Consider the following 72,089-nt stretch of genomic DNA (forward strand, 5'->3'; position numbering starts at 1 on the left):
CCATGATTGCAAACGCATTACCATAATGATTAGGTGATCATGAAACCATTACCAGGATATTTACTTAACTATAAACCATTCAGTGAAATGTGACTTCTTTGTTTCATACTGCCAGGCCAGGAAATCAAATTAAATGTATACGTGTACAGCTCGGGATTGGTGCAGACTGTACAATGTGTTAATGTCTTCTCAAATGCAAGTATAATAATGTGGCACACTGTATGAAAGATTGCTTGCTCTGGTTTAACCTGTCGGACTCTTCTGGAGTCAGGACTGTGCTGTATCAGAGTAAGTCTCCCGGGATGACGGAATAAAAACTGTTGAACTCAACCAGTATTCGACTCAGTGTTTGTACTGAACCAGATTGAGGACCAAAAGAATCCGTTTCAACACAACCATGATGAATGTTCTCTATTACTGTTTGTAACACTGTATCTTTTACTGTTTCTTCTGCTATTTGCTTTGATTTTGTGTCTGACATGGGCAGTGCAGCAGTGACCATACTCACATGAACATCCACGTCTTCCTCAGTAGAGCTCACATGACTCATTGTGGGTGCTTGGGATAGTGCATCTGCTAACACTATGGCCCCGATTTTCGGGCAGCTGTCGGGCGGCTTTTCATGCGGCCGTGGTCCGAAAATCATGGAAAAAGCGGGTCGGGACCCCCCCGCCTGATTCCCCGCCCCGTCCGACTTTCGGACCGCCGTTTCCATGCGCCCTGCTTCAGTCCCGCCCGCCGCTGGCGGGACTGCTCGTCGGAGCACTAATCACCAATGATCACCTCGTTAAGGACGATTTTCCCGTGCCGTTGCGACTTTGGGGCTTTCCCCACCTGAAACCCGCCTGCGGGGAACCCTGCCGATGAGAGCTGGCGTGAAAACAGCTGGCTTGCTTGCTTGCAGCAGCAGGTCGCTGAGGGCTGAAGATATTTAAAGAGGCAGCATTTGCAGGCTGCAGGACCTTGTTGATCAAGGCTTGGGGGAACTATTTGAAGCCTTAGGAGCAGCTGCAGAAAGTTGGAGCCTCACACACTTCTTCAGTGTGAGCTCCTGGGAAGCCCCTCTCACCACCCTAACTCAGGACCTCCTCAACCGAGGCATCTGCTAGAAGCATGGGAGGCCTTTGGCACCTTCCCTTCCTGGCATTAAAGGATCTCCAACAGCAGAGGTGGCGGCAGCAGAACCAGGAACAGCAGGATGATTACCAGGAGCACCAGGCTGCTGCTCACTCACCTGAAGCTGCACAAGCCAGAAGGGGCCAGCGCTTGGAAGTGGCTTGAGAGCACCTTGCTGTACTTTAGGGGGCCATGGGGACCTGTTTCTGCACTGGCAGTCCTACTCAGAAGGACTTCCATGAAGATCTGGTTTCTCTGTTCAACAAATGGCCAACGCTCCTCAAGAGATGTCATTCTCTTATGAGCACTCACCATGTTTTCCGTATGCTGGCGAGTTATCTCCTCCATGGAGGTTGCCAACCTTTCCATGGTGCTGCGTTCATGCACCAATGACTCCACAAAGGCTCTGCTCATGGTCGCTATGGACTCCTCCATTCGCTCCACACTCGCAGCGACCCTGGAGACAAAACCCGCCAGAGACTCCTGCATCTGTGCATGGAGATCCATCACCTCTTCTCTTGCGGATGGACCCAGAGGCAGAGGGTCGAGATGCAGCACAGCTGAGCTGAGCTGGCAGAGCCCTGCGCCCTCCGACGAAGACTCTCCACTGCTGTCCCTGTCTCCAGAATCTGCTGAGGCTCACTTGTGAGCTGTGAAACACCAGGTGACAACACTAGTCTATGTCCCGAAGGACTCCCCGAGGTGTGAGTGTCTGCGCTGGTGCTGGGTGCACTTACTTCTGCTGACGCTGCGCCCTCAGAGGTTGGAGCTTCCTCTGAGGAGTCTGGCTGCACAGCCTCTTCCTCCTCCACAGTGAGGACGGGGGCTCTGGATGGTACTGTGGGGGAGTAAAGGAAGGAGTTACAGATGTTATGCCAAGGTTCCTCTGGTGGTTCCCAGTGAGTTGGCATCTGCTGACACCTGCATCCATGCAGCATTGGTCTCAGTGGGAGGCCTCTTCCTCCCTGACCTAGGGAAGAGGACCTCCCTGTGGGCCCTAACCCCATCCAATAATGCCTGCAGTGAAGCCTCGTCGAATTTGAAGGCAGCTCGGGGTCTGGCACTGGCCACAGCTGCTGTCGGCTCCTCTGCCATCCTGTATGGTTCATTTGGAAGCCTTCAGAGGATGCAGTGCTTGCCATGGACCTTGAAAGCACCACGAATGATGACCTCATACTGTGGGGATTTCTGACTCGATTTAGACAATTAGCAAGGCTTCCCACATGCTGGGAATTAATTGGCCAATTGAGGGAAAATTGCGTGGGGCTGGCTGACACTTTTTTATGTGTGTCAGAAACCCCACATTCAGGGAAATCTGACCATTCCCTACACAAGCCGAAAATCGGGGCCTATGTGTTTGCCTGGTGTGTAGATCAGTTCAAAGTCATATCTTTGCAGCTTCATCATGAGTCGTTGAATCCTTGGAGACATCTCATTCAGATTTTTCTTTATGATGGCAACCAGTGGGCAGTGGTCTGTCTCAACTGTGAAGGTGGGAAGTCCATATATGTAGCCATGGAACTTTTCTAGTCCAACTACCAAGCCTAGACATTCCTTTTCAATCTGGGCGTATCGACACGCAGAGTCAGTCATAGACCTGGAGGCATAGGCAACAGGCTTCCAATCTTCACCCTCTGCTTGTAGCAAGACCACACCTAGGCCATCTTTTGATGCATCCGTTGACACTTTGATTCTCTTTGTTGGGTCAAAGAAAGTGAGTACAGGTGTGGTTATCAGCACTGTTTTGAGGTTCATCCACTCTTGTTCATGTCTTTCTGTCCATGCGAACTCATTTGTTTTATGTAGCAGGTCTCGCAGACAGGCTGTCTTGGCTGACAAGTTAGGAATGAACTTTCCAATGAAGTTTATCATCCCCATGATACGTAGCACTCCTTTTTTGTCAGTGGGTCGGGGTATTTTGAGTATGGCATTTACTTTTTCCATATCTGGCTGTATTCCTTTACCAGATAGATTATCTCCTAGGAAAGTGACTTCTTGGACGCCAGACTGACACTTGGCTTTGTTGAGCTTCAGTCCATTCCGGCGTATGCTCTGTAGCACTTTAGTCAGTCTCTCATTGTGTTCTTTCAGTGTGGAGCCCCAGATGATGATGTCATCAACATAGACCCGAACTCCTTCCAGATCTTCAATTATGTGTTCCATCGCTCTATGAAAGATTTCAGATGCAGATATTATCCCGAAAGGCATTCTGAGGAAACAATACCTGCCAAATGGTGTGTTGAAGGTACAGTATTTGGTGCTCTCTTCATCCAGTTTTAGTTGCCAAAATCCTTGTGAGGCATCGAGCTTTGTGAAGTATCTGGCACCTGACATTTCACTGGTGATTTCTTCTCGCTTGGGAATCTGGTAGTGTTCACGTTTTATGTTTGCATTTAAGTCCTTTGGATCCATGCATACTCTTAGATCATTGTTCTTTTTCTTTACACATACCATGGAGTTAACCCAGTCTGTTGGCTCTTCGACTTTCCTGATGACTCCTAGTGTGGTCATTCTGTCCAGTTCTTTCTTGAGCCGGTCATGCAGGGGTGCTGGAACTCTCCATGGAGCATGTACCACTGGCTGAGCATCCTCCTTTAGCTGGATCTTGTAAGTGAATGGTAGAACTCCAAATCCTTTGAACACATCCTGGAAATTACTCACTACAGAATCCATCGAGTCATCTGGTCTGCTTATGGCACAGTTTATACGGTAGACTCTCTTGACCAGTTCTAAGTCCTCACAAGCTTTGTCACCTAGTAGTGAATCAAGTCTTTCAGCCACAACAGAAAACATGAGATGATGCACTTTGTCGTTGACTGTCACTTTAAGTCTGCATACACCTAAGCTATCTATTTTCTGTCCATTATAGTTCTTCAGTAGTACTGACTTTTTCTGTATTTTGGGCTTTTCTTTCATATTTTTAATGTCACTCATACTGATTAAGTTTGCTTTTGCCCCAGTGTCTAGTTTCAATGTAACTAATGCTCCATTTACCTGCAGTGGCATCATCCATTTGTCCTCTTTTACTGCATTAACTTTATGTTCAGCATTGTCCATTCCTGAGGGCTGCACATTTTCTGTATCCTTTTCGATATTGTCACATGACACCATTCCTACAAAAAATGTCTCACTTAAATCAGTGTCCTCAATCACATTGACTTGTTGCCCTTTCTTTGTTTTTACTTTTGAAAAGCATTGTTTGGCAAAGTGATTCTTTCCATTACATTTTGTGCACATTTTCCCAAACGCAGGGCATTGTCTTGACTGGTGCTGGTAACCACAGCGTTTACAATTAAAAATTCCATCCTCCGATTGCTTTGCATTTCTGTTCTGCCCACGTTTCTTCCCCTTGTAGGACACAGCACCGACAGCAGCACTATCACTTACTATAGTCGCATTATTATTAATTTCACTGAAAGTCTTTGCGTGCTGTTGAGCTAGCTCACTGGCATGGCATATTTTCACAGCATCCTCCAATGTTAGTTTGGTTTCTCTCAACAAACATTCCCTGACTTTCTTATCATGAATACCAAACACAATCTGGTCACGAATCATGGATGATTTCAGTTCAGAGAAATTACATGTCTGTGCTTTCAGTTTCAGATCGGTCACAAAGCTATCAAAAGTCTCATTTTGCTGCTGTGTCCATGAACGGAACACGTACCTCTCATAGGTCTCATTCTTTTTGGGAGAACAATGTGTATCAAACTTCTTTAGCACATCGTCCATTTTTTCTCTGTCCTCCTCTTGATCAAATACAAATGTATTAAATACCTCTATCGCCTGCGGGCCTGCAACCATGAGCAGCAACGCTATTTTCCTTGCATCTGGCTTTGTACCGAACCCGATGGCAGCAATGTAGAATTCGAATTGTTGTTTGAAAGTCCACCAATTGCAGTCAACATTCCCCGTGAGTTTCAAACCCTCCGGTGGCTTCAAATTCTCCATGTCACATTTCACAATATTCAGCAGATATTACCAATCCTGGTACCATGTTATGTTCATAAATAAATAGACGTTTTCATTATGAACAGCTAGCTTGAGCTAGTCATTTATTCAGCCATGTGGACTAGTGTACAGGCATCCATCTTGACTACTGCCTTGTGGGTAGCCCCTTACTAAACATACAACTCCACCTAGTGTACCATTCTAGAATGACATGTTACTGATCATTACAGATAGATCCTTTTTATTCTCAGCATATCATATTCCTAAGAATCCATCTTTTAATTTTGTTGTCTATACAAACTATGCATGTGATGATGGTCTGACAGTATAGGAACATAGGTACAGGAGTAGGCCATTCAGTCCCTTCAGCCTGTTCTGCCATTCAATTAGATCACGGCTGATCTGTGTCCCAACTCCACCTACCCACCCTGGTTCCATATCTCTTAATGTCCTTGCCTAACAAAAATCTATCAATCTCAGTTTTGAAATTTTCAATTGACCTAGCCTCAACAGCTTTTTGGGGGAGAGAGTTCAAAATTTTCACAACCTACAACAAGTGGAGAATACTCTCCACTTGCCTGGATGAGTGCAGCTCCAACAACACTCAGGAAGCTCGACACCATCCAGGACAAAGCAGCCTGCTTGATTGGCACCCCCTCTACCACCTTAAACATTCACTCCCTTCACCGCCGGCGTACCGTGGCTGCAGTGTGTACCATCTACAAGATGTGCTGCAGCAACTCACCAAGGCTTCTTTGGCAGCACCTCCCAAACCCATGACATCTTCCACCTAGATGGACAAGGGCAGCAGACGCATGGGAACACCACCACCTCCAAGTCCACCTCCAAGTTCCCCTCCAAGTCACACATCATCCTCACTTAGAAGTATATCGCCGATCCTTCATCGTCGCTGGATCAAAATCCTGGAACTCCCTACCTAACAGCACTGTGGGAGTACCTTCACCACACAGACTGCAGCAGTTCTAGAAGGTGGCTCACCACCACCTTCTCAAGGGCAATTAGGGATGGGCAATAAATGTTGGCTTTGCCAGTGACGCCCAAGTCCCATAAAAACGAATTTTTAAAAATGGAGAAGTGCATCCTGACATCACTCCTGAACAGCCTAGCTCTAATTTTAAAGTTATTTCCCTTGTTCTGGATTCCCCCACCTGAGGAATTTAGTTTCTCACAATTAACCTATCAAATCCTTTCATCATCTTAAACTCTTCAATTAGATCACCCCTTAATCATCTATATTCAAAGGAATACAGGCCTAATCTATCCTGTCCTCATAATTTAACCTTGTTAGCCTGGATGTAAGTTAATTTAAATTAATTGAAGGGTAAGTCATGGCAGGACAGCTTGGTGCCGTGGTATGCTCCTCCTGCACTATGTGGGAAATCACGGACACTTCCTGTGTCTCTGACGACCATGTGTGCGGGAAGTGTATCCAGCTGCAGCTACTGGCAGATCGCATTGTGGTGCAGGAGCTGCGAATGGATACATACTGGAGCATTCGCGATGCTGAGGACATCATGGAAAGCACGTTTAGGGAGTTGGTCACACCGCAGGTAAAGGCTGCACAGGCAGGAAGGGAATGGGTGACCATCAGGCAGAGTAGTAGGCGCAGGCAGGTAGTGCAGGGGTTCCCTGTGGCTATCCCCCTCTCAAACAGATATACCGCTTTGGATATTGTAGGGGGGGATAGCTTATCGGGGGAAGACAGCAGCAGCCAACTTCCTGGCACCATGGGTGGTTCTGCTGCACAGGACAGGAGGAAAAAGAGTGGGAGAGCTATAGAAATAGGGGATTCTATTGTAAGGGGAATAGATAGGCGTTTCTGCGGCTGCAAACGAGACTCCAGGATGGTATGTTGCCTCCCTGGTGCAAGGGTCAAGGATATCTCGGAGCGGCTGCAGAACATTTTGGAAGGGGAGGGTGAGCAGCCAGTTGTCGTGGTGCATATAGGTACCAACGATATAGGTAAAAACCGGGATGAGGTCCTAAAAGCTGAAAATAGGGAGTTAGGAGGTAAATATAAAAATAGGACCTCAAAGGTAGTAATCTCAGGATTGCTACCTGTGCCACGTGCTAGTCAGAGTAGAAATAGAAGGATATTTCAGATGAATACATGGCTAGAGGAATGGTGCAAGGGGGAGGGATTCAATTTCCTGGGGGAGGTGGGACCAGTACAAACTGGACGGTTTGCACCTGGGCAGGACCGGGACCGATGTCCTAGGGGGAGTGTTTGCTAGTGCTGTTGGGGAGGGTTTAAACTAAAATGGCAGGGGGTTGGGAACCTGAGTGGGGAGACAGAGGAAAGGGAAACAAGGATAAAAGCAAAAGACAGGAAGGAGAAAAGCAAAAGTGGCAGGCAGAGAAGTCAAAGGTTTAAATCAAACATGGCCACAGTAAATAATAGTTCTAAAAGGTCTAAGAGTGTTAAAAAAAACAAGCCTGAAGGCTTTGTGTCTTAATGCGAGGAGCATTCGTAATAAGGTGGATGAATTAGCTGCGCAAATAGATGTAAATGGATATGATATGATTGGGATTACGGATACATGGCTCCAGGGTGACCAAGGCTGGGAACTCAACATCCAGGGGTATTCAATATTCAGGAAAGACAGGCAAAAAGGAAAAGGAGGTGGGGTAGCATTGCTGGTTAAAGAGGAGATTAACACAATAGTAAGGAAGGATATTAACTCTGATGATATGGAATCTGTATGGGTGGAGCTGAGAAATACCAAGGGGCAGAAAACGTTAGTGGGAGTTGTATACAGACCCCCAAACAGTAATGCCGAGGTTGGGGATGGCATTAAACGGGAAATTAAAGACATGTGCAATAAGGGCACAGCAGTTATCATGGGTGACTTTAATCTACATATAGATTGGGCTAACCAAATAAATAACAATGCTGTGGAGGAGGAATTCCTGGAGTGTATATGGGATGGTTTCCTGGACCAATATGTCGAGGAACCAACTAGCGATCAGGCCATCTTAGACTGGGTATTATGTAATGAGAAAGGATTAATTAGCAATCTTGTTGTGCGAGGCCTCTTGGGGCGGAGCGATCATAATATGATAGAATTCTTCATTAAGATGGAGAGTGAAGTATTTGACTCAGAGACTAGGGTCCTGAATTTAAATAAAGGAAACTACAATGGTATGAGGCGCGAGTTGGGTAGGATGGATTGGGGAATGTTACTCAAAGGGTTGATGGTGGATAGGCAATGGCAAACATTTAAAGATCGCATGGATGAACTACAGAATTTGTTCATCCCTGTTTGGCATAAAAATAAAACAAAAAAGGTGACTCAACCGTGGCTAACAAGGGAACTTAGGGCTAGCATAAGATCCAAGGAGAGGACATATAAATTGGCCAGAAAAAGCAGCAAACCTGAGAATTGGGAGCAGTTTAGGATTCAGCAAAGGAGGACAAAGGGATTAATTAAGAGGGGGTAAATAGAGTATGAGAGTAAGCTTGCATGGAACATAAAAACTGACTGTAAATGCTTCTATAGATATGTGAAGAGAAAAAGATTGGTGAAGTCAAGTGTAGGTCCCTTGCAGTCAGAATCAGGGGAATTTATAATGGGGAACAAAGAAATGGCAGAACAATTAAATACATACTTTGGTTCTGTCTTCACAAAGGAGGACACAAATAACCTCCCAGAGATGTCGGGGAACAAAGGGTCTAATGAGAGGGAGGAACTGAATGAAATCAGTATTTGTAGGGAAATGGTGTTAAGGAAATTGACGGGATTGAAGGCCGATAAATCCCCAGGGCCTGATAATCTACATCCTAGGGTACTTAAGGAAGTGGCCCTAGAAATAGTAGATGCATTGGTCATCTTCCAAAATTCTAGAGATTCTGGAACAGTTCCCATGGATTCGAGGGTAGCTAATGTTACCCCACTGTTCAAAAAAGGTGGTAGAGAGAAAACGGGGAATTATAGACCGGTAAGCCTGACATCGGTAGTGGGGAAAATGCTAGAGTCCATTATAAAAGATGTAATAGCAGAGCACTTGGAAAACAGTGACAGGATCAGACAAAGTCAACATGGATTTACAAAAGGTAAATCGTGCTTGACTAATCTACTGGAATTTTTTGAGGATGTAACTGGTAGAATAGATAAGGGAGAATCAGTGGATGTGGTGTATTTGGACTTTCAGAAGGCTTTTGATAAGGTCCCGCATAAGAGATTAGCGTGTAAAGTTAAAGCACATGGGATTGGGGGCAAGGTATTAACTTGGATAGAGAACTGGCTGGCAGAGAGGAAGCAAAGAGTTGGAATAAACGGCTCTTTTTCCGAGTGGCAGGCAGTGACTAGTGGGGTACCGCAGGGATCGGTGCTAGGACCCCAGCTATTCACAATATATATTAATGATCTAGACGAGGGAACTAGATGTAATATCTCCAAGTTTGCAGACGACACAAAGCTGGGTGGGCGTGTGTGCTGTGAGGAGGATGCTGAGAAACTCCAGTATGATTTGGACAGGTTGGGTGATTGGGCAGATGCATGGCAAATGCAGTATAATGTGGATAAATGCAAGGTTATCCACTTTGGTGGCAAAAACAGGAAGGCTGATTATTATCTGAACGGCAATAGATTGGGAGAAGGGGAAGTACAACGAGACCTGGGTGTCCTTGTGCACCAGTCGCTGAAAGTAAGCTTGCAGGTGCAGCAGGCAGTTAAGAAGGCAAATGGTATGTTGGCCTTCGTAGCGAGAGGAGTCGAGTACAGGAACAAGGATGTCTTGCTGCAGTTGTACAGGGCCTTGGTGAGACCACACCTTGAGTATTGTGTGCAATTTTGGTCGCCTTATCTGAGGAAGGATGTTCTTGCCATGGAGAGAGTGCAGCGAAGATTCACCAGACTGATACCTGGGATGGCAGGAATGATGTATGAGGAGAGACTGGGTTGATTGGGCTTATACTCGCTGGAGTTTAGAAGAATGAGATGGGATCTCATTGAAACTTATAAAATTCTAACAGGACTAGACAGACTAGATGCAGGAAGGATGTTCCCGATGGCGGGGGAGTCCAGAACCAGGGGTCACAGTCTAAAGATAAGGGGTAAGCCATTTAGGACAGAGATGAGGAGGAATTTCTTCACCCAGAGAGTGGTGAACCTGTGGAATTCTCTACCACAGAAGGCAGTTGAGGCCAATTCATTAAATATATTCAAGAAGGAGTTAGATATATTTCTTAAGGCTAAAGGGATCAAGGGATATGGGGAGAAAGCAGGGACAGGGTACTGAGTTTGGATGATCAGCCATGATCTCATTGAATGGTGGAGCAGGCTCGAGGGGCCGAATGGCCTACTCCTGCTCCTATCTTCTATGTTTCTATGTATGATTTAGCTTGAGCTGCATTTTGCCAAGAGTACATAAAAAACATTACTGCCACCTCTACAGGTAAATAATGTTCCATTTAATGTTATAATGTATAAACATATACAGTTAAGGATAGATACTTTTTCAATTATTCCATTTCCTGAAGCTCTGCTATCTGGAAAAAGCTCTGAAAACCCAGAAATGCTTATGACAGTTGCACCATAAATAATACATTGTCAGGTGAACATACGTACACATATCAAAATCATTAGTAATCAGTTCCTTAGTAATAAGAAAACTACATCACTTTTCTATCACTGATGAATTTCCCTTCTGTAAGGGTGTGAAAGGCTGAGCAGCAAGCTGAATCCAACTTTGTGGGACTGTTGCAATGTCAGATTCACACAAGAGGGCAGTGTTGGACAAAAATAGCTTCTTTCAAAATTAACCAAAGTTGTTTTTCCTGTAATGTTTACCATTGGCGCAGTATTTCAGAATGACAGCCCATCTTTAAAATCTTACGCTGACACAGTGTCTTGTTTTTATACCATTAAATAATTTTAAACCTATATAATCTGATTTATATTTTACTTGTTACTGCTTACACAGAATTAACTGCAGCACTGCAATTTAATCTGATGATGTCAGAAATTGTGACAACAAAGCTTGAGTGTTATAACCATTACCAGAGCCCTGAAATTAAAGTGCAGCCTTTTACTCACGCTGGTTTCTGCTATGTGTGGAAGTTTACTGTTAAAACTCACATTGATGTATCACTCAAACTGAATCAGACTCTGCAACCTCAGTGTTCTGTTCGACCCTGAATTAAGCTTCAAACCCCACACCCTATCCATCACCAAAATTACTTACTTCCACCTCCATAACATTGACTCTGCCGTTACACACCCTTGCATAGGTTTTTGTCAGCTCCAGACTCTACTTAATCCAATGTCCTCCCTAGCCTTCTGAGGTCTCTTAAACAACTTGTCCAAATCTCTCCTACCTACATGCTCTCCTGTATTGAGTCCTGTCTGCCCAGTATCTTGTCCTTACCATCTCCATTGCCTCCTTTGACTCCCGATGCTTCAAATTCATTCTAATTACAGGTCCCTCCATGGCTTTTTACTACCCTACCTCTGTAACCTTTTCAAGCCCTATTTCCCATGTACCTTTCAGTCCTCAAACTTCAGCCCTTGTGCATTTTCTCCTCTCTACTCCATCATCAGTGGCTGGGCCTTTAGCCATCTCAGCTATATCCTTGGAACTCCCTTCCTAAACCTCTTTGCCTTGCTATTTCTCTCTCCACCTTTAAAAGGTTCCTCAAAACCTATCTGTTCCACCATGCTTTGAGTCATCTCTCGTAGCTCTTCTGGTATAACTCAGCATCCATTTCCCCTCTATGAAATTCCTCTATGTTAATGGACTATTAATGCAAATAGTTTTAATTTTGATTTTTAAAGAATTCCAATGTTTCTTGTTATTCTCCAAAGGGTGTCGGCTGGTTTGTAATGTTATTACTTCTTGTTTAGAAGAAAATAAATCCCAATATACTGCAGAGAAATATTTTATACATAACACCTATTCTATCTAAACCAATCTTTTCCATCCTCCCCTTTCCTTAGGTTTGAATTTAGGCGTTCCAAATTATACTGAAACGCGAGTACAAAAATCCAATCTGAAATGTAAAAGTGTTAGTTAAATTTACTGAACAATGGTAGCGTCTGTGTCCTTCCCACAGTCAGGAAGTTTCTAGACAGCTGTGCACTGGGAGCTCTTGGTTACATTCCAGGATAGTTATCATGAGCAGCAGCAGACAAAGAACATTCTTGCCAAGTAAGCTCTACGATGACACCATTGTCTCACATGAATGACAAACTAGTATGGGTTCTCTGTCCTGCTGAATAGACATGTGTTCTCCTTTGGAGTTACTGCGGCCAAAATAGGTTTTACAAACTGTTTGTTTTGATAACTGTGTATGCAGTTAAAATGCCCCAGACAATTTTTGAAACAAGTCAATAAAATAAGCGTTCATGAAAATTTTGACCAGAAAATATATTTTGATAATGTAACAATAAAATTCACCCATTTATTCAGCAGAAGAATCACATAGCTCACAGTATACCAAGTAGAAGGAAGCACACGATGGAATGCAGCTTGTGTTACCGTTTATCCTTGTAGAAAGCAATCCTAAAAAATTGGTATTGTGTTTCGGAGTGAATAAACTTGCACAAATGACAAACTGGTACGGTATCTCTGTCCTTTGTGTTATAGAAGCTCAAATGCAATTTTTATTTGCTGTAATACTTTTCTATGGCAACAAACAAAACAGAAAGCATGCCTGAGTGCAGGTTTTATATTCTAAAAATGTTCTCTTTAAGTTGAATGTTTCTGGGGGGGAAAAGAGCAGTTTTGGTTAAATGCTAGTTTTTTTTTGTTTTGTATTTCTGATTGTTTTGGTATTGTGGTTGCTGTTGAGCGATTTATTATTTTAAGAAACAGGAATGCATTGAAAGAAGTTGTGGCGGAAGCTATGGGAAAACTCAAGGCAGCAGGTGTAGTGGAGACAGTAAATTGATTTTCCGATTGGTAATACTTGATTTTTGATGATCTCTGCCCATGTTGTGCATCCAACACATTCCTCGTGTTAGATTTAATGGGCCAATGGGAACTTCATTTTAATATTTAAATAAAGTTGCAAGTGTCCGCCATGGCTCAGTGGTAGCTCTCTTACCTCTGAGTCAGAAGGCTTCAGATGAGCACATAATCTAGGTTGACACCGAGGGAGTGCTATACTTTCAGAGGTGCCATCTTTCGAATGAGATGTTAAACCTGTCTGCTCTCTCGGGTGGATGTAAAAGATCCCATGACACTATTCAAAGAAGAGCAGATGCGTTCTCCCCGGTGTCCTGGTCAAAATCCTTCCCTCAAGCAACATCAATAAAACAGATTATCTGGTCATTATCACATTGCTGTTTGTGGGACCTTGCTGTGTGCAAATTGGCTGCCGCGTTTCCTACCTTACAACAGTGACTACACTTCAAAAGTACTTCATTGACTGGAAAGCATTTTGGGATGTCCTGAGGTCGTGAAAGGTGCTATATAAATGCATGTTCTTTTTGATGTAATTTTAGCTTAAAATTCCTGATGTTCATGTGTGTTCAATATGTGTGCTCTACCTGCTAACATAAAATGGTTATGAGGGTTGCTATGGACTGATCTTTATATGGAAATTAATTTAAAGAGTCCAGTAAGAAGATTAAGTGAAAAATTTTTCGACCAAGTCTGCACCATTTTCCTTGGTGTCATTTTTCTTTTATCACTTGGGTTTTCAGAAGCCTTTGTGGCAATTGTTACACTGCTGCCTTTTTTCCCCAAAAGCACCACAATGGATTTCCCTGTGGGAATCTCTCTGTGCTTTTTGAAAAAGACTAATGGAGGGAGATATGTCAGGTGGGTTAGGCTGCACCAGAAGCTCTCTGCACCCACTTACTGAAGTCCTCGTATCCTAATCTACAGGCAAAAGTTCACGTACCTGAATTTGTCAGAGGAGCAATGTCTGTGGAGGCTGAGATTTGCAAGGTAGATGGTGACAGGATTATGCTGTATATTCCAACCAGATTCAGATCCAGGCACAGCATTGATGGTGACTATCAAAGTCACAAACACCCTTAACATTTATGTTTCAGGATTATTTCAGGTTTTCACTGGAATTATCAGCAGCATGAGATAGATGTGCAAAGGAAGTGACCAAATGCCTAATTTGCTCCAGCAAGCAATTTCATCTGCTTCTCCATAGCAGCATGGCAGAACTGTGCAATGTTACAGTGGCAGGATTCCCAAAAGTCTGGAGGATTATAGTGTACCAGTGTGGCCCTACAGCTCCCTAACACAATGTTAGTACCCACATAAATAGGAACAGATTCCAATCTATGACCAGCCCATTTGCAACCATCAGCATTAGATTATGGAAGTCAATGTTTGTTTCATAGACAGTTACCATGACATCTTCATTTTAAGGTAATCCACTATCCCACTGATACTTGCTTCAGAAAGCAAGTTTCAGGGAGGCTGCTGGGAGATCAAGATTATCTTCTGGAACTGTGGCCCATGACATCAGTGTGTTAGGCCAGGACCCCAGCTAAGAACTGGTATAACAAATTGCTGCTATCCGTCAGAGTAATCATTGAGCATACCATTGGCATGTTGAAACAACACTTTAAGTCCCCGGATAGATTTAGAGCATTCATCAAAAAAACCTGTCCAAATTTTCAAGGATTGTTGTTGTTTGCTGCATGCTCCACAACTTTTCCCTGAAAAGAGGCATCATCATGGAGGCCTGGAGGCTGAAGGTCCCCAGGCACATCAAGGCGACCATGAGGAGCGGTAGGAGGAGCCTGAAGAGCCTCCAGACCAGAATTTGATGATGACTGTGAGATCCCTTCATACGAGGTACTTCTTAATTTACAAATGTGGCTACAACATTAACAATCCTGTCTACATCTTTTCCCAGGAATATGCATTCAGCCACAATGTCTTACATTTTCCATGCACCTCACAAAACCTACATTCATGGCACCTGATGAAGCATGCTGGCAAATCTTTGCAAGAACATTCTCTCTACACACACTAGACTTCAGTGAAACCAAATTTTTAATAAACAAACATCCCACATGTGAGTGCTTAGTGTTTGCTCCCACAGTGCTTTCCTTTGGTAACAAATGTGCAACATGTGTGGTCTTCAAACTAACCTGGTTACTTCATCTAAATGTTACCTCAGTGCCAGGAGTGCATCAGGCAGCTGACTGCTGCAGGCGCTTAACAGCCTCTTGGAACTGAGGTGATTCTTGACTCCAGGTAGATGAGTTTTGAGGTGGATCTGTTATAGGCTGAAGTACTTTGGCTACTGCATAGGCAGCTTGGGATATGTGCTATATGACACCTGTGCAGGGATTGGGAGTGTCTGCATGTGGTGCCTTTCTAAGAGACAGCAACATTGGTTTCTGGTGCAGTCATGCACCTGTTCTGGCCACTGACTGACATGATAGAAGACCAAATGGCACCAATGAGATTAGTGAAGCTCTGCCTCTGGGTTCTTTCTAACAAATCCCCAAGACTGATGAGGCCAAAAGACATAGCACATTCTACACTGGAATTCTAGGTCACTATGGCAACATGCAGCAGAAGCATTGACTACCCTCTGGCATTCGGACTTCTGCTGCAAATGTTACTAAATTTCTAACTTTAATTTGTAATTAGGAATTTTCCAGAGTATTTTTCCATAATTGGTCCTGGGGTTTTGTCTTTTTTTTGCCTCTCCCAGGAGATTACATGGCTGCGGGGGATAGGAAGTGTCTGGTCATGATGCTTCTGCCATCATGTGTGGGGGCAGGCTTAATGGACCAGCTAGTCTTTTTCTGCCTGTCACTTCCGTATGTTCGTAACATGCTTTATAGCACAAATCTCACAATATCCCACTTTCAGTCAGACTTATACCCGATTAGAAAATATGTGCTGGTATGTAGCCAAGGGTAGCAGTAGAAAGAAGGGGCAGGCAAAGAAATCAGTGAATATTGAACAAAAGACATCATGGCTTTGGACAGTGAAATAACAAGTGGCACCTGACAGTTGCTATTATGTACAAAACTGAATGGATATATTGCTTTAAACACTTTGAATAATTTTGAGCAGATAGCTTGTTAATATGTTCAGTGTTTGGAGATTAAGCACCCACTGTCATTTGTTTTCTTACTTATTTGGATTTATAGCGAGAGGGTTCGAGTACAGGAGCAAGGATATCTTGCTGCAGTTGTACAGGGCCTTGGTGAGACCACACCTTGAGTATTGTGTGCGGTTTTGGTCGCCTTATCTGAGGAAGGATGTTCTTGCCATGGAGAGAGTGCAGCGAAGATTCACCAGAATGATACCTGGGATGGCAGGAATGATGAATGAGGAGAGATTGGGTCGATTGGGCTTATATTCGCTGGAGTTTAAAAGAATGAGAGGGGATCTCATTGAAACTTATAAAATTCTAACAGGACTAGACAGACTAGATGCAGGAAGGATGTTCCCGATGGCCGGGGAGTCCAGAACCAGGGGTCACAGTCTAAGGATAAGGGGTAAGCCATTTAGGACAGAAATGAGGAGGAATTTCTTCACCCAGAGAGTGGTGAACCTGTGGAATTCTCTACCACACAAGGCAGTTGAGGCCAATTCATTAAATATATTCAAGAAGGAGTTAGGTATATTTCTTAAGGCTAAAGGGATCAAGGGATATGGGGAGAAAGCAGGGACAGGGTACTGAATTTGGATGATCAGCCATGACCTCATTAAATGGCGGAACAGGCTCGAGGGGCCGAATGGCCTACTCCTGCTCCTATCTTCTATGTTTCTATAACCAGATTAAATGAATCTTGGGACCAAATACATGGACAGCTACCTTGTTCAAAGATTGATTTTTCATTTCCATCTCGGAATCTGGTTCTGGTCGCTTGTTGCCAACTTCCCACTTCAAATTCAGTATTTTCTTTTCCTTTGCGCTTTCTTTTACTTTCTCCCCTTCACTCTCTAAAAGTCTCTCACACTTGATGTAACCTGTGACTTGACATGTTTCAGTGCCTAGGGTTACCACTGTGTAAGTCCATTCTGAAGCTGTGCAAACTTCAATCGGGGTAGTCTGATGGCAACAGGAGCATGGACACCAGACATAGCACAGGATATACTGGGATGGTACATGCTTTAAATGGAGAGCTCGATGCCCCATGGCCTACCACAGGAGTATAAAAAGACAGGTGATGATAAGGCTGCTATTTGGAGTTACAATGAAGTGTATAGGCTCCCTCGGACATATAGCTACAGGTTTATCTTGCAAAATGGGCACTAAAGTTTGTAACAGATTCAAACTTTAGAATGGGATCTACTCAGTGAGGAAGCAGGCAGGAGGGTTAGGAAACTTGTGCAGCCCAGTGAAAATAAATGCTATCATACCCATCATGCATGGATAAATCAGAAAAATAAACTGCACATGCAGGATCAAATAGTTTTCAAATATTAGTTTTGGAGATTTAATTTAAAAAGTAAAATATGTTTGTGTAAAATTAATAAATTCTATATACATATTGAGCTATACAATTAGTTATTTCAAAAATTTGATAAAATAAATAGATAATCTCAAAAACTCTGTTAAATTCAAAAATGGTAACTTACATCCAATCTGAATAGTAAGAGTAAGTTGTGTAAATGTTTGGACTTCTTTGTACTGGGTACAGACCTATATAGAACGTTGTTACTCGTGAGTTATGTGTGCTTCTTCACTTGTGGAATAAACATTAGATTCAAACTGTTTTATCCATTTACACTGCAAGAGAATTGGTATTTCTGATCTGATATTATTCTGGGATGTAGTAGAAAAACTAACCAGAAAAATGCAAACATATGGATTTTAGCTTGTGACATTAATTTTGTTTCCGAATTGACAGCTTTTATTGAAATTGTTAACAGTTTGTTGGAATCATACACTTCAAAATGTTTTATGAGGAAGCATTATGGATTTATTAAAAAGTCTAAATATTAAATGGAAACAAGGAAAGACAAAGGCATTATCATATAAGCGCACTGGGAGACAATCAGGTGCAAAGCGTGCACCGCCACCAATCCAGCAGGATTCCTGCAGGATCAGAAATCTTTCAAAATACTGTAGAACTTTCCAGTAAAATTTTCCAGCATTACTGCTCTCATCAGGAATCCCATGAGTACCAAGGCAGGGATAAATACAAATGGCCCAGAAATTCGGGTCAGGGGCTTCCCGCGGGTGCAAGCCCCCAACCTGCACTTACCTTGCGCGCCGGCCGTTGAGCTGTGGGCCCCTGTGGAATTGCGATCCTGGGCCTCCTCTAACTGCCGGCACGCAGTGCTTGCATATCCCAGGGGCGCAGTTAGTTCGATGCATCCCCTGGGATCACGTGGGCCATGGAGAGCCAATGGTAGCAGGGAATACTTCATTCATAAGTTTGACAGGAAGACCTGTCAAACTTATAAATACTATAAGCCCCAAAACATCACTAAATCTTCAAATAATTTTTTTTTAAATCACATTTTTTAAATAAACTATAAATTACATGAAATAACTATTTTAAACAATAATTTAAATTTTTGAAAAAAATAATTTTATTTTCTAACGGGGCTAAAAATAAACTTACCTTTCTTTAAAGTATTTAAAAATAATAAACCTGTGGAAAAAATGTTTTAATTTTAATTAACTCACCACTTACCTTGTAAAAAGCAGGCCTTGCGACTGCTTTTTACATGTCTAACTTCTGGAGACTTACCTTCCCGGGAAAACCTGCAAAGAAAACGTAAGTTCGATGTGCACGCGCAGCCTCTCCTGCGCATGCATTCGACCTCTGAACCCCTTCTTTCAGGGGAACGAAAGTGCCGGTTTCCCGCGCATGCGCAGTGCACTTCCATTGGGCTTACGGGTGAGTACCCCGTGCGCACTCACCCGTGGAGACCCGAATTTCTGGGCCAATAAGTTGTTCATATGTCACTTGCTTTTGTTTACATGCTTTCCCATGTTAAGATATGGAATACATGCTACATGACATAGAATCATAGGAACAGGAGTAGGCCATTCAGCCCCTCGAGCCTGTTCTGCCATGCAATGAGATCGTGGCTGATCTGTATCCTAACTTCATTAATACCTTAGCAGTATGTCATTAGACTTTCCAACTCACATGAATCTCATGTGAACAGGCATCTCTTCTTGCACTATCTCGAGTCATTAGTTCTAATTCTTTTTTTAAATTTGTTTATGGGATGTGGGCGTCGCTGGCAAGGCCAGCATTTATTGCCCATCCCTTATTGCCCTTGTGAAGGTGGTGAGCCGCCTTCTTGAGCCGCTGCAGTACATATGGTGAAGGTACTCCCACAGTGCTGTTAGAGAGGGTGTTCCAGGATTTTGACCCAGCGACGATGAAGGATCGGCGATATACTTCCAAGTCAGGATGGTGTGTGACTTGGAGGGGAACTTGGAGGTGGTGGTGTTCTCATGCGCCTGCTGCCCTTGTCCTTATAGGTGGAAGAGGTCGCGGGTTTGGGAGGTGCTGCTGAAGAAGCCTTGGCGAGTTGTTGCAGTGCATCTTGTAGATGGTACACACTGCAGCCACGGTACGCCGGTGGTGAAGGGAGTGAATGTTTAAGGTGGTGGATGGGGTGTCAATCAAGCAGGCTGCTTTGTCCTGGATGGTGTCGAGCTTCTTGAGTGTTGTTGGAGCTGCACTCATCCAGGCAAGTGGAGAGTATTCCATCACACTCTTTACTTGTGCCTTGTAGATGGTAGAAAGGCTTTGGAGAGTCAGGAGGTGAGACACTCACCGCAGAATACCTAGCCTCTGACCTGTTCTTGTTGCCACTGTATTTATGTGGCTGGTCCAGTTAAGTCTCTGGTCAATGGTAACCCCCAGGATGTTGATGGTGGGGGATTCAGCGATGGTAATGCCATTGAATGTCAAGGGGCGGTGATTAGACTCTCGCTTGTTGGAGATAGTCATTGCCTGGTGATGTGCCTCAATAAATCCGAGACTCGATGTTAGCGAAACAAAACAAGGCTTTTATTGACTTCGAAGGTAACACACAGAGGAGAATGTATCTTCCATCCAGAGGTCTGCCGTACTGGATGTGCTGCAGGCTGGGCCAGCTTACATAGGAGCCAGGTATGGGCGGAGCCCTACACACAGTACAATACAATGGAAATGAAACTGAAACCAACCACAGTCACAGGCAGAGAAATACTGATGAGTGATGAATGGAATATTTCATCACACCTGGCACTTCTGTGGCGCGAATATTACCTGCCACTTATCAGCCCAAGCCTGAACGTGGTCCATGCGGGCATGGGCTGCTTCATTATCTGAGGAGTTGTGAATGGCACTGAACACTGTGCAGTCATCAGCGAACATCCCCATTTCTGATCTTATGTTGGTGGGTAGGTCATTGATGAAGCAGCTGAAGATGGTTGAGCCTAGGACACTGCCCTGAGGAACTCCTGCAGTGATGTCCTGGGGCTGTGATGATTGACCTTCAATCACCACAACCATCTTCCTTTGTGCTAAGTACGACTCCAACCAGTGGTTTAACTCTAACTGATCTGCTCTCCTTATGCATGCTTCTGATTAAATGCTACCCCTCTCCTCCCTCTTCAAAAGCCTTTTCAGATCTTAACTCTAACCTCACTTTCAGTTAGCTCTCCTAATCTTTCTACCATACTTCCTGTTCAGTGTCCTGTAAAAAACAGCCAGGGCTCTTGATAGTTATCCAGAGCCCAGTGGTAGAAGTATGAATGTATGTATTTCAAATAAGGAGAGCATCAGCCTTGACTGTGATGCCTACTATGGTTCAATAGCCTATTGATAATCACTGTCAAGGGTCACATAGGAAAATCCCCTCTTTTGTAATATACTGGAAGGTGGCTGGCACCCATGGAACCATGAGTCAATATCTTCAGGAAAGGAGGTGGGAAGTAAAGCAAATTGGTAGAAGGAATAGCAGAGAATGTTTTTTTTTTAAAGAACAATCACATCAGCTAGTAAAAGAATGTAAATGAAAATTGGATTTAGTATTCTAAGTTTGGCCTCATTTATTTACATATACTTAGCTACAGTCAGCTGGGTGGAAAATGGCACACATCACTTAAAGGCCAACAAACTCATGCCAATAGATTTGTTTTTATGGCTGTGAAACCATTGGTTTTGTAAAATGTAATAACTCATTTAATGGACCTAGAGAAAATCCTGTCATAAGAAATAAATTAAATTCCAGAAACCCTTATTATTAATATGTTATCAGAGCTACTGGCTCTAAATAATTAGAGCATTCATTTACCTAAGTTCACTACTGTAGTAAATAACTTGCAGTTTATTTCTATACATTCAGTGGGCCTACCAGCAGCTCTTGAAAAGTTGTCTTTTCTCTGGTGATCAAATTTGGATTATATATTCACTGGAAATTGCTACATTATGATGCAACTAAAACCAACTGTTCCTTTCTACTTTATGTATTTGACTATGTGCCCAGAAACAGACAGGGTTATGACAGCAGCAGAGTGCCAAGAAGTCTAACTGAATGGAAAAGCATTGTGATTTCTGAGATTATTACATCAGTACCTTCAGGCAGACTAATCTGTTTTTGAGAAAATGTTCTGACATTTTCCCATGCGATTAAACTATCTGCTATGTGACTGTCTGAGTGTAAGGGTCATACTGTCAGCCTTTGTTGTGTTGATGTGGCTGCTGCAGCCTGAAATAGAAAACTTTAGAGATTGGAGGATGTGCAGTTCAAATTAGCGCAGCATTGACAATGTTAAGAGGTGTCTTGAGGAGCTTTCAGCCAAGATCAGATCATGTAGCAGCCGGAAGCACTCTACTCTTAAAATGGAGTTCCAGAGCTTTCTTATTGACCACTAGAAAATATCACCCTGCAGAAATGCGACATTTGCAGAAGTATGATCCACTGTGATTTGGTTTTTTGTATAGAGATTTCAATTTTTTTCAATTAAAAAAAAAAAGAAATATAGTTATAAAAGCCTTAGTGATCAATGATGGAATGAGTTTGTCACATCGTCATTCAAATCATTGGCCAGTTCTGCTTACAAACCTGGTAAAATGCCATAGATGCTGGCTTGCCAAGTTGGTAATGTTCTTTTAAGGAAGAGATTTGGAGAGCTGCATCCATTTTAGTGTCCAGGAGTCCTATTTTTGCTCTTAGAGATTGGAACAAATCAATAAAAATAAAAATAACCAGGACAAAAGTTTAAAAAATAATAATTAAAAATAGCAAGATTGCCCAAAATATTCTTTGGTCTTTCACACTCCAAACACGTGAATCAAACTGATATCTTTGGTGAAGTACAGGAATCAGGTGCTTACTTACTTGGAGAGGAGATACGCTTTAAACATATCTCTTAATTCCCTTAGTTCCCAAAAATTTATCGACCTCTGCCTTGAATATACTCAACGACTGAGCATCCACAGTTCTCTAGGGTAGAGAATTCCAAAGATTCACAACCCTTTGATCTGTAAGAAGTACAAATCCCAAATGTTGAATGATCACATGGACAATTACTCTAGGAGCCTGAAAACAGGCAACTTTCCTTAGATTAACTGATCTTTGTCAAAGCCGATGATTATCAAATAGTGAGTGGCAGTAAAGTTTAACGCTGTATCCATACAGCTCAATGGTAGCAGCAAGAATTGAATGAACAGCATACATGATTTATATACACAATGTGCATCATCAGAGTGCTTTCCAGATCAAATTATGTCCACATAAATACAGACTGCAATGACAATTATTTGTGTGATTGCATGTGATGGTTTTGGTGCCACAACATCCAGAAGTTGATTAATATTTTAGACTTTTGCCATTGTGTCTTAGACATGCATACATTAGACTTTGTCTCTCGCCATTCTCAATGAATCAAGGCATTCTGAGCTTTATGTTCAACTGTACCATTTAGAAGAGTGTTTGTGATATGCTGTGTACTATTTTACTATTAGCATGGTCAATTGCCAAAGCATGGAACACCACTACCTTTAATTAATAATATTATGTGATAGTAATGATACTTAGGAGGCATAAAAATATATTAATTTCCTTCTTTCTCCTTCAACCTGTTATGGGCTGTGCAGGTTTCCTACATTTTTATCAATGAGGTGGAAACAGGCAACACCTTTTAATTAATGTAGATAATTGCATTTAATCATTATCTTCATTGCATAGCACTGACAATGCAACCTCGGAGGCAGAGTCACAGAGACAATTTGGCAGCACATGGATGTTTCCCAAAGTTCTTCCAAAATTGTATAATTATATAATAGGAACCAATCACAAAACACCAAATTCAATGTTTACAGAGATCCATTTGATAGTAACAAATCAATGCTGCTAGATATGGGATTCCCGCCCCCCCTCCCCCCACAACCTATGCTGTCAGGCTCATGCCTGCCCCACCACCCCCCACCCCCTTCACTGGTTACAGACAGCCACCAGCAGGACAATTTTAACTCTGCCTGATTGGTTGGAAAAGAGTGGTGGTGCAGTAAAAATGGAGCTGCTCTCCTTAGTGGACCACGGAGCGCCAGGAGTGCTCTTCTGGGCTCCACAAGTCTGGGCTTCTACAGCCCCGGATTTCCCAAGCACGGGATCCTCGCAACACCCACCTCCCCTTCTGACCTACCTTGCTGCCGGCAGCCTTCTCCTAATGCCAGCTGCCACTTTGCACCAGAAACGACCGAGCTGACCATCAGCATTCAAATGAGCCCTGGCAATTAAAATCTGTCAGGCTTCTGACTCAAACTCCCACACGGGATTACTGGCCACTCCCACCAGCTTCTTGCAGGGGTTCAAATCTACCCTCATGAATCTACTAATGATTCAAATTTCAACCCCAAGTTAAGCCACACCTTGGGGGAGAAATTCAGTATCGCCCCATTTGGGGCGCAATTATCAGCTGGGCGCAAAGATTAGCGCCTGGCGCTAATTATCGCCTCCGACTGCAAATTTGGCTTTTATTGCCCCTGGAGGTGATTGGAGGGCTAAATCAGGCACTTCACACCTATCTTAAGGCGCAAAGGCCGAGGAACGAGGCGCTACCTCAGGGTGCTGGCGAAGCTCATGTGATGTCAGTCAGCAATGTAACACAGACACACTGGCGTCGGCCAGTTCTTAAAGGGGAGGGTCGATCTTGCTCTCCATCCACACCCTGCTCATTGCAGCCTTGAATCTTGGCCTGGAGAGACCTGTACATCAAATCTGCTGGAAAGAACAATGGAGAGACCCAGGGAAAGAGCTCAGAGTGCAGCCCCCATAGTCTCTTCTAAATCGATGCAAGGAAGATCAAATCAGAAAGAACCTGCAAAGTGCTGCTCAGTACCCAAAACTCCTCAACACAGCTTTGAATATCTCCTGCAGTCACACTCTCTCACTCAAAAGTTTCGCCGACAAAAAAGGCAGGAAGCGGTCACCTTTAAATAGCACTCCCCTAGTCCCTTCCCGATTGCAAAATGCTTCCCTCAACCTGTTGTTGCTAGCGGCAGGCAGCAAGACAGGGGGCGCCACTTAGTATCCGGTCCGGGGCGCTACCAGGGCGTTGCACTCTCGACTGACATCACCACCTGCCGGCGCAGGAGATCGTGGCGGTCGTGTTTAGCGCTGCCGCAAAATGTCTAGTTAATTTCATGAGTGGCGCAAACATCGCCGCGCACGGGCGCTAATTGCTTTACGCCCCATTAGCGCCCTCTTAAGGCACTAACGGGAGGAGCAAACCAACTGAATTTTTCCCCCCTTAAGTTCACCTTCCCCCAGAGTGACAATTCCCCCTACCCAGTACTGCTAAATACCAGCCAGCTACGTCCATCGGTGCATCTTGCATATCATCTTCCGCCCATTCTCAGCTTTCAAAGTAGTCAGGGACATGGCATAAAAACTCCGATTGTTATAAAACTGTGGATCCTCTGACTCATAGTGAACATAGGAGATTTATTAGTAATACGATAAAGTAAAACCAACTCTCTTTTTCTGTTTCCAAAATTACTGCAAGTTTTGCTATTAAACTATAAATAATTATATAAGATCAAACTCTTACATAAAAATAGAATGCATGATTTTAAAATTGGGACTGAATTACATCTGTGTGCTCGATTATCCCCCATTCTTTAATCCGCTTTACTTGAAGCTGGCAATTGGTCATGACTCCCTGCGGGTAATTTTGACTTTGGGAAATAGTGTAAAATGGCCGATACAGGATTAGCCACCCATTATACATCTCTCCCAATTTTCATTTCCATGTATTTCCTTAAGACTATCCGAGCTCCGGCCACATTTTCCGGAACTAGAGCTGCCGAACCAGTGGTCCTTAAAGGACAAACTTTTGTCCTTAGTTGAGAATACAAGAAAGTCAAACTGCTGCTTAGACAATTTCCCAGAAAATATATTTGAATCGAACAATGGAAAGCATCCCTGGCCACTTTTACTTCCCAAACTCAAATTTCATCTGAGGGCCAAAATCAGCATTTGAGGGCAAGAAAAAAGCTGATCCTTGCTCATCTCTATAAGTACTGTAGCTGGATGGACCAGTTGGATACTTCTTCCAGGCAAGTATTTTCTGGCCAAGGGAACCCAATATAGTAGATCTCCAAAAAGCTGATGTTGGATCGAACCAAATGGAAATCTCTCCCCTTACAAAGAAGAAACCTTATACTGTACAGCTCTTTTTAGAGGAAGTGCTTTACATTGAAAGTATTTCCCTTCCCTCAGGGTATTCACTTATAGATTTTCTTTAAAGTCAGATATGCTGGAAGCCAGGAGTGCTGATGTAAGACTTGAAGGTCTAATAAATTAACGGAGGCTGAAAACTAGCCTTTATTCACAACAGCAAAATTACACTGACACCTACTTAAAGGTCAACTCCAATTCTAAAGATATTACGCTGACAAATAACAATCTTGAATATAATTTAGAGGACAAGGCTTTGTGTGGTATTCATCTGATGTCAGATTTTGCATAACTAAAATAAATGGACAGCTGCTTTGGTGTCAGTGTCACCTGACCTTTGACACACAAGTCAGCCTGTCTTATTGTGCTGCTTAAAATGAAAGGGTATATATATCTGAAAGGGTATATATATCTGAAGAAATATTGCTAAAATTAAAACATAAAAGCAAGCTTTAGTAATTGATATGCAAACTAACAGAGTAAAACAAATATAAAGCAGCTGTGTTCTCTTCTAAGGACAGTGATAGTGTTTCAATGCTCTACAAAATAATATAATTACCAATTACAAGTTTTCAGAAACTGCTATTTGACCTAAAATGTTATTTAGAAAGTTTTGAATGCAGGAGCATTGTATCAATGGGCTGGAATTTGCTGAAAAAATAATGGTGTGTGAACGACGCACGCCGTTATTAGCACACAAATCGCCCAACAACTTCTGGCGAGGAAGAGATATCGTGTGAATTGTGTATCCCCACAAAACGGCATCTCACCCATAACCTCCTCGTGATTTTCCGTTCTGTCTCTTTTATTCTCTCTCTCTTAATCCAATCATTCTCCCCTCTTTATTTCTCTTTCTGTACCTGATTTGACATTGAATTCACCCACTCTAATTCATCCTTTTCAGTCCATCCTCCATTTATTTCTCAAACCTTAACTCCCATTGGTTAAGGAAATAATACCCTGTTTGTCCCATTGTTTACCAAGGTCCCAGATGCCCTGTTGCCCTCCCTGCGCCGTTATCAGCTCGCACTTCTAGCAAATAACAGGGCAAAAAAATGTTTGCGCTGAAGCGTGCAGGAAAAAGTCTGACTAACTGGGTACACCATGAGATACCCTCCTCCAGCAAATTCCAGCCCATAGAGTTTTACAGCACATCATCCACTTAATCCATTCTCCTGCCCTTTTTCTATACCCTTTTAATTTTTTTCTTTTTCCAGGTATTTATCCATTTTCTTTTTTAAAAGTTATTTGCGATTCTGCTTCCATCCCTGTTTCTGCTAGGATATTCCATATCCTAGCAACTCTTTGTGTAAAAGAAAACAATTCTCCTAACCTCGCTTTTCATTCTTTTGGTCATGATCTTAAACCTATGGGGGTAGAAATTAGTCCACGCCACTTTTAGGCATGGTTGTGGTTGTTGGAGACCAATCATCTTAGCCACAGGATATCGCTGCAGGAGTTCCTCAAGGCAGCGCCCTAGGCCCAACTATCTTTAGCTGCTTCATCAATCACCTTCCCTCCATCATAAGTGGGACTATTCATTGATGATTGCAGTGTTCAGCTCCATTCACAATTCCTCAGATAATGAAGCAGTCCATGTCTACATACCTGACTGATAAGTGGCAAGTAACATTTGCGACACACAAGTACCAGACAATGACCATTTCCAACAATTGAGAGCCTTATCACCTCCCCATGACATTCAATGGCATTACCATCGCAGCATACCCCACGGTCAATATCCTGGGGGTCACCATTGACCAGAAACTCAACTAGATCAGCCATATAAATGATGTGGCTACTAGAGTAGGTCAGAGGCTGGGTATTCTGTGGTAAGTAGCTCACCTCGTGACTCTCCAAAGCTTCTCCACCAGCTGTAAGGCACATTAGGAGTGTGTTGGAATATTCTCCACTTGTCTGGATGAGTGCAACAAGACTCAAGATGCTCGACACCACCAGGACAAAGCAGCCTGCTTGATTGGCACCCCATCCACCATTTTTTTTAAAGGTAGAATTTCTATTTTATAATTCTACCTCCAACAAAAGTGCAATTCTTTAAAAAAAAATTAACACTCCTGCTATTCAAACAAGATTGCCATTATGCATGAGTGGTCTGCATCTTGTTGCTCCTTCCCACCTGCTGTCTCACCCCATTTCCTAGATAGCAGAGTTACAGATATATCACGCCTGTCACTCCAGCTATTAATCCAAACCAGTTATTCAAATAAAAATATATTTTACATCATAGTCTTAGAAAAAGTCAGTTGAAGGTACATTATTTAAAAATATGTAAAAAGATCCCCTATTCCCAGATAAAAGATGCAGAAAACACCATGGGGGCTAAATTTGGTTAATTTGCGCCTCCCCGCTAACGGGGTGCAAATCAACTAGCACCCGGGCGCGGCGCCGCTAACTCCTCCCATGAAATTCAGCAGGAGGTTAGTGGTGGCACTAACCATTAGTGCCGTGTGGTGCTGCACCCCCGGCGATGACATCATCACCGTGCACAGCGCCCCGCTCGCGCCCCAGCTGTAATATGGGTGGCGCCCCCCGACTTACTGCCGGACGCTATGTCCGACGGGGTCAGGGGGCCTACCTGCGGCCGGGGCGGCGCTAGTTATAGGGGAGGTGGCGAGCGGCCATTTTGGTTGCTGGCCGCCTGCCAGCACCTGCCCCCGTTGCTGTCCCCGGGCCCCGTGAAGCCCCCCCCGTGGGGTGCTGGTTGTCTCCATGAGCCCGGCACTCCTCTTGAGTGCCGGGCTTGTTTGCCAGCATTCCCAATCCCTGGTGGCCCAGCTGGGCACCCGGACATGCTGCGATATTGGCTCGCAGTGCCCCAAGAGGGACGCGGGGAGCTTCCAGTAGCACCTCTCCTCCCTCTCGGGGCGCTACCTGGGAAAATTCGCTGCGGCGGCGCCAACTTTTTCGGGGCACTACCCAATTTTTATCCCCATTATAATCATGAGTAAACAGGTGGGATAAAAGTTAATGCCAATAATAATCTAAGTGTTTGCATGGCACTGCTTTCATCTGCTGAACTCATTCTAAGAATGTGGCTGTTAATCATGCATTAAAACCTCTTGTCTTGACTAATCAGAATTTGTGATTATCATTATCTATGTGGCAATCATTAGTAACACACTTCTAAGTCACTGTTTAATTTTGTAGGTACTCAGTGCATTTTACGCTGTATGCAGATACATTTAATAGACATAGAAATTCTAGTAAACTTTATATGAAAATGTGTAACAGAGATATGCAATCTTTTTCCGGTAGCATTTTGACATAATATATGTCAACTCTTAAGGAACTTTGGTGAAAATTTGCTATTTTTTCCATTCTTTTCATTTTCTTATCTGTAACTGTTCACTGAGCAGAGACAGGTACTGTGTCAGCTTCACCATGACAACAATTACAGTTCCACCAAGAAACATACAAGAAGGCCAGAGCAATGAATGGAACAAAGCATTAGACACATCAAACCTTGTCAAGAGAACACTCTTTTGCCTTCCTTCTGGGTCATAGTAACAAGGAAAAGAGATAGACTGGAATTGTGTGATGTTTTCTGTAATGGATGCTATTAGCATTTCAGTTTCTGAATGATTCTTTTTACACTTTGCAGCACAGAAACACTGAAAAAGAAAAAGAAAGATAATTAATTTTTATCCTGTGAGTTTAGAACACTCAACATGATGGTTCAGAGCAGCTAAGTTAAAATAGTTTAGAACATCATTCCCCACTAAAGAATTCAGTGTTGTCCTACGTTCCAAAATGGGCGTGAAGTCGGCAGAACAGCCGCGCCGCCATCCCAAAGCTGGCGTTGGGAGGCCCGAACCATTTTCAGCTTTGGGCCTCAGTTGAATGTAGTTGGCAAGCTATGGGCGCCAAACGAGCGCTCCGCTGCAGCTTGCCAGTTGTGATGGGGCAGCAAATTAGCTGGCTCCTATGCTGAGCCAGCTGGCAGTTCAAGCCTGGGGGAGAGGGGCGGAATCCAATCCCAGAGGGGGAGCGAGGGCAGGCCGGCTGGGGGCTGCAGTATTTTGTGGAGCCAGGCTCCTGGTCCCACAAAAAAGAAAAGAAAAAAGTTTAGGGCTCTTTTGTGGAGTGGCCACCACAGGTTAGGCTTCTTACTGTCTAATACATGCTCTGCCCATTTGTACTTCAAAATTACAATTGTTGTCCTGTAATGGCATAGGACCCAGATTAGATATTTGAACAGCATCCCGCCAGAAACATGTGAGCGTGCTGTTTGCCCATTTACAGGTCCACCTGAAAATTGCATCAGGTGGACCTTCAGCATCTATTCAGCGTCCAGGTGCTCTTCCCCAATTTTCAACTGCTGGCCACACAATTTTCAGGTGAGAAATGGGCGGTGTAAGAATTTATAAGATTTGACAATTGCATTTACAGTTCTTTGGACACCAAAAATAGCCTTTTTGTCAAGCATGCTTTGTTTGTATTCCTAGTACAATTCCTACCAAAACAATGTATTGTCTTTCATTTTTAAGATTTGAGTTCTCTATCCACCTATCTCTGGATAATATTCTTGAATGACTATGGCATCATAATGGTGTTACTGTTAAAAATAATCCAAGCTATTCCACAAATTACTCAAGTGCCTTAACTAGCGGAGCATAGCACTGAACCTATAATAACACCAAATTCAGGCTGGCAAAAAGGTCACCATTAGGTGGTGGAGTGAAGATACATTTTATGAAGATTATGAGGGAATACATCATAATCAGCAGGACTATATTGGATCTAAGAGCATACAGTACCCCTGGGGGTAATTTTCACTTTGGATGTGGGTGGAAAACTGGCAGTTGTAGATCAGCTGCCCATTATACACCCTGCCTGATTTTCTCCTGCTCCTCCTGGTCCAACAAGAATGAAAGTAAAACATTGGAGGGAATTTTAACCTAAAAAAAGGGTGGGTTAGGAGCGTGGGGGGTAGTTAAATTGATTAAAAAATCAGAATCCTGACCTGAACCAGCCTCCAACCCGCCCACGCCCCATGCCACCCCCTCCCCCCAACCCACCTTCCCCAATAAAATCCAGCCCATTTTGTCTGTTTTTGGATTGACTGCAGTGGTCCCATTAAGGACCACTGGTAAAGGCGCTCCACGCCAGGCACCAATGGACGGGTGCGCGCGGCACATGGCCAGCCCACTGCTTCACAAAAATTGTATTGGGGTCCTACAATAGGCATAGGTCTCCAAATTACACATATAAATAAGGCTTTAGGGAAAGGGGTGGACAGCAGACAAAAAATGGTCTCCTTATTTTCTGTTGGCAAAATGTATCCTAAGATTACCAATAGTGTGTTAAAAATAATTGTTGTATCCCTAATTCATTCTGTTATGTTTCAGGAACTTAAATTAACTAGAAAACATGCATGGATCCAAACATTAAGCTACATTTTTACTTTTTTTCCCATATACAATATTGGGGTGATTTTCTAACCTTGTGTTCCTGTGTCTTGCCCACTGGAAGTATATATATATATATATATTAGAAATTCAGGTGCATGCTGTGCATGTTTTTACAAGCATTAAAATTAATGGCAGGAAACTTTCTGATATGTGCTGGAAGCATGAAGTTGAAAAATTGCATATTTTTAATCATTTGTAAGCTATCTACACACATCACAACATGAGATATTGCCATGATTTGATCGTCACGTAATTTCCAGGCCCAGATCTCTTCCCTGCCCCCCATCTCCCGCCCCCAACTTTGTTAGTTTGTTAACCAGCAAGATAATGAGATCCTGTAGTATTGTTTCCTACCTCAGAATTGAAGCGTGCAGTTTCTTCTGTGTGGTGTAGCAGAACCCTCATCCCTGAAGAGGATAGATTAACATATACCTGTATGCAAGGATACCGTGATGGTGTCCTACAATCTGACACACAGTTGTATGTGCAGTTCTTGCAGTTTGTAATTCTTGCTTCAAGGACAGTGCATTTTGACTCCTCTGTCCAAACACTGAGTAACACAAAGGAAACTGGATATCAGAGTACTGACTTTGTTTCTTTAGTTAATTGATTGTAAGCAAAATACAGATTTAAGAGCTGCATTATTGTTCCAATAATACTTTATGTAAATAAATCTAAACCCATTCCATCACTTTCACAATATGAATTTCAGTTTTGTAACTGACATCTAACACCATTAATTCCTAAGACTCTATCAAGGCAAACTGTAAAAGTGTGAAAATAAACATTGACTAGATAGATTCTTAGATTTATTAGTTCATAAGCAACTAAATATTCATAGTTGGAATTTTCAATGTTTTTTAGAACTAAATGTCATTACATATTTTGTAAATGCCAATAATTAGACACTGAACTCGAAGACCCAAATTTGAAACCCAGTTTTAACTGAAGTTCACACCTAAGTTTCCTGAGAAGGTTTGTGCCACCAGTTTCCTGGATCAGAAATCAGTCTGGCAGGAGTGTGGGAGCAACCAGCAAGCCCTTCAATTTTGTCACCTTGTGGGTGAACCAGGGGCCTCCATTAATAGAACATCTAGAGATATCTGTGGGCCAGATTGCTCTTGTTCTTTTTAGCCTAGAATTGAGCTTAACATGGGATTTAAGATATAATTTTGCAAATATAATCCTCACTTTATGATACTTCAGAAATGTGTCATGTTGTACAGAGGATTTTTTGAAGTATTTTATGCCTAGACTATGCATAGTAACAAAGTGTACTGTGTGTTTGATCTTCACTTTAGCATTTGTAATGGAAAACATTTTATATATTTGGAGGAAATAAAAACTATTTTTGACCCAATCCAACTTTATGATTTAGTTATCTAATAATTAAAAAATATATAATAATTTTGCTAATTGGTTCAGAGATTGGAGAACTATGTTTAGTAGTTCTAACATTATAAATTAATATATAGATCTATCAAAAAACAAATCGCTATTTCTCTAGTACCTCTCCTTGTGGGATTGGACCATTTTTATTCCCAAAAAGAAGGCAATCAATATCGAACACACCAGCATTCCCAGACCCAGAAATATGGCCCTGTCCTCTCCTGCTTTCAGGGCAGTGGCTGTTTTCCGTTTGTCCAGAACGTCATACGCTCTTATTTTTTTATAAAAGCTTCTGAAATGCAAACAAATGTATTAGTACTGCTTATCTATTCCTTGAGTAAAACCTTGGGGCCAGTGAAGGTTTCTGTACACTCATGTTATTACCTGTTGAGTCACAGGTATAAGATGGCAGATCAAGAGTATTGGCTCACAATTGAAAAAGCAGGTTTAAAATTAACAAATTAGTGAAACATAGGAGATCAAATATGCAGTGACCCCCAAAATCCACAGGTCATCAATCCCGACGCAAGTGCCAGGATTTACCAGCTGGTGACCTCACCAAAGCATGCAGGGTCAAGTGGAGGTCACCTAATTTAAATAATTCAGGTGGGTTCTCGTGCCAGTAAGGCACATCGCAGACTCCTGTCAGAGGGAGAAGACTGCAAAATGCAGTGGTGGGTGCCAGGTCCGGTGGGAGGGAGGGGTGCTGCCCACGCCCCCGGATTGTTGTCCGAAATGTGCCAAATAGCCTTCTTTATAAAGGGGCCACAAAATAAGGGCAAAACTCTTTGTGGGGTCCAGGCCAGATGGACTCCCAGACGAGTCCCAATTTTGCAGAACGGCAGGCTGGAATGCCCGCTCTCACTCAATGCATCAGTCGATTGCTCTTTTACCAGGCTGGGAATGAGGAAAATGACAGTCCTCTCCCTAGCTGTGCCTCCTCATATGCCATGGTCCTTGTATGTGATAGGTGGAGACTCCACCCCAAACACTCCCCATGGAAACTGCTGGGGAGGGCTGGTACCTGGTGAAACCAGGTCCTGTTCTAATGCGTGGCACTTACACTGCTCTCCTGCGGACTGAAAGGGGCACAGATATTTGGCCCTACTGTCCTTCCCCATATTTCTGCAGGATCTTTGAGTAATGTTTTATGGCTGGAATGCTAATGTAAGTTGAAGATGTGATGTTGAGCATTATCTGATAGGTTGTATGTCTGCAAATATTTACAACTCTGCCAATATAAACAGATACAAATGGAAAATTGATGGTAAATCAGAAAATAATATTTTCAGCTTAATATTAAAGAATATTTTTCAACCATCATCTTCAGATTATATCAGTACATACATGCCTTTGGTTTGACTCCATCCACCTTTCTAGTTGCTAACTCAGGCTTAGCCCATTGGTGTGAAACCCTGCTGTATTGCCTGGCCCCAAGTTGAGCTTCCTTCCCTACATCTGTTTGCTACCACAGTCTTCCTCCTCATCTCTGTAACATCAGCTATTTCTGCTTCTATCTCTCCCCTTCTGCTGCCAAAACCCTCATCCATTCACAAGATAATTAGATGAGGAAGGCCATTTGGCTCATCCAAATTCATCCATACAGAGAAATGTTAACACTTCCCATTTGTAGCATCAGTTTTTCTTAAATGATTCCAGGGTTTTTTTTCCTCTACTACTCTGTCTGGCATTGGTCACTCTTTGTATGAAGAATTTCCTGATATCAGTCCAAAAATGACCTTTTACTAGTTTGAACCTGCGACCCCTTGTTCTACTCCCATGGTCCAATTTAAAGTAATATTCTGGGTTAACTTTTTCTATAACTTTAACAATCTAATATCTATATCTATAAAAGACCTCTTCTGTCTGTCTGTCTGTCTGTCCGTTCTCTATACATTCAAAAGTTATAGAGCGTACCTACACGCGTGTTACATCAGAAGAAAGCTTACGATTCCGGACCGGTCATAGGCATACTTACTTTTCCGTCAGACAAAAATCGTGCCCACGGTATCCAAAAAACGTTCAAAATTCCGCTCATTATCCGCTCATTAGCATTGAGTGACTATGATGTCGAAGAGCTGCTATGATGTCAGAGCAGTTTTTGTGCTGTCATAATGAAATCAATGCTTTCACTGTGCCCAGCCTATTCAGCTGGGGTGACTTGGGCCGGGCGTCTTCCTCTCTCTCTCCGTCTCTTTATCTCTCTCTCTGTCTCCCAGTCTCTCTCTCTCTCTCTCTCTCTCCCCCAGTTTCTCTCTCCCCCAGTTTCTCTCTCTCTCCCCATCTCTCTCTCCCCCTCAGTCTCTCTCTCTCTCTCTCTATCTCCCAGTCTCTCTCTCTCCCCCAGTCTCCCAGTCTCTCTCTCTCCTCCAGACTCTCCCTCCTCCAGTCTCTCTCTCCCAGTCTCTCTCCCTCCGTCTCTCTCTCTCCTCCAGTCTCTCCCTCCTCCAGTCTCTCTCTCTCCCCCCAATCTCTCTCTCGCTCCCCGTCTCTATCTCTCTCTCTCTGTCTCCCAGTCTCTCTATCTCTCTCTCTCCCCAGTCTCTCTCTCCCTTCCCCCGTCTCTCTCTCTCCCCCAGTCTCTCTCTCTCTCTCCCCCCGTGTCTCTCCCCAGTCTCTCTCCTCTCTCTCCCCGTCTCTCTCTCTCCCCCCAGTCTCTCTCCTCTCTCTCCCCCCAGTCTCTCTACTCTCTCTCTCTCTCTCCCGTCTCTCTCTCTCTCCCCCAGTCTCTTTCTCTCCCCCTGAGTCGCTCTCTCTCTCCCCCCTCAGGTCTCTCTCTCTCTATCTCCCCAGTCTCTCTCTCTCTCTCTCTCCCCATCTCTCTCTCTCTCCCCGCCTCTCTCTCTCCCCGTCTCTCTCTCTCCCCCGTCAGTCGCTCTCTCTCTCCCCGCAGTTTCTCTCTCTCTCTACCCCCCAGTCTCTCTCTCTCCCCCCGTCTCTCTCTCTCTCCTCCAGTCTCTCTCTCCCCCAGTCTCTCTCTCCCCTCAGTCTCTCTCTCTCTCCCCGTCTCTCTCTCCCGCCAGTCTCTCTCTCTCTCTCTCTCTCTCTCTCTCCCCATCTCTCTCTCTCTCTCCCCTCAATGTCTCTCTCTCCCCCCCAGTCTCTCTCTCGCTCGCTCTCGCTCTCTCTCTCTCTCTCCCCAGTCTCTCTCTCTCCCCAGTCTCTCTCTCCCTTCCCCATCTCTCTCTCTCCCCCAGTCTCTCTCTCTCGCCCTGTCTCTCTCCCCCAGTCTCTCTCCATCTCCCCAGTCTCTCTCTCTCTCCCCCTCAGTCTCTCTCTCTCTCCCCATTCTTTCTCTCTCTCCCCAGTCGCTCTCTCTCTCCCCCTCAGTCAAATTTCAAATTCAAATTTCAAATTCAAATTCAAATTCAAATGCTTTATTGGCATGAAAATTTACAGAGAACCATATTGCCAAAGCTTACATAGCAAAAAGGTACATTTTCAAACATTTTGTAGGTGTCAGTCTCTCTCTCTCTCTATCTCCCCAGTCTCTCTCTCTCTCTCCCCCTCAGTCTCTCTCTCTCTCTCTCTCTATCTCCCCATTCTTTCTCTCTCTCCCCAGTCGCTCTCTCTCTCCCCCTCAGTCTCTCTTTCTCTCTCTCTCTATCTCCCCATTCTTTCTCTCTCTCCCCAGTTGCTCTCTCTCTCCCCCTCAGTCTCTCTCTCTCTCTCCCCCTCAGTCTCTCTCTCTCTCTCTCTCTCTATCTCCCCATTCTTTCTCTCTCTCCCCAGTCGCTCTCTCTCCCCCTCAGTCTCTCTCTCTATCTCCCCAGTCTCTCTCTCTCTCTCTCTCTCCCAGTCTCTCCCTCTCTCTCCCCCAGTCTCTCCCTCTCTCTCTCTCTCTCCCCATCTCTCTCTCTCTCTCTCTCTCTCCCCCAGTCTCTCTCTCCCCTCTCTCCCCCCAGTCTCTCCACTCTCTCTCCCCTGTCTCTCTCCCCCAGTCTCTCTCTCTCCCCCTCAGTCGCTCTCTCTCTCCCCCCTCAGTCTCTCTCTCTATCTCCCCGTCTCTCTCTCTCTCTCTCCCTCTCTCTCTATCTCCCCATTCTTTCTCTCTCTCCCCAGTCGCTCTCTCTCCCCCTCAGTCTCTCTCTCTATCTCCCCAGTCTCTCTCTCTCTCTCTCTCCCAGTCTCTCCCTCTCTCTCCCCCAGTCTCTCCCTCTCTCTCTCTCTCTCCCCATCTCTCTCTCTCTCCCCCAGTCTCTCTCTCCCCTCTCTCCCCCCAGTCTCTCCACTCTCTCTCCCCTGTCTCTCTCCCCCAGTCTCTCTCTCTCCCCCTCAGTCGCTCTCTCTCTCCCCCCTCAGTCTCTCTCTCTCTATCTCCCCGTCTCTCTCTCTCTCTCTCCCTCTCTCCCCCAGTCTCTCTACTCTTTCTCTCTCCCCGTCTCTCTCTCTCCCCCCAGTCTCTATCTCTCCTTACCTCTCTGTCTCTGTCTGTCTCTCTCTCTCCTTCCCTCTCTCTCTCTCTCTCTCTCTCTCTCCTTCCCTCTCTCTCTGTCTCACTCTCTCCTTCCCTCTCTCTCTGTCTCTCTCTCCTTCCCTCTCTCTGTCTCTCTCTCCTTCCCTCTCTCTGTCTCTCTCTCTCCTTTCCTCTCTCTCTCCCCTTCCCTCTCTCTCTCTGTCTCTCTCTCCTTCCCTCTCCAAACGGGGCGATACCGAATTTCTAACCCTCTCCCTCTCTCTCCCCCCAATCTCTCTCTCTCCCCGTCTCTTTATCTCTCTCTCTGTCTCCCAGTCTCTCTCTCTCGGTCTCCCAGTCTCTCTATCTCTTCCCCCAGTCTCTCTCTCTCTCTCCCTCCCATCTCTCTCCTCTCTCTCCCCGTCTCTCTCTCTCCCCAGTCTCTCTCCTCTCTCTCTCCCCCCAGTCTCTCTACTCTCTCTCTCCCCCCTCAGTCTCTCTCTCTATCTCCCCAGTCTCTCTCTCTCTCTCTATCTCCCCGTCTCTCTCTCTCCCCCTCTCCCCCCAGTCTCTCTACTCTTTCTCTCTCCCCGTCTCTCTCTCTCCTTCCCTCTCTGTCTGTCTCTCTCTCCTTCCCTCTCTCTCTCTCTCCTTCCCTCTCTCTCTCTGTCTCTCTCTCCTTCCCTCTCTCTGTCTCTCTCTCTCCTTCCCTCTCTCTGTCTCTCTCTCTCTCCTTCCCTCTCTCTCTCCTTCCCTCTCTCTCTCTCTCGTCTCCCCCCAGGCTCTCTCTCTCTTGCATCATGGGGGGCGTTTCATTCCATGTGTGGGCATGCCTAATCCTGCAGCATCCCGAAATGTCGGCGCCATTTTTTTAATACCGACAGCGACAGCACCAGCACAACAAACCCCCAACAGTGCGGCTCCGGCAAAGTATCCCGCTCCCGGCCCACCAGAGCGGGAGGTGAGTTGGGGTCACTCGGGCCGGGCCTCACAACCGCTCGGCCTGAGACACAGAGCGGGGGAACAGCAGCGGCCGGCCGTAAACCGCGCGGCCCTGTAAACTGCCGTTTTACAAAAAAGCCTTGGCAACGCCGGGCTTCCCCCCCTTCCCTCCCCCGCCCTCTTCCCCTCCCCTTCCTCCCCCTTCCTCCCCTTCCCCTTCCCCCCCGTCGCTCTCTCTCTTCCCCCCAGTCTCTCGCTCTCTCTCTTCCCCCCAGTCTCTCGCTCTCTCTCTTCCCCCCAGTCTCTCGCTCTCTCTCTTCCCCCCAGTCTCTCGCTCTCTCTCTCTCTTCCAACAACAACATGCCCTCAAAAAAGCCTCGGCACCGCCGGGCACCCCCAGCTAGTATTTATATAATAAGACCACCTCTCAGGCACCCCCTTTACAAGCTGAAAAGACCAAATTGTTTATCCAGTCTTTCCCCATATGTCAGATCCCTGACACTGGGAATCAACCTCATCGAACTTCTCTTGCACTGCCTCCAGTACTTGAATGTCTCCCTTGTTTCTTGGTGACCAGAACCGGACACAGTAGTCAAGGTGAGGTCTGACCAGAGCACTATACACTTTCATCATTACCTCCTCTGATCTAGATACTGCTGTTTTGGCGATGTAGTTCAACATCCTGTTAGCATTGCTGGCTGCTGCTGTGTACTAGTTGGACGTGCTTAGCACCGAGTCTACCTAAGACCCCATGGTCTCTTTCAGTTTTATCCTTAGCTATTTCATCACAATTCATGGAGTATGTGTGTCATCCATTCTTCCTTTCTGTGTGCAGCACTTTAGATTTGTCTACATTAAATTTCATTTACCATGTATATATTTTATCCTGGGTTTATTCAGGCAGAAAAGGTTAACCAGAGCTATTTTAGTTAATTATTTTGGGGAGGGTGAGATCCAGTCTAATCAGGAATCAGTTGGATCATTCACCAGCACTAAAACTTTCTGCTATGTGCAAAATTTATACTTGGTCACACTATTAACTGCAGGACAGAATAGGGTACATAAAAACCTCTGAAATATAATATTATGTTTCCAATATCACTTTTTCATTCTGCTACAAATAATCAGAGAACTAAACCAGCAACTCCTGCATATAATACTGAGTGTTAAAAGTGTGAAACATTGTGGTCACAACCTCTTCTGCTCCCTTTGAAATTTACTCCTTTGGCACATGGTGCGTCACACTGCAGTTCTGTTTTTTTATTATTAAAAGCAATATTTTGCTAAATGGAGCATATCAAGCCATTGCTTTGCTTCCATAGTCTTCATGTCTTTTAGTTACTTTGGAAACGTTGCTGACATATTAATAGCCTCGATGGGCGTTCTGGCTTGTGTGCCTGGCAACACTTTTAGATGCTATTAATTTATTTCTTAAGTGATGCGATTTCTGCCATATGTCTGCAGTGGATGCCATTTTCATTTGTTTATTGTATATGGAAAGTGGAAAAAAAGTCAATTGCAGAGGTCAAGTGAGTAACCTTTCGCAGTTATGTTAGAAATTGGCAATGATTCCAGCAGATTCTGATTGTGTGCATTATTTTCTGCTAATTGAAGGTTTTGCCAGGGAAAATATCTGTTCTGTTGTGGTGGCTGATTCAGCAGAGAAAGCCAAGCACATTTTTTCCCCTTTAAAACCAGTTAAAACGAATTCAAAAGTGCCCAGTGCCTGCATCATGAAGGATAAACCCCCCCCCCCCCGCCCCACCGCCACTCTGTTTTCCTTTGTAGATTCATGTCCCTCAATGGACAAAAGTGTACGGCTGGGCATTTTTTTTCTCAGGATAAAGGCTGAACTAAGACCAATTGTTTTCTGCCTTTTCCAAAACTGGGGTTAAATTTCCTCAGCTCTTCTCCCACTCTGTCACAGAAACCCCGTTTCCAGCAGACTTCCACCGAGGTTGCCGCAGCAGTGCGCGAGAGACCCAAGGAAATTCACCCACACCGCATCTGAAAGAAAAGATGAGAAATACGTCACAAATGCCAGCAGCCTCAATGGCAGTCAGCAAGCCCCTGTGATAAGCTCAGCTGCACATCATCAAGGGCAACTCTCGCAGAAGAGGGGAACAAGAGAATTTGCAAAACCAGGAGTGATATCTTTTCATGTTACTACCGATTGGAAAATTAGTGTTAGTACTGGTGTGCTTGGTACAACATGATAATGCTAGAAATTCCTGTCTGCTTATGACTCTGGTGGAAACTGTACTGTGCGGGAGATCCTGACAACTTTCCTCCATTGTTGTTCTCACCTACAATTTGCCAATTACATAAATATTTAATTGCTGAGTTCCATCTCACACAACATGGGAGCTCGCACATAACTGTCAGGAATTTTGTTTTCCTCCTACAGCTTTTTATAGAATTAAAGCATCAATCTGTGAGTTTGGCTCATTGGTAACACTTCTGTCTCTGAATCAGAAGTTTGTGGTTCAAACTGTAATATGGTCTTGAGCACATTACCTAGGTGGACACTTCTGTGTAGGACTGCAGTGCTGCAGTGTCAGAGGTGCCATCTTTCAGATCAGGGGTGAAAAATTCAAAAGACCCCAAAAACGGGTGTGGGGATTTCACCACTTAAAGCTAGCCTGCACTATTTAAAGCCAGCCTGCACCTTTTAAAGGGGAGGTGCATTCTGGCTACAGCAGGTGATTCAACTGGCTGGGAAACAGAGGACAGAATTTTCCCAGCCCTGGGGAGGCGGGTATGGAGGTGAGACTGCCGGGAAAATGGCAGAAACTGGGAGCGGGTACCGACCCCGCTCCCAATCCGCCTCCGTGCCATCTTCCCGGGAGGCGGGTCCCCGACTCGCGCAGGGACCCGTCCACTTGAGGCGGGAAGGGGATTATAGCCAATGAACTGCCTGTTTTACCCCGCAAGTGTGGGCTTCCCGATGGCTGCGAACCTCATCAGGGTCAGCGGGAGGGATCGAAAAGTCCGCTGTAGAGCTGCCTGATGGGTACAGGTGTGGAGAGGTAAGTATGAGAGGTGAGTGTAAAGTGTTGGAAAAAGTTTCCTTACCTTTGCTTCTTCCTGCAGGCTTCAACCCTTGGGGATCCGGAGGTGCCTCATCTGAACGGCAAAGATGACAGAATGGCTGCTGCATTCTCAAATGCAGCAGCCATCTGCTTTCTGCTGAGGAGAGAGGTTTTGGTGAGCTTTCTGTGTAAGGGCTTATCTTAGAACAGAGATTGTCAGTGTTTGACAGCTTCTCAAAGCTGTCAAATGCTGACAATTCATCTGTCAAAAAATGTTCGACAGATGAAACATCATACGCTGACGTCCTCTGTCACCAGCTTTCCCTTAATTGGCTGGTAAGCCCACAGGGCGGGCTTAACAAGGTCAATCAAGGGAAAATAGTGTGGGTTGGCCAGACATCATGGGGGCGGGACTGAAACCCGAAAATCAGCAGTCCTGCCTCCAACGCACCCCCATTGACAAAATCCAGCCCAGAGTCTGAGCAGGAACAACACTGAGTAATGGGCAACATAGCAGAGAGCGTGCTCCAATGTTCTCTGATGTAGCACTGGAGTCCTTGGTGCAGAAGGTGGACAGGAGGACAGGGGTCCTGTTTCCACAGGGTGCCAGGAGGACTTCCAGACAAAGTCGGAGAAGGCAATGGGAGCAGATAGCCATCATGGTCAATGCCAGCAGTGTAGCCCTGAGGATCTGCATGCAGTGCCGCAAGAAGTATAATGACCTCACACAAGCGGTCAAGGTCAGTGAATTCATCTTCAAATGCCATATTCTTACACTGAACCACTAGCCTCCAACACTGCTCAATTTGTCACCTCCCCTTCACTCACCTACCAACAATCTCTATCAATCAGGACTCTTACCTCACATTCATAACTTCACCTCACCCTCACACACTTAGCACTGCTGCAAGCCTCACACCTACATCTCACAGCTTGAACACACTGCTAGCTATTCCACCATTACAGGCACATCACCCAAACACATTGTAACAGTGCACAGCAAACTGGAAGATGTTGCAAACATCGCCTGCTCCAACCTGGAAGGAGCTCGCCACATAAAAATTCATGGCCATGCTCACCTTGACAGCCAGTGGCAATGCCATCCTCACCCGGCTCTTAGGCTGCAGTTTTGCCTGCAACAGGTGGCAGAATTCAGTGAGCACCTCATTAGTGAAGTGGAAACTTTGCATATACTGGTCCTCGCTGAGGTTGAGGTTGCAGAATTGCTCCTTGAAGACCCTGGGTGGATATTGCCTCCCACTGAGAGCCCTCCTCCTCATCCTCCAACCTCTTCAAAGTAGCTTGTCCTCCTCTGTGTCACCTGTGCTCATTCTCCCTGTCATGCTGCAGGTCAAGGGGGACACAAACTACAGCACTCGTGTCTGGGAGCAACTGGTTTGAGCAGAAGCCTTAAAGTAACCTGCCACACCACTCCCTGGACACTTCAGCAACTTCAAATAAGATTACATTACAAACCACCAAACACTTCTACAAACTCACCAAGAGCCAGTAGGAATCAATCAGCAACTAACCTGAAAGCAATTGATGACCCCCTTTAAGAGAGGGCATTAGCTGTAGCGTTGTGGTCGAAAATGGCAGCGCTGGCATCAATCAGCGTTGCATGCTGATTGACATCACGATTTGTACATTCTGCATACTTCTGGCACACGCTCCCAGCACCCACACTAACGACCTACTCAAAAATGGTGTCCGGCGCGGCCCACACCAGAAGTATGTGTGCGCGCCGCGGACACCATTTTAGTCCTGAATTGGCAACCGTAGCGTCGAAAAACCAGGTGCTATGGCGCCAAATTTAATGGCACAGATGTTAAACCAAAGCTCCATCTGCTGTTTAAATAGGTGTTAAAAAAGCACTCATACAATCTTACAACTCTTTGAATGCTTATAATACATAGCAATACTGCAACAGGGGATAAATTCATGCTGGCAAGTCTTCTCACATTGACAACACATTGGCCTAGAAATTCAGTATAGCCAGTTTTGGGGCGGTAAAGTCGGGCGGGCGCTAAAGTTTGCGCCCGGCGCAAAGTCGAGGGCACTTCGCCGATATTCAGTAGCTTCGCCCTAAGAGGTTGCTGGAGCGCTAAAACTGGCGATGCACAACTATCTTTAGGCGCTAAGCCGGCGGTGCTGAGGGATAGCGCCGAGGCCGGCCGGGCGCAGCGCAGGTGCGGTCATTTCTTGATTGACAGCAGACACCGTGGCGCCGGCCAGCTCTTAAAGGGGGAAGGGTCGACTTGGTCTGCTGCAACGGCCTGCACACTGCAGCCTTCCAGCTAGGCCTGAACACTGCTGGTGAGCAGAAGGAGCCATGGCAACGGTACAGAAGGCCCGTGAGCGTGCCCTGCGCTTCTCAGCCCATGACTTGAAGGTGATGGTGACGGCCTTGGAGAAGAGACAGCACATCTTGTTCCCGGACACTGGCAGGAAGCCTCCCACCAGCGTCTATAGGAAAGCCTGGAGGGAGGTCGCCCGCAGGGTGTCGGCCACCGGCGATGCCCCCAGGGACAATGTCCAATGCCGGAAGAAGTTTAATGACCTGACCAGGATTGTCAGGGTGAGTACCCTTTCCAGTCTCCTCCTCATCCTTGCATGTACACCTGACATAATGGGCAAAGGGACCTGAAAGCCCTAATGGCCAGCCCTCAGCCAGCAGCTATGGGACAGTCATGAACATCAATTGCACATTCTGCACTTTACACCATGGGAGGCAGTGCACACCACATCAGGGCTACACACTGGCCAAGCTATTCCACCATGGGAGGCAGTGCACACCACATCAGGGCTACACACTGGCCAAGCTATTCCACCATGGGAGGCAGTGCACACCGCATCAGGGCTACACACTGGCCAAGCTATTCCACCATGGGAGGCAGTGCACACCACATCAGGGCTACACACCGTAATTACAGGCCGTCCTTTCTCTTGCAGGCAAAACTTGCAAACAACCGAAGGCACCAGGAGGAGACCGGGGGAGGCCGCCCCCAGATCCAGGAGCTCACTCCCCTGGAGGAGCGCGTGAGTCGCCTCATGGGAGCCCGGGTGATTGGGCCCGTCGCCTGTGGAGATGCCGACCCTCTTCTGGGCCACAATGGTAAGGACATCACCTTTTGGACCTCTCTCGTCGCACTTGCGCATCCAATCTACCTCCTTTGCCACTGTCCGACCAATGCGCTGCATGCCACCAGTCATGCCTCCCTCGCTGACGCCCTCTCCTCACTCTAAAGCTACTCTTGTGCCTTCCTGCTTTCAGCTGGTGACGAGGAGCTCCCTGAAGCTGCCGGTGACAGCCCCTCCGAAGAGGAGGAGGAGGAGGAGGAGGAGGATGAGGAAGAGGAAGGCGGACCATCAGGGCAGCACTCCGGTCCGGCTGCAGATGCCGAAGTAGTGGACACGTCTTCCCTGGAGGAGAGCCTGGAGGAAGTGTCGGAGGGGAGTGGAGCTGCTGGGACCAGTGGCGTCCAGCAACCCAGGAGGGCTGCGGTTGGTCCGCGGCCTTCCCCCCAGAGGGGGGAAGGATCGGAGGGGAGTGCAGTTGCTGGGCCCAGTCGCCGCCGGCAACGTGGCAAGGGTCGGCCAGCTCGGCCCCCTGCTCCCCAGCAGGGGTCCTGGGCGCGCGGAGCGGGGTCATGAGCCAGGTACACAAAGGATAGCCTTTGTCCCCGAGAAGCCATCCTCTTGGGGGAGGCTGTGCCTCGAACATGTCACGCACAGTTGTCTGCCGCAGGATAAAGGCATCGTGGCTGCTGCCTGGAAAGCGGGCATTGACAGCTAGGATGCGCTGCTTGTGGTCACACACCAGCTGCACATTGAGGGAATGGTAGCCCTTCCGGTTGTGGTAATCCTCGGCATGCTCCACAGGTGCCCGCAAAGCCACATGCGTACAGTCAATGGCGCCCTGCACCAAGGGGAAGGCCGCGAATCTTGCAAATCCCAGTGCACGCTGATGCTGCCTCTCCAGGGCCATGGGGAAGGAGATGAATTGGCGTCTCCTTCTGAAAAGGGCATCGGTCACCTGGTGGATGCAGCAATGCACGGCGAACTGAGATATGTTAGCAATGTCCCCAGCAGCGGATTGGAAGGAGCCGGTGGCATAGAAGTTCAAGGCCACCGTCACCTTCGCGTCCACCGACAGAGACGTCCTGCTCCTGAGCTTTGGACGCAGATCTCTGCGAAGCAGATGGCAGATCTCTGCAACCACCTCCTTTCGGAATCTCAGCCTTTTTACACATCGCGCGCCACTCATGTTGAGGTAGGAGCGCTGCTGGCGGTATGCCCTGACTGGGTAAGGCCTATGTTGCCGACGCCTGTTGCCCCCTCTGCGTCTAGCCAGGGCTGCCCCTCTCACCCCGCATCTGCGAGCCCTACGGACATGACGCTGAAACTCAGCGTTGGCACCCCATGCAGCCCCCATAATATGCTGCCAAACAGTCAAATATCCAAGAGGCCACTTGCAACGCTCTGGCCTGAAGCCAAAAATACCTGAGCTAGTGTTGGCCCAAACCAGAAAGCTCTCTTCCTTGGTCTCTCTCCAGAAAACCGTTGCACAAGAGTGTTTGCCGCAAAATGGCTGCCCTTTATAGTGCAGGGTAAGTGCCCTTTAATTTGCGCTCCCCGGGGCCCGCGTCAGCTCTGTTGCGTTCCACTAAACAAGCGTTCGGGCCGCCGGCCGCACAATGGGGCGGTCCCACTGAAGTTCTGGATCGGGGCGCGCAAAGGGCGTTGCACGAGGATATGACGTCATTTTCTGCGCGCGCAGGTGAGCGCGCGCTAAGACTTTGCGCCGGCGCTAAATGTCTACTTAATTTGGGGCGAGGCGCAGATTGCGCTGCGCCCGGACGCTACACGCATAGCGCCCGAAATTCACTTCTCTTAAGGCACTAACGGCTGGCGCAACCAACTGAATTTCTAGGCCAATCTCTTGTCACTCTGACATCTTAATGACAATTCAAACAACAAATTCTCTTAACACAACCTAGCTGCACTATGCATGTACATTTACCCATATACATAATGGTCTGCAGGTTGAGTATTTGGGGATCATTGTATGAGCTCTTGAACATGCCAACAAACCAAAACTGGAGGTGGGGCCTAGATTTCAAGCTATTGAGTTCCTTTGGAGAGGCTGCATTGGGTATCACAGTGAATCAGAGCATGGGAGGAATGGGAGAGGGTGAAACCAGAGGCTCCCTTAAGATCAGGGCAAGTGTCTTCCTGCTCTATATCTCTTTTCTTCTCTCATTCACTCACACACTCACTCACTCACTTGAATTTGGCTATCTAATAATTGCACCTCCAGTGGACAACCAAGTCAGGAAACTTCCACAAAATGACCAGTTAAGCGACAAGTTCCAGATCTCTTGGTTTTCTAGTGACCACTCAACCAGTTCCCATCAACAAAAAAACTTTTTCTGGCCAGAATTTCTAGCCTACAGTCTTTGGCCGCGATTTTATCGGCACTGAGAGGACGGGTTTGAAGGTTGGTCAAAGGTTAAAATTGTTTTGATTGACGGCGGATTCCGATCCCGCCGTCAACCCACCTCCAAACAATTTTCCCAAGTGTCGGGTCCCCGATTTGCGCATGGACCCGACACCTAGCGGCAGGAAGAAGATTAAAGCCAATTACCTGCCTGGTAACAGGTAGTTGACAGGCTATTTTTAAATTTTGCCGCTTCTGACTCGGGCTTCCCAATGTTCAAACACCATGCCAGGTAAGTGTGGCGTGTTGCAAGTCTGCTGTAATGTTTCTGGATTGATGACAGCTGCAGAAGTGGTGTGAAGGATCCAGTGGTGCACTGGTGAGTTTTAGAGGTAAGAAAATGTTGGGAAATTCATTTTTAATGCATTTACACATTTCTTTAGATAACAAGTTTTGAAATCCATGTTCAGTGCCACTTCATTGGGAGAACCTCTCTCACCAGTGACAGATCGCTTCTGTCACCTCACCTGCAGCTGCCATCTATTCCAGCCTATGGAGGGAGTCACTAGAGAGCCTGGGTACAAGAGTTCACCTTTGTACAGTGATTGTCAGTGTTTGCAGCACCTCAATGCTGTCAAACACTGAGAAATCAGTTGTCAAAAAAAGAATTGTGCATGGTCCCTTTAAGAAAACCAGCAGATGACGGGTCATCAGATGATGTCATCTGACCGGCTTCCTCTTAATTGGCCGGCAAACCCGCAGGGCGGGCTTAACAAGGTCAATCAACGTAAATCACGTCTGTGGACCGGATGCAGTTGGGGGTGGGACTGGAAGCCGGAAACTACCTGATTCGCACCCAACCAGCCTCCAATGAAAAAATTGCGGCCTTTGTCTTTCCAAATTAATCAAAGCAAACAGATCCAGATGCAAATTTAGAGTTTCTCACATTCCAGTCAGAACAGATGTAATCAATAAATCAAAAATTATCTTTTTTATGTTATATTTGATCAAATTAAACTGTTTAATTTATTTCTACCTTTTGGGACTTCATACTTTAATGAGAGCTCCTGACATAATGGTTCTAAATGGTGCTACCCTCCAGCTTTAAATGGTACTGACTGACATATCTTAGAACTGTAAACCTCCTGACCTGATTGAAGATAGAAAGATATCATTTGTGGAATCTGCTGGAAGTGAAAATTGATGTCACTAAACTGGCAAAACTTCACTATCACTACTGACATAAATATTTGGAAAGTTTGGACTTTGTTAAGTTCCCGCTCCCCCAAATGCCTGTTGTGGCACGCACAGATTTACCATTTGAATTACAGAAAGGAGGAAAGACAGTAATTAGATCTTACCTTCCTTGTTGCTCTCTGTGTTGTGGCCTGGACCACAAAAACATCGTAGGCACTGAATCGCCACTGGTACATCTCACAGAAGAGGAGGAAATCGTACTGCGTCGAAGGGACCTATTGAAGAGAAAAATCCCTGAAATCCATTACAACAGACTAGTTTAAAAACTCAAGTGTTTTGCCATCTCCCTGTAGCTTAGGGGCAATACTCATTGGCAATTTATCATAATTTTCTCCTTTAATAGGTTATGGTTTTCAAGTAATGTTGATTTGTTTTTGATTATTTGATGCAAAATGTTCGTTAGGAACCACCAGTTTGCTGCCATAAAACTGCAGTTTCATTCTGATTTAAAGCCCCATCCTGCACAGGTTCTCTGATTGGTCCTGACGGAGGAAGCCATAGCAACGTGTTGAGGTGCACAGGTGCTTCTATGCAACAAATGATTGCTGATGTGGAAAGTAAACTTGTGGTTTAAGCTCCCCTTGTTGATTTAAAGCTCTGGTTTACAACGGGGATCAGAGGCAAAACAGCTAAAGGGTTGGAGACAGGAATTCACTAGGATTCTTGAGAGTTTGTGGATTAAAATTAAAATTTGTGACAATATGAATGTAGCTCCGTAATAGTTCAGGAATCTCCTTCCTCACATTTTCCAACAAGGGACATGAACATGGCAACCTAATTAACAAATGACATCACGTGTGGCACCTTGCCTCTAACACCTCCTTTTTGATAGTAAGCAATGTCACTGGGATTGAATACACTTGCTGTTTGTAACAGGAGTAACAATCCAGTGAACTACAATATTAAGCAGTATATTTTGGAAAAATCTTTATACTGGGGCACTGCAATCAAATAGAAGAACGTAACATTCATGAAAATAGATACCTGAATTGTATAATTTTTCTGAATCACAATGATTAAGTTCACAGGTACATACCTATCCTATAAAAACACATTTTATTTATAGTTTAACAACTATAGTAAGGTAAAAGTCTTCTACAGTCCACATTTACGACACCTGCCAACATATCAGACTGAAGTCAAAGGTTTTCAGAGCTATTTACATAAATTGGATTGCCTCATATAAACTAACCTGAGACACTGGGATCGATTCTGGTGTGGAATGCAGATCGGGTGGACACTTGGTGGGGTGTCCACTCCGCCCGTCTTTGGTGGCAGGACCAATCGAAATTTGGTGGTCAGGCCCCATTAAATAGAACAGGCATGTTCCCATCACTAATCTTGCTGCTTACAGGCAGCTCGCTGTTTGGGAGGATAGGAAATTCAGAGCGGCAAACGCTGATCCTGGGTCTGCAGCAGCAGGTGAGGGCTGAAAACATCAGTGGTTAAACAGAGCAGCAGATATAACTGGCAGGGAAATTTTATGCGCAAACACAGCTGCGAGGAGATGAATTTCTGGAAGCTGTTAAGACTCAAAACTCTCAAGAAAGTGAGGGTAAAGAAAGTACTAGACCTGCTTCCAGCTTTCCCTGACTGCAGCTATGGATGACTTTAAATAGTATTGTAATAGCCTCCTCCCAACTTGCACTACCCATGGTTTGTGGACAGATTGAGGAAGTAGTAGTGGCAGCGCTGATTAACATGAAAATGGCATTGGGGTCTTAATGGTGTCAGTAAATCCCAATTTAAATATTTTATTTAGGCTCCCGCCTAGTTCTGGCAGGAGTGCTGGCCAGCTAAGTTGAAGTCTGTCTGAAAATCAGAATAGATGGACCTCCAATGGTGCGTCAGCAAATTTTTTTCCCCGATTTTCATTCCGCTGCTGACCCATTTAGAGGTGCTAACAGGGTGGTAGCGAGATGAAAATTGACTAATGAATATTTTAAGGTTTCTCTTCAAATGGGAGGACAGAGATTGTGTTATTTTGGGGGCGAGTTGTTAGAGAGTGAAGTAGAGCACTGTTCCTTTCTTACCTAGTTTGCTGCTGAAGAGTGCAGGCTGAACTGTCTTTTCCAGGTAATTCAGTAAAATGGGAGTCAAATGAGCAGATCCAGGAAACAGCAGTTAGTAATTTTATATATTACTATTATCCTTAGCAACTGATACTATATGCAAACAAAAATAATGTTTGCACTTAGTAAGGTGGTAAAATGAGTATCAAGCGCTCTGCTCTGTGTTTACTGTATTATATTAACATGACATAAGCCTGTTCAAAAAAAACTCCAAATTGATTTCATAATGTTAACCAACCAATAATATATGTGTATATTGTGTCATCTGTTTAGTAAGCCCAGCAGTAATAAGGCTACTGTAAGTAAAAGGAAAACTATTTGAAAGTAAAACAGAACTAACAAATATTTCTGTATTTTAAATAGATTGCAAGTTTCTTCCAGTTAAGTTTTTAATTAAAATTTGAACAGACTTGCCACTATGTTTCATTTGTGTATTTATCTGTCTGTCCCTCTATCTGCTGAATAACCTGTAATTAGTAATCATCTTAAGAAATTTACATCAATGTCAGTAACACAGAATAATTGTCTAACATTTATTTAGGTCTCAGTCATAGCAAACATAATAAAATAATACATTCAGATTCTATGTGAACTAGTACTGCAATAGTAATGGGAACAACAGCAGCTGTTGATATATCACATGGCTGTGACTAAGCTAACGTGCATGGGTCTGTGCTGATTGTTTGATTGTGAAATGTGATATGTGGTTTATGTTTGACATTTAGCCAGTTAATGGAGAAAGGCTCCAATTTAAGCCACATGTACAGTACTTGGAAGTGAGAGCGTAGAACTGCTGTTTTATAGAATTACGGGACAGAAGAAAGTGACACAGAGAATGCAAAGAGAGAACCTGACAAATGCCTTACTATGAGGCTGGTGCTACTCCATTAACTAGTCACCAGTCAAAACATGCAGTTACAATCTGGCAACACTACCCCATCTGACGTGCCCTATTTCCTGCAGAGAGATGCGGCAGCTGCTGCCTCTTTTGCCCCATCCTCAGTGCAACACAGACGAGAAAGTGAGCAGCAAGATAAGCCATGTTCTCTCGCTCCATGGCTCTGTGTTGTAATACTCCAACTGATGCTGTACCTCGGCATAACCCCAGGGGTTACAGGACAATCTGTAATGGCAGAGTTTCAACAGGCTGTGCTACCCAGTCTCCTTTAGGAAATGCCTCTGCTAAGAAAATGTCACCCTTTACCCTTGAGCCATGGTCATATTATAATTCCTTTTTAAAAGACAAAATCAATTTAATGTAATAATGAAGCTTGTTTTTTGTAATAAACTTAAAAGCTGTTGGAGCCACACTGAATTAACAGCCGCTTGCGTCATTGCTTTCTTTGTTTATAATGCAACTGCTACAAAGACTTACTGCATAAACCATATTATAAGCCCCTCAGGCAAATATTATTTTCCAAAGGCTTTAACCTAAAGAATAGATGGGAATATAATCATAAATGCATTATATATGTCTTGTATTCTAAATACTACTTACATAAAACCATACCAGAAACCACAGTCATATCCCATCTCAAACCAAAGGTTTAAGTTATCATGCAATCTAAATGCAACATACATTTACAAGCAGCACCAGCAAGAGTCTATTAAATGAGAAACAAAACCTACAAGATTAGATGTACAACAGAAAATTCATTATATTAGATTGGGGGTAATTTTAAACACCAAGAACGGGTGGGTTTGGGTCGGGTGGGAAGTAAAAATGTTTTAAGTTTCAAACCCGACCCCAACCCACCAGTTTTCTTGTGGTTAAAATTACCCCCTTTCCTTTAAACTGTTCAGGGGAAAAATGAGTTAGCGGCCATTTTGGATCGCTAACATTGCCTGGGTGCTAAATTTAAGCACCCAGCGAAAAATAGCGCCGGCGATCGCTGACTTCAGTTTCAGCACCCCAAGAGGGAGGTGGAGCGCTAATTCAAGCGCTCCACTTCCTTCTTAGAGCACTAACCCCAAATATCGGGGCGGTGCGTTCTGCAGCGCTACGCACTGGGCCACATAGCGCTGCCGCATGGAACAGCTCGTCCCCTCATTAAAGGGGAGGGCCCAAGCCCACAACTCTGCGGGGCCCTACCTGGACCATCGGAGAGTGGGGTGCCGTGCCAGCAGCCCGGCACTCAAGAGTTCAAAGACACAACGGGCTGCGACAAGTAAGTTGGCCAATTGTTTTTCCTCGCCCGCTACCTCCCCTTTAGTTAGCGCCCCGTGAGCCTCCTGCTGCTCCGTTCCCACCCCCTGAATCGGTCGCTCTCATCGCCCGGTGCAGATTCAGGGGGCAAGGGCCAATTTTGCAGTTGGGATGAAAATAGGGCGCTGCGCACGGTGATGACATCATCATCGCCTGCGCAGTGGAGCGGGGTGCTACTGGTTACTGCCGCTGCTAAACTCCCGCTGAATTTAGCTGGAGTCGTTAGTGGTGCCGCTCCCAGGCAAAAAGTTGTTTGTGCCCCAGGGGCGCTAGCGAGAGGCGCAAATGAACCAAATTTCTAGCCCTTAATTGTTTTTTAATGCTTCATATAATCACACATCAAAAACTTCTTTCAATTTAAAACAAAATGCTGCGCGCACTTCTCGCTTTAAAATAATTACATAAATTTTGTAATAAAATGGAATTGTTTCAGTCGCCTAAAGTAGATCCAAAATAATTGTAACTGGGCTATCATTGGTTTATTGTCACATTCACACAGGAAGAATATTCTCTGAAAAGCTATTTTGATTGTTCAATGCAAGAAACCTGTATTACTGTCCCAAGTAAATTACAGGGAGTATATGGGCTTGATTTTAATAATGGAGACGGGTTGAGGGCGGGCCCACTGCTCGGCAGCTTTCGGACCCACACCCAGCTGCCACCTCCCAGCACTTCCGATTTTGGCTTCATTGGCCTCGTTACGACCGACGTGCGGGTCCCTCCAGGCAATTGCTTGCAGGATGTCAGTTTCTCGCGTCTGATGACGCTTTATTTGAAAATTTAAAGGGGCCATGTCCCCTTTGCATACAAATGTCATTAGGATGGCTTGGTGCTGTATTATTTTGAAAGGGGAGTTGACAGCGTCTGTTCTGAGCAAAATTTAATGAATGATATTGCTGGTCATATTATTCCAGAAAGAGATTCATGATTTTTTGATATATGACTTTATTATCTGACTATGAAATGAAAAAGCTGTCAGATGTGTTCCAATCATTTGCTTAGTAATATTCATGCTTTTTTCTCTTAAAGGTGCTGGGAGCTGCAGGAATGGCAGCCCCAAAAACTAAGGTTGCACCCAGGTTCAATGAGGGCTCTCTCCGTGCTCTTGTTGAGGGAGTTAGAGGACGTCAGGAGCTCCTCTTCCCTGGAAATGGAAGGAGGAGGCCTCCTCAGCAAACCAAGGCAGCTTGGCTGCAAATTGCTGAGGAGGTGAGCGCGAGGTCTGTGTGCAGATGCACATGGGTTCAGTGTGGATAAAGGTTTAATGATCTGCTGAGTTCACTTAAAGTGTGGCCTCTGTGTTCTGGGACATGGAAGTTCAAGAGTGAGGGCTCAGGGCAATTTCCATGTAGAATGATGGTGGTGACACTGAGCGCAAACCACCGTTTATTGGACAGATGATGCCTGGGGTTTGAGAATGTCGGACTTATATTCATCTCCATGTGCCAGCCACCTGTGGTTGAAGCGTTAGCCTATGTGAATCTGGCATGGATGAGTGCAGCCCTTGCCTGACGGCCATCAATGTGGTCGCCTGCTGCTGGATTGGCCACATCCGGCCCCGCAAGGCGTCACTCTCCGTCCTCCTACTCATCCTCCTCCTCTTCATCTTCCTCCAAGGAGGCTGTGTGCTGAGCCACTTGTTCATCCGGCAGCACTAAGCCGCGCTGCTCTTCCTCCGAATCTGACGACCAGGATGAGAGGATGTAAATGGTTCCCATCCCGTTGTTATAGATTTCAGTTGAGGCAAGAAGCTTGCATGCGCACAGAGTGGCCTGAAATTATTCCAATCAGTTCAAACAGCAATGGGTGTCAGCTTGACCAGTCACAAGGTCAGTAGATTCGCAAAATCGTATCCCAAACCTCCAACAACAAATTTGTTGCATTTGAATGTCAGCCATGTTACAGGAGCGCTTTTAAAGTTCTGCACCAATAATGACTACAGATCATGGCCTCCACCAACTCGTCTCCTTGCAGCTGGACTGTTTCTGACAAGATGGGAAACAGGAGCCAGAGGCACGCAGATGGGAAACCTCTATCAAAATAGGATTAGCAAGGCAGTTAACAGGCTCTTAACTGCCTTAACTACCTGTCCCACCGGTTGGAGTCGGGTCAGTTTGGGAGCGGCTGAACAGATACTGATGAAAATCGCGTGGGGGCGGGATGGAGGCGGGTTGGGGGTCTGAAGCCATTTTTTTTGATTTTCACAGCTGACCCGTCTCCAAGCCCGCCTCCTCAGGGCTATTAAAATCGAGCTCTTCATGTGAATTCTGTAAAACACAGAAGCGCCGATTTTAACACTGCCCTCCTGACAGAAACCGGGCGGGCAGGCAGGTAAAATGGCCCCAGGGTCGTACTCACGCCGATTCCGCTGTCTTCCCACCAGTTCTGAACTTAACCGGTTTTTCTAAGCAACTAAGAGGGACACCAGCAGGATTTTATTTTTAAATATGCAGATCGAGCTCCGGCGATGAAGTAGCCCAATAAAGTAAAAAATTCTTTGTGGGGCCAGGAGGAGCAGTATTGTTCCTTTGGTCCCCACAAGAAAAGTTCAGCCGTCCCCTGCCCTGGGCTTCACCCCTTCCTCCCCGGCCACGAGGCCCTCCCAAACCCCCTCCTGAGTGCTGGGGACCGTTCTTTTGGGTTCCCGGCAGCGGCTTCCTGCAGCCCGACATCCCGTTCCCACCCGGTGGCCACCTACTGCTTTGGCTAGAGACTGATGGGGCCTATAATCTCCCAAGTCTCCCACTGCTGAGATCACCCTGCCTGCTGTCAGATCATGGAATGCTTTGTCACATAGTATAGTTGAGACAGAGACCTTTGCCTCTTTTAAGGGAAGAACAGATAAATATTTAAAGCAGAGGAAAATGCAGGACTGTGGGGATAGAGCAGAGAAGTGAAATTAGTTTTGGATTGCTTCAGCAAAGAGCCGACTTAGACACAATGGGCCGAATGACCACCTTCTGTGCTGTCATTTCTATAGTTAAAACCTATTAGTCACACAAACATTTTGTCCTTGTGCTGTCGGTCAAAGAAGGCTATATTGCCGCAATCTTTAATGCCGTGATGCTAAGGTGAAATTGTCATTAATACTTTTTAATTTAAAAATCCAATGGAGTTAAGAGAATTATCTGAATCAATGTAATGTTAGATATGGTATGAATACCTATAGCAATCAAAACAAGCATTTTCTGGAATGTTTGTCAAGATGTATAAAACTGAACTAACCCAGCAGAAACAGTGACATGATGGTGCCTGTAGGAAACTGCTGCTGCTGGAGATTCTCATCGTTTGGAAACCGGAAAACCCATTCCCTCTAGGTAACTTTATTGCGGTTTCCATTCGACTGATTCAGTTTGGCTTCTTTTATCTCTGTTGATTTTGTTTTTAGGTACCTGAAATATATTCCTAAAACTACTTTTGCCCGTTGTACTGCATTTTTTATGAGTTCAGTTTTTTTTGCAGATTTGCCTGTCCCCAGTGCACAACTTTTAAAGTGGAGTATGGAGGACTAGGAAGCACTGTACAGTTTTTCATTCGACAAGGTTACCTTGGAAAAAGTACAATTAAAATTTTAAAAACACTGTTTCTTGTTTATATTATTTCTTAAGAAATTATATTTTCTAAAGTAAGCTACCACAACACTGGATTTTATAAATGAATGATTGTGAAAACTATCCAGTGCAGTTATTAAAAGTTAATCAAAAAGAGAAAATGTACTTACATTATCAAAAGGCTGTTAGAAGACTTGCAGGAATATCTTTTCTGTGGGGTATATGATATGTGCGTGTGGAATACGTGCAGATGTACAATGTTTAAGACACGTGGCAGTTGCCTCTGGGGAGATAAAACACTCTTTCTAAATTTCAAACTTGTTTACTGACAACAGAGTCATTAAAATATAATTAAAAACATTTCTGGAAATCAATCATGGTAATGATTTTGAAACAAGTTTTACCTAGATCTGCATCTGGGTATCTGGGTTTACATGCACTCTCAATGATGGAAATAAACTCATTTTGATATCTCTGTTACATCTGCAGCAAGTTTCAAACATCTAAGCTTGCCCTAAGGGTTACTGTGCTCATGGTGCTTCTATGGAATAATACAGACATGATGGGGGAAGTTAGTGCCCAGCAATAATGGGGCCTGCCCACTGAGAGAACCTGCATCAGTTTATAGTGCTCTCTTTAGTCATTAGTGCTAAGATTAGAGTTTGACATTTGGGGGGGAAAATTCAGTTGGTTAGTGCCTCTCCTTAGCACCTCCAGGGGGCGCTAACGGGGCATTAACGACTTACCGTTCATGCATGGCGATTTTAGCGCCACTCGCGAAATTCAACTGGCGGTTTGCGGTGGCGCTAAACACTACCACCACGATCTCCTGCGCCCGGAGATAATGATGTCATCTAAGTTCGCATCGCCCTGGTAGCGCCCCGGACCGGAAATTGATTCTTGCCCCCTGCCTCAGCGCCTGCCGCTAGGAACGACAGGTAGAGGGGGATGGTTTGCAGTCAGCTGGGAGCTGGGGGAGCTATTTAAAGGTGTGCGCTTTCTGGTGGCAATCAATTCTGCCTACGCACGTTGAGAGAGGGAGAGAGGCGTTTGGAGAGATTTAACGGTTTCTTACTTGAAGGAGTTTTGGTCATCAGCAAGACTTATCAGGTTCCCATTTCTCTTACCTTTAGTACAACCACATTTACAAGAGTTATTGGGGGCTGTACTGGCATGAGGCCTCGCATCAGGGAAGGTCACAAATGCTCTCTACAGAAGGAGAAGGGAGTACGTCTTATTCCCCATGATGCGAGACAAACAGGATGAATGCTGAAATAACAACAGAAAATGCTGGAAAAACTCAGCAGGTCAGGCAACATCCGTGGAGAGAAATTTGAGTTGACGTTTCGGGTCAAAACCCTTCTTCAAAACATTACCAGTTTTGAAGAAGGGTTTTGACCCGAAACGTCAACTCAAATTTCTCTCCACAGATGTTGCCTGACCTGCTGAGTTTTTCCAGCATTTTCTGTTGTTATTTCGGATTTCCAGCATCTGCAGTATTTTGCTATCATACTAGAGGATGAATGCTGATGTGACTTCGCTAGGATAGTGGGCTTCCCTATGGTTCAGGGTGCCATTGACTGCACACTCGTGGCATTGCGGGCACCTCATCAAAATGCAGAGGTGTTCCGCAACCGCAAAGGCTACCATTCTCTGAACGTACAGTTGGTGTACCACCACAGACAGCTCATGCTCGCCGTCAATGCCCGCTATCCTGGCAGCAGGCACGATTCATTCATCCTCCGCCAGACTGGCGTCCCAGCACAGTTCCAACCACCACATCAAGCTCGCGGCTGGCTCCTCAGGGACAAGGGTTATCCACTCTGCACCTGGCTGGTGACACCGCTCTGTAACCCTAACACTCCTGATGAGCTCACATACAATGAGAGCCATAGCATCACTAGGAACCTCATCGAACAGACTATCGGTGTGCTGAAACAATGGTTCCAGTGTCTTGATCACTCTGGAGGAGTCATGCTGTACTCCCCTGATCGAGTATCGGTTTTCATTGTTGTGTGCTGCATGCTGCACAACTTCGCCATTCTGAGGACCCAGCCATTGCCACCAGGGATTGGTGGACCACCTCAGGAGGAGGAAGAGGGAGAGCAGGAGGAGGCGGAGGCGGAGGAGGAGCATGAAGAGGAGGAGGAGCAGCAACAACGTGGGAGGGAGGCGCTCAATGTTGCTTCTGCAAGGGCCGTTTGTGAATGCCTCATAACACAGCGCTTCCGATGAATGAGAGAGCATTTGGGACCAACAACCACATCATTACAGCCATCCCACAGCCCCTATGACTGGCCAAAGTTCCAATGAGAAACATGAGGAGACTTGTAATGTTGAAATAAACATTTTTATTATTCTGAACAACTGTGACTTATTAAGCACAACCAATAACAAACAAACACAACACTTTATAAACAAACAGAACTGATGCTTAACACATCGAAATAATGCTTAACAAAGTGAACAATATATTTACAAATACATCCAACTTTGGTACAAACACTCCCCCCATTTGGTCTAAAAATTTTAGTTAGTGGGCCTTCCTCAATGATCTCCTTCCCCTTTGCAGTTCCCCCCTCCCACCCTACTGCTCCTCCGTAATGTGGCCCCAGTGGCTGCAGCAAGGCTGGCAGAAGGCTGCTGAATCTGGGATCCAGAGACTGCACATGGCCTTGCAGGACGCCCTCAACCAGCTCTGGGCCTGGCAGGCTCGGCTGCAGACTGCACCAACTCTGCATGGGCGGCAGCGGTCTGGGCTGGCTGGGTTACAGGCTGCAGCAAGTGCAATGGCAGAGTAGCAGTGGTGAGAGCAGGAATGCTGTCATCCTGAGAGAGGACAGCACCTTCCTGCTCAAACACCCTGCCACTTCCCTGGGGGAGAACCTCAGCATCCAGAGCAATCTGTTCAAGCACAGATTGCTGGCCTGCTGCGGCACCGTCAGATCCCTGGTGGACAGTGGTCGAACCAGCTACAATGACAGCAGTTAGCGCTTGCGTGGCATCAACCTGAGACTGCATCAGCGCTCATTATCTGAAAGCAGGAAGGCACAAGAGTGGCTTTAACATGAGGGCAGGGGCCAGGAAGGGAGCAAGGAATGGAGACTGATGGAAAGTGGGAAAGGCTCGTGTTGTGAGGAGGAAGTGGTATGAGAGAGGAGATAAAGCTGATGAACATACCGTTGTTGTCCCCAAGGGGGTCGACCTCCCCGACTGCCACAGCACCCACGACATGGCTCGCGATGATTCTGTGCACTCGTTCCTCCAGCTGTGTGAGGGGGTGCAGCTCTGCCTGACTTCCTCCCGCGCGTAGCTGCTCCCTCCTGTTATGAGCAAGCTTGGCCTGCAAGAAAAAGGACAGCATGTGAGTGAGTGTGCAGCCATGTGTTTGGTAGATGTGCCTACCATAGTTGAATAGCCATTAATGTCTGCAAGGTATGAGATGTGGTTGTGACTTTTAGTAGATGGGCATAGTTGTTGGGTGAGTGTTGGGGATTTGGCAGTTTATACCGTCTGTGCACAGAGTGAAGTTGAGATGGTGGGATGTAGAGGTATTTCAAGCACCTACTCACCCTGACCATCCGAGTGAGGTCGTTGAACTTCTTGAGGCACTGGGTGTGAGTCCTTTGGACAACGCTTCTGGAGGAGATGTAATGGGTCACCTCCCTCCACATCCTCCTGAACTCCCAGGGCAATGGTCTCCTGCCAGTGTCTGGGAACAGCACTGCCCATTGGCGTTCCACAGCCACAACCAGTGCCTCCAATGCCTGGTCACTGAACTGGTGAGCTCTCTCCCTGGGCCTCTGAGCAGCCATGATATTCCTGGTTGAAGAATTGCACCTCCTTGCAGGCCCAAGTCAAAAGCAGCAATGATCAGAGTGAGGCTGTGCAGCATGATTGAACCTCCCCTTTAAGAATGTTCAGTTGGTGTGCAACCACAAGAAAAGATTTATGCAGGTGTGCACAAGTTTGCTGGGGAATTGCCATGATGCTTTCATCCTGCGATAGTCCAAGCTTCCTGACCTCTTTGGACCTGCAAGCAGACTTAAGGGGTGGCTGCTAGGAGAACAAGGAATACCCCCTTCAAATTGGGTATCTGTGAGATACCCAACCAATGAAACCCAAGAGTGGTACCATGAAAGCCATATGACAACCAGACGTGTCATTGAATGAGCGATAGGCATGCTCAAGATGCGCTTCAGGTGCCTAGTCAGATCTGGAGGTGCCCTTTAGTATGCACCAGCCAGGGTATCCAGAATGATTGTGGTGTGCTGCGCTCTGCACAATATTGTGCAGCAGCGACGATTGGAATTGCGGGAGGAACAAGCTGATGAGCACACATCATCTGCGGATGAATCCAATGAAGAGGAGGAGGAGGAGAAGGAAGATGGTAACCCCAACACAGCACCAGCCACTCACATTGCTGCCCAGGATGCAAGGAATCTCTTATAGTTTTATGGTTCAGTTAGTCACTACCACTGGACCGATGTAACAGTCACATCCAATGGCCACTTTCCACCCTGCCTATCCAAACCCACTGACACAAAGGAGTCCTGTAACCAACCATCCAGCAATTGCACATCCCCCCATTCAATCTCTCAGTGATGCAGCACATTAGGACTCCAACAGATTATGCTCCAAGAATGCAGGGTTTTTCGTGACACTGCTAACTCATGTTCACTGCAAAAAGGCAGTTCCCATAAGCAGACCAATCCATCTTATGAACTGAAACTTATGCCCTTATGCATGCTGTGAAAGGAATTATATGCCACAGGTCAAAGAATTACTCTTTTACAATGGTATGTTGCACTGTCGTTATGTAGGCTGTCATTATGTTCTTCTGTCTTCAAAAGGTAGTTAATTATAATGCTCTCAGATGTGTTCGTTCAGGCTAAAACTAAACTGAATTTATCTACAAGCAAGACAACTACACAGAAACAGAAATGTACAACATGTAACTAAGGTATAAAACTCAAATTACAAAATATTTAAACTGTTTCAAGAGCAATAAATCTTTGTAGGTCTTTCCAGAATCTTCTGATTCTCTAATGAATTGTTAAATGACAAAGATCTTGTTGGAGCTCCTTGTTCTTGACACTTGGCTACAACAGAAACCATTCGAACTGACTTATATGAGCTGCAAGTTTACAGATAATAACTTTTCAAAGACATTTGGCACTAGCCAAATAAACTGACATGATTCTTTTCTGATCCAACAATAACAGCAAAACAAAGACTGGCGGTCTCCCACAAAATTAACGGCTTTCTCTAGACAACCTTAAATACTGTTCATCTCCCAAAAAATCAAGACAAAATCACTCTGTCTCAGTTAATTGCAGTCAGTTTTAAATCACATTATTGTTTCTATTCTATTATATATTAAATATGTGTATATATATATATAAATTAAAGGTTTTTTCTGTTTAAGGTATGATTGAGCTCTTCCTTTATGACATGCCCCTCCATGTGGCAAGAGTTATTTTTAAAGCAGACTTACATGATATTATTCTTTAGCAGTTAAATTGTTAAAATAGATAGGCCAGGAAATTCCTTGGAGCTGCTTCCAGTCCACCAGCATTACTGCACTGGAAGTATATCAATTTCAACCCCATCATCTCTAATACAGTTCCCTGTCCTTTCGCCATATCCTTAATATTCTTCATTTTCAATTCCTTATTCAATACACTTTTAAATTATGTTATAATGTCTGCCATTGATGTCTTCTTGTTGTAAAGCATTCCATGCTGTAATAAGCCTTTATATGAAAACATTTCTTCTAACTTTCCCCTTTGATCATCTAATGATGATCCTGAGTTCATGCCTCCTCAACTGCCTACTCTTACTCAAATACTGCAACGGACTTAATGTACATCTAAGCCATTGGAACAGGCAGGCTGGGCCTTAGTTTAATGTCCTCTCTGAAGGACTGCACCTGCGACAATGTAATACTCGATTGATCCTGGACTCATGTCAGCCTCGATTATGTGCTGAAGTTGAGCCCACAACCTTCTGATCCTGAAGGGAGAATGATACCAAAGGAGTCAGCTGACACTGTCCAAATCTCACGTGTGGCTAGTTTTGACCAATTGGATAAGGGCACGCAACATAAGGAATAGATTTCCAGGTAGGTTAGTGATGGCAAAAATCTCTGAAATCATTTAAGAAATAGCTGGATGCAGTGATGGGGGCCCTGTAGTTTTTTTTCTGGAAAAATAACCTTCCTCACCTAAATCTATCTTGTGATCTTCTGACCTGGTCATGTTAGCAGCGGTAAAAGAACTAAATTGGCCATTTGAGCATTTGAGATATTGTTGAGATACCACGGCAAACGTGGGAGTCGAGACCAGGGTTGATGGAACACAACTGCTTTAATTTACATCATGGCAAAACAAGTGAAGTTAAAAAGCCCGCGCAACCACTTAAATACTCCCCAGACAGGAAGTGCTCCCGGAAGCCTGTCCCTGCGGGAAACAAGTTGCCGGAGGAAAGGGCCCACGGCTGGGGGCGGCTGCTGCTGGCAGTGCGCCTGCGTAAACTGTCCGTGCCGCCGTGAGCGGATTATGTCCAATGGTGGCGTGTTGCCACAGAGCTCCCCCCAGAATCCGCTTAGGAGGAGTGGACGAGTCGTGACGGTGGTCTAATGGTTCTGCCGGAGCGGCTCTGAATGGCCGCCGGTCTAGTTGGTGGGGCTGGGCGGTTCACTTCCGGCTGTGCTGGCTTGCTGGCGGGACGGCCTCTAGTTGGCGGTCGGGCCACGGGGACCTGTTCCCCTGGTTCTGTGTGTGCTGGTTTGAGTCAGTCGATGGAGGCCGTTTCGACCCTGTCGCCGAGTCGCAGCTTGAAGACCTTGCCCCCGGTTTGTAGTACCTCGTACGGTCCGTCGTACGGGGTCGCAGGGGTCCGCGGTGTGCGTCGTGTCGCACGAAGACGAAGCGTGCCTGCTGTAAGTTTGGCGGGACGTGAGGTGCGTGTTCGCCGTGTCGGTTAACCGGAAGTGGGGCGAACTGTTGAGTGGAAGAGAAAGAGTTGAGCCGCTGCTGTTCGGCCGACCAAGGCGTGGTAGCCTCCGGGAGGAATTCGCCTGGTACGCGCAGCGGTTGTCCGTAGACTAACTCCGCTGCTGAGGACTGGAGGTCTTCCTTGACCGGGGTGCGTAAGCCTAGTAGCACCCACGGTAGGCGGTCAGTCCAGGTACTGTCCTGCAGGCTGGCGCGGAGTGAGGCCTTGAGTGACCTGTGGAATCGTTCACACAGCCCGTTGGCCTGCGGGTGGTACGCCGTGGTTCGGTGGAGCGTCACCCTGAGGTTGCGTGCTGTGGCCGTCCAGAGTTCGGAGGTGAACTGGGCGCCTCTGTCGGAGGTTATGTCGGCCGGTACGCCGAACCTCGCGACCCAGGTGTTAACGAACGCCCTGGCGATGTCGGCTGTGGTGGTGGAGGTCAGCGGCACTGCCTCAGGCCAGCGTGTGTAGCGGTCGACCATCGTGAGGAGATAAGTTTGGCCTTGCGATGGCGGCAGAGGACCGACGATGTCGACGTGTACATGGTCAAAGCGGCGGCTGGGTACCTCGAAGTCTCCCAGGGGTGCTTTTGTGTGCCGCTGCACCTTAGCCCGTTGGCAGGCGAGGCAGGAGTTGGCCCAAGTCCGAACATCTTTGCTGAGGCCGCGCCAGACGAAGCGCTGGGAGAGGAGTTTGACGGATGTGCGGGAACCCGGATGGAAGAGCCCATGGAGCGCGTCGAAGATGCGGCGGCGCCAGGTTGCAGGGACAACCGGCCTGGGTTGGCCGAGTGAGACGTCGCAAGTGACTGCCGTGGCTTCGGGCCCGTGCGCGACCTTGGCTAGGTGTAGCCCTGGCAAGCTGGTAGCCGCCGAGAGGAGGTCTGGGTCCGTGAGCTGGGCCGCTGCTAGTTGCGCGTAGTCAACCGCTAGGTGATTCGCGCAGATGGCGGGACGGGAAAGGCAGTCGGCGACAACGTTGTCTCTACAGGAGATGTGCTGGATGTCCGTAGTAAACTCGGACACGGCCGCGAGCTGGCGTTGCTGCCTAGCGGACCAGGGGTCGGTGTTCTTGGCCATCGCGTATGTGAGCGGCTTGTGGTCCACGTACGCAGTAAAGGGGCGGCCCTCCAGGAGGAACCTGAAATGGCGGACCGACAGGTGGAGCGCGAGGAGCTCGCGGTCGAAAGTAGAGTATTTGACCTCCGGGGGGCGCAGTTGGCGGCTGTAGAAGGCAAGTGGCTGCCACGCGCCATTGACCCACTGCTCGAACACGGCTCCGACCGCATGGTCGGAGGCGTCGGTGGTGAGCGCGACCCGGGCATCGGCCCTCGGGTGCGCGAGCAGGGTGGCGTCGGCGAGTGCGTTTTTGGTGGCGTCGAAGGCGGCTGGCGTGTCAGCAGTCCAGGCTAGGGCCATCTTGCCAGATTTACCTCAGAGGGAGTCGTACAGGGGCTTCATGAGGGCTGCAGCTCTGGGGATGAACCTGTTGTAGAAGTTCACCATCCCGAGGAACTCCTGGAGGCCCTTGATGGTTTTGGGGCGAGGGAATTGCTGGACGGCCTGCACCTTGTTGGGCAGGGGGACAGCCCCAGCAGGGGTGATGTGGTGGCCGAGAAAGTCGATCTCGGCTCGGCCGAATTGGCACTTCGCCGGGCTGAGGATGAGCCCGTGTTGGGCTAGGCGCCCGAACAGGATGCGAAGGTGTTCGAGGTGTTCCTGTTTGGAGGAGCTGGCCACGAGAATGTTGTCTAAATAGACGAATAGGAAGTTCAGGTCCCGGAGGACTGAGTCCATAAGGCGCTGGAAAGCCTGGGCTGCATTCTTGAGGCCGAAAGGCATCCTCAGGAACTCGAACAGGCCGAATGGGGTGATGACGGCCGTTTTGGGGATGTCCGCGGGGTGTACGGGGACTTGGTGGTAACCGCGCACCAGGTCGACCTTGGAGAAGACGGTTCGTCCGGCCAGTCGGGCCGAGAAGTCCTGGATGTGCGGCACCGGGTATCGGTCGGGGGTGGTGGCGTCGTTGAGGCGGCGGTAGTCCCCGCAGGGGCACCAGCCTCCGCCGGGCTTGGGGGCGATGTGGAGGGACGAGGCCCAAGGGCTGCTGGAGCGGCGGATGATGCCGAGTTGCTCCATGGTGGTGAACTCGGCCCGCGCGATTTCCAGCTTGGCCGGGTCGAGTCTGCGGGCGTGGGCAGAGACCGGGGGGCCGGTGGTGGGGATATAGTGCTCCACACCGTGTTTGGCGGCTTTGGCCGAAAAGGTCGGGTTAGTGAGGGCGGGAAACTCGGCTAGTAGTGTCGAGTAGTCGTCCGTGGCTCTGGCGAGGCAGTAGGTCGTCAGGCCGGCCTAACGGGCCGGGGTGAATGCGCCAGGGATGGGGGCCATAGTGTTGATGTCGACGAGGCGGTGCCTCGGAATGTCGACAAGGAGGCCGTGGGCGCATAGGAAGTCGGCGCCGATGAGTGGGCAGAGGACCTTGGCTGTGAGGAACTCCCAGCGGTAGCGGCGGCCTGCGAGGTCGAGCGTGACCATGCGGGTGCCGTATGTGCAGATGTCAGAGCCATTGGCTGCGGCCAGCGTGATACCCCGTGCGCCGCGTTGGATTTCGAGGGCGGAAGCGGGGGTGATGCTGTGCTGGGCTCCTGTGTCGCACAGATATCGGCGGTTGGTGCTGTCGTCGGTGACGTACAGTAGGGGCCCCTTTTGCCCCATGGCCATCGTGGGGGCCGGTGCGGGGGGGGGTTTGAAAGTGCACGGCGGCGTGCAGCGTTGGGCCCTAGTGCCAAAACGGGTGTGGTAGTAGCAGTGACCCGGAGTGGAAGGGCGGTCGGGCCTAGTGGGCCGGGGGGACCGCGTGGTTGTTGCCGTGAGGTCGGGTGCGACGTCGCGGGCGGTCTGCGTGGAGAGCAGCCGGTCGGCCTTTTCGGCTATCTCGTTCAGGTCCATGGAGCCAGACTCCACAATGAGCGGGCGGATGCTGGCGGGGAGCTGCCGAATGAAAAGCGTGCGAAAGAGGGCGCCGGGTTTTTTGTCGTCCGAGAGGGACAGCATGTGGGAAAGCAGGTCTGATGGTGAAGCGTCACCAAGGCCTGGGAGGTCGAGGAGTTGGCAGTTGCGCTGGTAGGAGGAAGCCTGAAATTTTTTAAGGAGCGCGGCCTTCAGATGTTCGTACTTGCCTTCCTCTGGTGGATCCTGCAGCGCTGCCCAAACCTTGGGGACTGTGGCGCAGGTGAGAGAGGCGACGAGGTAGTCGTACTTCGTGGCATCGACTGTAATGCTTCTCAGCCGGAATCTGGACGCGGCTTGAACGAACCAGGCCTCGGCCAGGTTCTCCCAAAAGTCCGGTAGTTTAACCGTGACTGCGTTTGTATCCGCCATGCTAGCTTAGGATTCGTCCTGAGCGTCGGGGTCACCAGTGTTGAGATACCGCGGCAAACGTGGGAGTTGAGACCAGAGTTGATGGAACACAACTGCTTTAATTTACATCATGGCAAAACAAGTGAAGTTAAAAAGCCTGCGCAACCACTTAAATACTCCCCAGACAGGAAGTGCTCCCGGCAGCCTGTCCCTGCGGGAAACAAGTTGCCGGAGGAAAGGACCCACGGCTGGGGGCGGCTGCTGCCGGCAGTGCGCCTGCGTAAACTGTCCGTGCCGCCGTGAGCGGATTATGTCCAATGGTGGCGTGTCGCCACAATATCTTTATATTTTGCAGGATTGTGAAGGTTATGTGCAAAACGTTCATTATAAGGGAACCACCTTGTTCATGGTTTATGGCATTGAATGGAGGAAGGAAAGTGTTACATAGAAACATAGAAGATAGGAGCAGGAGTAGGCCATTCGGCCCCTCGAGCCTGCTCCGCCATTCAATGAGATCATGGCTGATCATTCAAATTCAGTACCCTGTCCCTGCTTTCTCCCCATATCCCTTGATCCCTTTAGCCTTAAGAAATACATCCAACTCCTTCTTGAATATATTTAATGAATTGGCCTCTACTGCCTTCTGTGGTAGAGAATTCCACAGGTTCACCACTCTCTGGGTGAAGAAATTCCTCCTCATTTCTGTCCTAAATGGCTTACCCCTTATCTTTAGACTGTGACCCCTGGTTCTGGACTCCCTGACCATCGGGAATATCCTTCCTGCATCTAGTCTGTCCAGTCCTGTCAGAATTTTATAAGTTTCAATGAGATCCCCTCTCATTCTTCTAAACTCCAACGAGTATAAGCCCAATCGACCCAATCTCTCCTCATTCGTCATTCCTGCCATCCCAGGTATCAGTCTGCTGAATCTTCGCTGCACTCCCTCCATGGCAAGAACATCCTTCCTCAGATAAGGCGACCAAAACTGCACGCAATACTCAAGATGTGGTCTCACCAAGGCCCTGTACAACTGCAGCAAGACATCCTTGTTCCTGTACTCAAACCCTCTCGCTACGAAGGCCAACATCCCATTTGCCTTCTTAACCACCTGCTGCACCTGCATGCTTACCTTCAGCGACTGGTGCACAAGGACACCCAGGTCTCGTTGCACTTCCCCTTCTCCCAATCTATTGCCATTCAGATAACAATCTGCCTTCCTGTTTTTGACACCAAAGTGGATAACCTCACATTTATCCACATTATATTGCATCTGCCATGCTTTCTTTTAATGCTGCGCTGATTACTCAGGTATGTCTTATATTCAAGACCATCATGTATTATGAAACAAGAGATACGTTTAGAAAATACCTAGAATTGTGTTTTATACTGTATTTGAGAATATGATGTAAAAGTTGTTAAATGAATGATTTGCTCATCAGGTGTTAGTAAACCTCATCTTACAAATTCTAGTACCGTACTGTAAAGTAATGCTACTGAACAGTGAAGCTATGAACAGGCAGTAGGGGGTTATATATTTTTTGACATTAAATGGTAAACCATCACTGAAAATAAATGAGATATGATTTTTACTCAGTGCATGACTTTCCTGAGCAGAGCACATTTTCATCTCTTGAGGCTTTTCACTTGAGTTTCCCCACATCCTCCAACAGGATAATCAACCAAAAACACAGGTTTATGTGACTTCCTGTCAGTTCAGACGGTTGGAACCTGGCTCTAAATCTTTCAGAACTTAGAAGTTTATTTCAGTTAGCCACAAACAGATCAGAAACCCACAAACGTACCTCAGAAGAAGGTTATTCTGGGAATAAAAAAAGGTTGAAACTTACCCCAGTTTTTTTTGCGGCTCCCTGTGAAAGACATTTGTTTCATTTCTCAGCATGGTATAACTTGTCTCTGGTTTCAGCTTTGCTGCTTTAAAAATCTTCATACTGAAGGAAGGAAGGGTGGGCATAAGGGCATCATTCCAAGCTGAACAAAAGCAGGAAGTTTTCTCAGTGCAGCTGTTAACGATCTGTTTCTGTGTAGTTATCGTCTAGCTATTTTCAATCCTCGTTATATTATGTCTAAGTTGAGTGAGCATGATTCTCCGCGCTCCCCCCTCCAGAAAAATACATTTACATCAATATACTTCACATTTACAAAGGATAAACTATTCTTTATCGATTAAGTATTGAGTTTCCAGTTGTCGTATATTAAATTAAATTGCATACAGGTCTTCCTTTTGCTTGAATGAAGTATTATATTAGATGACTTTAATTTACAATCCTGCTTTGATGTGCCACCACTCTCCTTCACACCACATACAAAATGGTGTCATTACAGGACATTGTGTATGACTGATAGCCTAGCTGGATCAGTAAAAATGTTTTTATTAATTAATTCTTGGGATGTAGGCATCGCTGGCAAGGCTGTTAAAGAAGGCCCCGAGAAGGTGGTGGTGGGCCTTCTTCTTATTCTTTGCACCGATTTGATATAACTGAGTGGCTTGCTGGGCCACTTCAGAGGGCAGTTAAGAGTCAACCTCATTGGTGTGGGACTGGAGTCACGTATAGGCCAGACCGAGTCAGGACGGCAGGTTTCCTTCCCTAAACATAAGAACATAAGGAATAGGAGCAGGAGTAGGCCATTTGGCCCTTCGAGCCTGCTCCGCCATTCAATAAGATCATGGCTGATCTTCTACCTCATCTCCGCTTTCCTGCACTATCCCCAATCCCTTGATTCCCTTAATATTCAAAAATCTATCGATCTCTGTCTTGACATTAGTGAGTCAGTTGGGATTTTACGACAATCCGACAGCTTTCATGGACATTTTTCCTGCTACCAGCTCTTTATTTGCAGATTTTTTAAACTGCATTCGAATTGTCAAACTGCCATGGTGGGATTTGAACTCACGTTCTACTGAATTATTAGTCCAGGACTCTGGATTGCTAGTCCATCACCACTACACTACAAATACTGAAATCGTGGCTCACTACCTGAGACTGCAACAAATTTGATTAACAATTTTCGCATGGATTCCACTTGAGATCACTACTTTGTAAATAATAATAGTTGTGGAATACAATATCAATGCCCTGTGAATTCAGTAATTACTATTGTTAACGCCGTATCAATTGACATCAATACAATAAATGTTTGTTGTGCGTTTTTTCTGGCTACATTACATAGTAACCATTTATTCAAAACTATTGTTTCCTGGTTAACTCCAGTAGGTGTCTCTGTTTCCATAAAATACAAATGCTATCGCTGCGTCAGAGTCCAGTGAAGGGAGTTGTGACAAACCACAAAATGAACCAAATTAGTTGCGTGCCAGGTGAAAATGTTGTGCCAATTAGAACTCCTTAGCTTATTTTCTTTATATGTTTTATAATTTTGTGACAGTTTGAATAATGTTTTACTTTCTGAAAAATGATATTTTGATGTTTATAAGCATAGCCCATAGTTTAAAAGAAATATGGTGCTAATAGGTTAATGTTTCAAAAAACTCCACCCAAGATGTAATATAAATACAATCAAGGAAAACCCAAAGCTGTTTTATAAATACATAAATGGCAAGAAGATAACCGAAAAAAAGAGTAGGGCCTGAAAAGGAAGCTTGTGTGTGGAGGCGGAAGACGTGGGTATGGTTCTTAATTAATACTTTGCATCTGTCTTCATAAAAGAGAGGGACAATGCAGACATTGTAGTTGAGGAGGAGTGTGAAATATTAGATGAGATAAACAGTGTGAGAAGAAGTATTAAGGGGTTTAGCATCTTTGAAAGTAGATAAATCGCCAGGCCCGGATGAAATGTATCCCAGGCTGTTAAGAGAAGCAAGGGAGCAAATAACGGAGGCTCTGGCCATCATTTTTCAATCCTCTCTGGCGACAAGTGTGGTGCCGTTGTTTAAAAAGGGAGAAAGGGATAGACCGAATAATTACAGGCCTAACCTCGGTGGTGGGCAAATTGTTGGAAAAAATTCTGAGGGACAGTATTAATCACCATTTAGAAAAGAACAGTTAAATCAAGGGCCGTCAGCATGGATTTGTAAAGGGAAGGTCATGTCTGACTAACTTTATTGAATTTTTTGAGGAGATAACAAGGAGGGTAGATGAGGGTAGTGCATTTGATATAGTCTACATGGATTTTAGCAAGGCTTTTGACAACGTCCCATATGGCAGACTGGTCAGGAAAGTAAAAGCCCATGTGGTCCAAGAGAAAGTGGCAAGTTGGATCCAAAATTGGCTCAGTGGCAGGAAGCAAAGGGTAATGGTCGACGGGTGTTTTTGTGACTGGAAAGCTGTTTCCAGTGGGGTTCCACAGGCCTCAGTACTAGGTCCCTTGCTTTTTGTGGTATACATCAATGATTTAGGTTTCAATGTAGGGGGCATGATTAAGAAGTTTGCAGATGATACAAAAATTGGCCGTGTGATTGATAGTGAGGAAGAAAGCAGTAGACTGCAGGAAGATAGCAATGGACTGGTCAGGTGGGCAGAAAAGTGGCAAATGAAATTCAATCCGGAGAAGTGTGAGGTAATGCATTTGGGGAGGGTTAACAAGGCAAGGGAATACACAATAAATGGTAGGATACTGAGAAGGGTAGAGGAAAAGAGGGACCTTAGAGTGCATGTCCACGGACCCCTGAAGGTAGCAGGACAGGTAGATAAGGTGGTTAAGAAGGCATACGGGATACATTCCTTTATTGGTTGAGGCATAGAATATAAGAGCAGGGAGGTTATGCTAGAACTGTATAAAACACTAGTTAGGCCACAGCTGGAGTACTGTGTACAATTCTGGTCACCACATTACAGGAAATATGTGATTGCACTGGAGACTGAGGGGAGACTTGATTGAGGTGTATTAAATTATGAGGGGCCTAGATAGAGTGGATAGGAAGGACTTATTTCCCCTAGCAGAGATGTCAATAACCAGGGGGCATAGATTTAAAGTAATTGGTAGAAGGATTAGAGGGGAATTGAGGAGAAATTTTTTAGCCAGAGGGTGGTGGGAGTCTGGAACTCACTGCCTGAAAGGGTGGTAGAGGCAGAAACGCTCAGCACATTTAAAAAGTACTTGGATATGCACTTGAAGTACCGTAACCTACAAGGCTACAGACCAAGAGCAGGAAAGTTTATTAGCTTTTATAGTTAATGCATTTGATTATTTAGAACTAACGAATGGATAAGGATCATTATGTGAAAACTGGTTTTGTTTACATATATAATATATCAAAAGCAAAATACTGCGGATGCTGGAAATCTGGAATAAAAACAGAAGCTGAAAGAAAATGCTGGAAATACTCAGCAGGTCAGGCAGCATCTGTGGAGAGAGAAACAGAGTTAATGGGGAGAATTTTAACCCCCAAAAACAGATGGTTTGGGATGGGTGGGAGTTAAAAATGTAAAAAATTTCAAGCCCGACCCCAACCTGACTCGAACCCGCCCACGTCTGGTTTTAACGGTGGTGGGACAAAAAGGAGGGTGACCAACCCGTTTGCAGGAGGCGGGTTGCTCATTTAAATATTTTAGTGAGACTGTGTGCCTCAGATTTTTTCTCTGTTCCAGCTTTAACGCTTGCTGTCCGGGTTCCCCAGGCCTTGGGAAACCTGGCAGCTAAAGGGAGGCTAGGTCTGCTGGATGGAACAGATAAGTATCTTTACAGCACTGTTTGTGGACTAGGAGGAACAGGAGTGTCCTCCCATGTCCTCCACAGACACTCCGCGATGCCTTCCATGGCCCGCGAACTCCTCCTGCCCCCCCAACATGTCCACCACAGGCCCTCTGCTATGTTCTCCACTTCTCCCCCGATCTCTCTGGCCCCTGCCGCGACCTTCTCCCTCCCTCCCCATCTATCCAGACCTCCACGGCCTTCTCCCTCCCCCTCTATCTATCCAGACCTCTACGACCTTCTCCCTCCCCCCATCTATCCAGACCTCCATGACCTTCTCCCTCCCCCTCTATCTATCCAGACCTCCACAACCTTCTCCCTCCCCCTCTATCTATCCAGACCTCTACGACCTTCTCCCTCCCCCCATCTATCCAGACCTCCACGACCTTCCCCTCCCCCTCTATCTATTCAGACCTCCACGACTTTCTCCCCCCCATCTATCCAGACCTCCACGACCTTCTCCCTCCCCCCATCTATCCAGACCTCCACGACCTTCTCCCTCCCCCAATCTATCCAGACCTCTACGACCTTCTCCCTCCCCCCATCTATCCAGACCTCTATGACCTTCTCCCTCCCCCCATCTATCCAGACCTCCACGACCTTCTCCCTCCCCCTCTATCTATCCAGACCTCCACGACCTTCTCCCTCCCCCCATCGATCCAGACCTCTATGACCTTCT

The 72,089-nt window shown here is 46.0% G+C and overlaps 1 protein-coding gene across 2 annotated transcripts; it reads right to left on the reverse strand.

Annotated features, from left to right (window-relative positions):
* Positions 1 to 28,807: 28,807 nt before the first annotated feature.
* Positions 28,808 to 49,266, reverse strand: s100p (S100 calcium binding protein P). Of its 2 annotated transcripts, XM_085990280.1 has the most exons (5): positions 48,746 to 49,266; positions 47,658 to 47,768; positions 32,608 to 32,778; positions 31,452 to 31,647; positions 28,808 to 29,297 (listed from the first exon to the last, which is right to left on the reverse strand). In XM_085990280.1, the coding sequence occupies exons 2-5, from the start codon at positions 47,699 to 47,701 to the stop codon at positions 29,010 to 29,012; spliced, it is 699 nt and encodes a 232-aa protein (XP_085846406.1). In that variant the 5' UTR covers positions 47,702 to 47,768; positions 48,746 to 49,266; the 3' UTR covers positions 28,808 to 29,009. The 2 variants fall into 2 exon arrangements, with proteins under 2 accessions (XP_085846406.1, XP_085846407.1); XM_085990281.1 differs by lacking the exon at positions 48,746 to 49,266 and having other exon boundaries at positions 47,658 to 48,052.
* Positions 49,267 to 72,089: the final 22,823 nt, after the last annotated feature.

The sequence above is a fragment of the Somniosus microcephalus genome, chromosome 6, assembly GCF_052327205.1.
Source record: "Somniosus microcephalus isolate GS21.2 chromosome 6, FLI_Smic_1.0, whole genome shotgun sequence".
Taxonomy (NCBI): domain Eukaryota; kingdom Metazoa; phylum Chordata; class Chondrichthyes; order Squaliformes; family Somniosidae; genus Somniosus; species Somniosus microcephalus.

Coding starts and splice junctions, on each gene's coding strand:
- s100p (XM_085990280.1), bottom strand. CDS start 47,701: ATGTTTTTGTGGTCCAGGCCACAACACAGAGAGCAACAAGGAAG. Junction 32,779..47,657: donor CACAGAGAGCAACAAGGAAG/GTAAGATCTAAT, acceptor TTTGCATTTCAG/AAGCTTTTATAAAAAAATAA. Junction 31,648..32,607: donor GTCCAATCCCACAAGGAGAG/GTACTAGAGAAA, acceptor TGTGTTACTCAG/TGTTTGGACAGAGGAGTCAA.